This window comes from Rhinoraja longicauda, chromosome 14 (assembly GCF_053455715.1).
Source record: "Rhinoraja longicauda isolate Sanriku21f chromosome 14, sRhiLon1.1, whole genome shotgun sequence".
Taxonomy (NCBI): Eukaryota; Metazoa; Chordata; class Chondrichthyes; order Rajiformes; family Arhynchobatidae; genus Rhinoraja; species Rhinoraja longicauda.
The window spans coordinates 20,047,004-20,119,092 of NC_135966.1; the positions used below are offsets into that span (position 1 = coordinate 20,047,004).

The window sequence follows — 72,089 nt, forward strand, 5'->3', positions numbered from 1 at the left end:
GTGGGAGCCATCACTTGTACAATAGATGATGGTGGTAGCAGAATTAGCTCAGGACACTTCTAGTTTCCAGCCCCGCAATGTGGCCGTTTCCACACTGTATCACTCTATGACTATGAGAACTGAGATGAGGAAGAACTTTTTCAGTGAGAGAGTTGTGAATCTGTGGAATTCTCTGCCTCAGAAGGCAGTGGAGGCCAATTCTCTGAATGCATTCAAGAGAGAGCTAGATAGAGCGGAGTCAGTGGGTATGGGGAGAAAGCAGGAACGGGGTACTGATTGAGAATGATCAGCCATGATCACATTGAATGGCGGTGCTGGTTCGAAGGGCCGAATGGCCTCCTCCTGCACCTATTGTCTATGACTCTAAGTTGGATAATATAGAACTAATGGGAATGGATGAACGATGGTCGGCATGGACTCCTGTTTTCATGCTGTATCTCTAAACTAAACTAGACTAAACTAAAACCGTCACAGTGGTAAACAACTTATGGGGAATTGAAGTAACTGTATGCTGATAAAGCCGGGAATGAAAGTTTAGGGTGGTTGATGAAATGCCAGTTAGGCACGCCGTATTATCCTGGACGACAGAGACAAATATGCCGGGGTAAACACAGCGGGACAGTCAGCATCTCTGGAGGGAAGGAATGGGTTTGGAGAATGAAAGGGATCTGATGCCCACGAAAGGGCCGAACTATTAAAAAAAATTAGCTGACGCGTTGCCCGGGGTCATCGCCGTGACCGTAATCGTGCGTGCGTGCGATCGACCTGCCGCGTCTCCATGGCAACCGGGGGCGCGGACCCAAACTTCCTGTTGATTGGCGGCCGGAGGCGCGGCGTCACAGGTGGTGGGGGAGGGGCGGGGCGGGGCGGGGCGGGGCAGCGAAGGAGGCGCGAGCCGAGCCGAACCGTTAGTTGGGTCTCGCGCTGCTGCTCTGAGTCAGCGTTGTCGCTGTGAACGCGCAGCGCGCAACCGAGAGCCTGCAGGGCCGCTGCCGGGAAAGAGAAAGAAAGACTGCCGTCTAAAAAGACGTGCGGCGCTGCAGTCGGCGCCATGGCGGCATCCAGCGGGCCTTGAACACTCCTTTCACCAACCACCTCATCCCCGGAGCCCGTTTGTTAGGTGCAGCTGGCGGCGATGCTTCGGTGCCATCGCCGGTTCCTTTCTGGGGCCACTCCGCGACGCGCTGCCCGGCTGCCTTAAAGGGCTGCGCCTCGCTCGGTAAGTGCACCCACCCCCTGCCTCTAGCCGGCTACAGGCAGAACTGAGGCGGGGGCAGTGACCCACCGTCCTGCTTGCTGCTGGCAGCGGCTTGTATTTGCCAGATCTGCTCCCAGCCAGGAGCAGGAGGGCGCAGGTGCTGTTTGTTCCCATTCTGAAATAAAGAAGAGACTTAGTGCTTCTTTTCATTTTCTTGTCTCAGCAGGTGGAAACATCTGAAGTATTTGCAGTTTCTTCAGGAGAATCTAACTAATTCAACCATTAGAAGATAGTCACGAAATTCAGCCATCATGGCTTCAGATGAACACGACGTACCTGGTAATTAAAGGTCTTCTGCTTTCGGTTTAAAGACAATTTAAAATTTCTCCTAGTATGATATGGTTGCCATCGCGGATTATTTTTTAAATTTAAAGCTGGGTATTGTTTTCTAATGCAATGTAATTTCCAATATGTGGTTGTTTTCAAAAATGCGACTTTGTTTGTGCAGCAAAGCATGTCCTTATTAATCGATAGTGCATGTAATCTGGGAACATTGCCATCATAACTGGCACGTAAATGAAATTAAATCTCGACTTCGTGTACATTGCAGCAATCGACCATCCCTCGGGCTTACTAGGAAAGATGACCTTGCCGATCGGTCTACATCGCAGGGCATTCAGTTACGACGATGCCTTGGAAGATTTCTCGCCAATGACTCCTCCACCTTCTGATATGGGAAGCAGTATTTTGTGGAACCAACCCGTTATCACTGAGCGGAAGTACCTACAATTGTCTATGGTACATCTATTTATATTTTGTTTACATTTACAACGGTCCAATTTGTATCTGATTCTATAAAATAATAAGTTTGCAATTAATAGTTTTGCACAAATGGAGAGCGGGTAAGGAATTGTGAAGATCTTTTAAACAAATAATTACTTTCGCTTTTAGTTTTTCATTTAATACCCGGTGTGAATTTGCGTTGGTTTCTGCCGACGTTTTGGTGGTGTCAGCTGATGCCAATGTTATCCAGTGGCTTGGACTCAAGTTGGAATTTTGGTCGTGATTGGCGGCACGGTGGCGCAACGGTAGATTTGCTGCTTTACAGCGAATGCAGCGCCGGAGACTCAGGTTCGATCCTGACTACGGGTGCTGTACTGTAAGGAGCTTGTACGTTCTCCCCGTGACCTGCGTGGGTTTTCTCCGAGATCTTCGGTTTCCTCCCACACTCCATAGACGTACAACAGGTATGTAGGTTAATTGACTGGGTAAATGTAAAAATTATCCCTAGTGTGTGTAGGATAGTGTTAATGTGCGGGGATCGCTGGGCGGCGCGGAACTTGGTGGGCCGAAAAGGCCTGTTTCCGCGCTGTATCTGAAATATGGAAGAAAAAAAAATATGAATTACAATGTGATACACGATTTATTTAAAATTACTTTATAACATCACAACAGTGAATTTTGAAACTATTCATAATGAAACTAGATTGACTTCTCCAAAATGTTGTCCAATTTTACTGTACTTTCCAATCACATTTTATTATTGGTATTGATTACGGTATGTGGTTGCTTAGAATTCATAGTCCTCTCCATTATGGCTGGATTAGTGATATTGCCAATTGCAGCTGATTATGTAATATGTAATTCTGCTTATCTAGTAGTAAGGTTATTAATTTCCTGGAACCCTTAAATACTGTTGTGTGGGCAAGGAGACATGGTGTCTCTTGAGGTTAACAGTAGAACTGTAATTTCCCAACCCATGGCATGTGACCCTCTTGTGTACTATAAATAAAGCCTATAAGTAGGCCCTATTCATAATATTGAATTAGTTTTGTTGTAAAGTCACCAATAAATAAAAATAAATAGGGCAGAAAAAAACATACAGGGTACTGTGGTTGTCCTGGCACTAGAACTGCTATAATTCCCCAGGGTTGCCCCAACTCCATAATGTTGTGACTAGAGATTTCATAAAGTGGTATAGTATATTTTACCATGTGTGAACAAAAGGGACCTTTTCTGTAGATCACAGCTTCTGCTTTTATTTCTGGCATTTGTTCCAACTGCCTTCCCAGCAAAACCCCCTTGTCTGTGTCCTCTTATTACTTTGTAGGGAAGAAAATTACAGATGCTGGTTTATATCGAAGGTAAACACAAAATGCTGGAGCAACTCAGCGGGTCAGGCATCTCAGGAGATGCTGCCTGACCCGCTGAGTTACTCCAGCATTTTGTGTCTACCTCCTCTTATTACTTGCCATGCTTTGTACAGCCTCTACCCTTTTCAGCTTTCTTCTTCCCCTACAGTCAGCCTGAAGGAACGGCTTTGACCCAAAATGTCACCTTTTCATGTTCTCCAGATATGCTGCCTGAACTGCATCCGCAGTTCTTTCCATATATATTTACAGTTAAATATTGATTTCACAGCATTATTACTTTAGTGGTCTTCAAGAGATCCACAATGTTTTACTTTCCTTCAGAATTGTGCAATGGTTAGAACACTAACGGAGATCTAACTTGACTCGTCTTAGAGCAATTCCATCAATCCCATTTTTCTGTTGTTGCCCTTGAGCTGTGAAAATTATAGCTTAAGATATAATGGCCTTGAAAGATAGATATTAATTAGCTTAGAAGTAGAAAAACCTTATTTTGCTTATTTGCTTAGCCTATCTGTTAACAGGTTGCAAATAACTTGGTTATTTTACATTAACTTTAATTCCAAGGTACAGAAAGCAGTTGAGTGAATTAATTTAATTAGCTAAGTAGCTGGAAAAACAATGCATTGTATAATGAATGTTACAAAATAGATGAACAAACGTATACCATTGAGATACAGTTTGAAAATATGCTAACAAGTAACATGATTTAAATGTTGCAAAATATTTCAAAAATACCCGTGCCCGCAGACTTTTTGATCTTGATTTGATCTGCAATTAAGTCATGTTACTTTCTCACAGAAATCCAGTTCTCCGTACCAAATCTTTCCTATAGCTTGATGCTCTTTGCTGTTCTATCTTCTCTCTAAGGGTAGTGAATGACTAGATATCTCCACCCATAATGGTAGAGGTGGCCAGATTATTATTTATCGTTAAGGCAGAAAATATAAATATTTGGAAGACTAAAGAATTGAGAGTTATGGGGAAGCAACACAGAAGAGGTGTTGAGGCTAGCATAGATCAGCCAAGATCATTGTGAATGGCAGGGCTGGTTTCAAAAGGCTGAGTGGCCTACTCCTGCACCTGTTTTCTTGTGTTGGTGTCAGCACTGACTTCTAGTGGCAGTGATGTCATCAATTAACTTGCATCAATGTAATCTTGCAGTAAACAAACCAGAAAGAAAAAGAAGCATCTTTTACTTTTTATAGATATTGTAGAGAATAGAATAAATATTTGAAAATACACGAGTAAATTAAAAGCTGAAATATTGTAAACTTGTCTTCTCTGGTATGTACTCTGATTATTAGCATAGAGTGCTGATAGGCTCTGTTTTTCATTACAATTTCTGGGCTACTTTGTGTACCTTAAAATAAATATTTTATTTGTACATTGTGTTTTATTGTAGGTAGAAGATGGAGAAAATGGTGTCCCATCTTCATTAGTTGTTCCTTCATCAGGTCAAGACCTAAACAAAGTCCATGTGGTGAAAGTCAAAGCAACATCTGTCATTATGAAGTCACTTATGACACGTAAGGCATTTTAAATTGTTGCTCTGATTTTAAACTTTCATTTCTCAGTAATATCTTAAGGAATCTACTTTATGGGATACTGCTTCTGCCAATTTGATAGTCTTTAAGTATTCACTATTAATCCTAAGTTCCTTTCCAAACAGTTATGCAGCCCTGAGGTATGACCATTATTGCATTAATCATTGACCTAATCAGGTCTGGATCAAAGTGCCCGCCAACCATACATTAGCTTCTTGTTCTTGCACTCTAGGATAGCATTATATTCTCTAGTTGATTTGTATTTTGTGGATTTCTGTGCACACAACACCTAATTATGTAATTTTAATAACATCTAATAATTTTCCTGTTTTTGGGTTCTGAGGTAATTCCATCTTTTTTTAAGCATCTTCCATTCCCTGTTTCAACATTTACACAACCTGATTTCAACGCTTTGTCCTTTATTGCCTCTGATTTACTTACTTGCTCCGATAACTTGTCATCTATCAACTTTACTGATTCTTGTACAAGAACATTATTTTAAAAAAATTGAAACATTGTGACATTTGATAATAACATCTAATTTCTGTCTCAACTGCCTTTTGATTTTGGGGGTTTTCTAAAACTTCACTCTTTATTTTTAATCTGAGTAATAATACTTAACTCATTTACCTTTCAAGATCCATTTTAATTTAAATTAAGTGTAATTTTTGCTCTCTATGTTGCCATCTTTTGTTGTCATTTGTATCCTGGGTCTGTTTTGAAAACAGTCCCAGTGGATACTTTATCTAAACGAATGCTTTTTAATAATTGAAAATCATTGGATATTTTTGAATTAAATGGTTTTATTATATTGAAAAGGGAATGTGTGTTAAGTATCGGCTCTTATACTAATAGTTGTTCTGCAGTATACCCTGATCAGTATTGATTTTGTTGGATGGTTGGTAAAGTATTAACATTTTCAATTTGTTTAATTTTACTTTTTAATTACCAGAGCAGACGCAGGAAAGTATACATCGATTTGAGAAGCAGGCAGGCCTGACAGATGCTGGTTACCAACCACACAAAGGCCTAGTTGCAGAAGAGGCCAGTTATCACCGTGTAGGGGAGGCATTACAGGTAAACATTGAGCACTTTTTATCACATAAATCAAATGAACTACATCCAGTTCAGCTCTAGCAACATATGATCTGATTAAACCCCTGGTGTTAAGTTTCCATATTAAAAGATGATGAGTCTTCTAGTACTTTTGCTTTTGAGAGGTTGAGTTTGTTATTCTCAGTTAAAATAGGACTGGATATGGACAGCTAACAGAATACTGTTCATCTCAATATTGTGAGTTGAATTTGGAACTCAAGTTAAAAGCAGAAAGCTCTGAGATTAAATGAAATTAGCTACAAAATGAAATTATTGTCAGAGTTGGTCTTGGTCAGTGGTGTGTTGTCACCAGATGGTTTTTTGTTATCCTACTTATTTTTGCCTAAATACCATGTGATAGACTATTAAGCATACGTGAATCTCTAAATAACCCTTCCAAATTTGGTGGAACGTTTCCGCTTTGTTATTTCATTTCCGCCATTCCAATTTCGCCTCACATTTTTCTGCAAAACAGTCGGTAATTGCAATTTGTCAATTCGGCTGCTAGAAGTCGCTAGAGGTTCTGCGATAAAAATCCCCCCGCCCTGGAAGTCTCCCTGAAAATCTGACACCTAGGCTGGGCAAGGCAGCCAATCTCAACCTCATTGGGATTTCCATGGCCAATCGGTGGGTTAAACTTGCAACCTGTGGCTGGGGCTCTGGAACTCCAGCCCAGCTGGAGCCAGCACATCTATCCCCATAGCCGACTTCCTTGGCCAGCTGGATAAACCAGCAAAGCTCTGGAACCAAGAGTGCCAGAAAATCAGTGGTGGAACTATAATGAGTAAATATTAAAATTTAAGTGCAAGATGATATAACTATATTAATTAATCAATCAAGGCGGGGTTAAAATATAAAACACAGCAGAAAAGCCAAATACCACCTTTTTGGGCTTATCAATTAATGTGTGAATTTAATTCAACAAGTACTTCCGTATGCTTAGTCAAGTTGCATATATCAACTCTTTCTTCATAACTTAGTCATACATTTTATGACCATTGTTCTTTTATTCAATACCAAGAGAATCGGGATGTGTACGGGTAAAGCAAAATAGAAACCAAAACAAAACATTTTTTTCTGTATTGCAAAAAGTATCTCTGTTCAATAACCTTTCTATAAATGGCAGAATATACTCATGATACGCCTGACATTGTACATGTAGTCCAAGAACTACAGACTGTTAGAAATAATAGTCGTTTTTCACACATGAATGTAGCGCAGTATGTGCATTTGGCGTGCATACTTTTTTTTGCTGAAAAGTTGCATTACGTGCCATGTTATGAATTTTGATGTAAAATTCTGAATTTTGGACATCAAAATTATGAATTTGTAAAATCAAATGTTGGGAGGTCTGCTAAATTAAACCTTAAGTATTGTACAATTTTGATTTTATTGCCTAAAAAAGGATATATTTTGCCATGAAGCGAGTGTAATAGTTCAGTAGACCGATCCCGATGATTCCAGACCTGTTGTATCAGGAGAAATGTGGTTGACAAGACCTGTATTCACTCCAGAGGACTGAGATTTAATTTGAAATGAATACAATTTTTACAAAGTTTATTAGCCTCAATATATTTCAAAAGTAGATAAATCTCTAGACACAAGGCTTCAAGGGATATGGAGAGAGAGTAGAAAATTATATTATGATGAAGGATAATTTTGACAGAATAGGCTTGAAGGGCCAAATGGGCAACTTCTATGTTCTTTTCAGTATTTTGCATTTTTCAGCTGGGTTGAAGGCTAATAATCTAAAATGGGAACATTATCTGCTTCTGTCTTTTTACCATCATAACCTTGTAATTCATTCCTTTTGCTATTTTCATTTAACTTGGGGCAGGCATTAAAGTTTTCTGTGCTTTGCAAACTAACCAGTTTGTGAGATTACATCTCTGCATTGGCTCCTCATGATTATTTGTTTTTGTCACTTGTGATTCTTTTGGAAATCTAAACAGAAATTCAAAGCACAGAGTGTGGATCTAAGTAAAGAAGATAAGCAGATATCCTCCACTCAATCGACTCCTTGCGGATCACCACAGTCCTCACCAATGCCAAGTCGCAGGTATAGAAAAGTAGTTGTAGAAAATGGGATAGAATATCTGTTCATTCAGTTACCATAAAATCACTACATTGTCAAACACTTAAAAAAACCCAGTATGAAACGAAAGAGACTGTTTAGACTTTGAATTACTCTACAGTGATGATCAATAGCGCAAGACATTGCCCATTCTTAGTATAGGTGAAATTATTAAAGTTATTAACAGCGATGAAAGATTTTGGTTGGGATAAACAGTGTCATTTAATTTACATACAACAGTTAGATATATAGCCACCATGAGTCACTATTCTTTAGGACAACGATGAATCATAATATTTTTTCATGTTAATTTTAATGGTGACTTAATGACTGAGGTTAAAAATAAATTGTAGATGATTTAACTTATTTTTTTCATCATAATGCACTACATCCTTTAGCTTGAAATTGTGACAAATGTATGGAATATATATTTAAGTTAATGTCCCTGGATAGGATTACTATAAAAACCTTGTACTGTATAATAAAATTTCTAGGCCATGGAATCTTGTTAAGATGTGTATTTGGACATTTTATGTAAAATCATCACATTTTGTAAAGTACATTTATGCAGGGGGAATGCTGATTACTCCAGACGTGGTAAAACACGTTTTACAGTCTTGTGTAAAGTTTTACTATGGAGAGTGCAAGCCTTTAATACTAAAATAGATTTATACAGAAGCTTGAAGACTGGTTTGGTATTATTTTGAATGAGTCAATTTAGGCTTTATTTGTCATTTTTGTCAATTAGTCATTTATTTGAATTAATCATGAATTGTACAAGAGAGGCGGAAATATTTTTATTGCTTTTCTGGTGATGGTTTCAGGTCTTTCTTTGGCCAGGGGGCATCTTCTGATTTGGCCGGTAGAGGTACGGAAGGAGAATCCACCACATTAGTTAGTGAAACAACTGCCACTGAGAAATGGAATCCGTTTATGCGTTCACATACTTACAGAGCAATCGAATCAGGTAGGAAAAATAACAAAATCTGCTAGTTAAGCGCTGATTAAATCCACGTATTGAGTGTACTTCAGTTGGTCGCACGCTTGCTTTTGAATCGGAAAATGATGGTTTTATAACCAATTACAGATACAAACAGATTCATTATTGGTGGCTGTGCACACGGACACAGCGGCTGCTGTGAAATGTGAAATCAAAGGTGTTAACGTCTGTTCTACACCTCTAAAATACGACCAGGACACTTTATTGATCATCTACTTCTACAAAAAAGACGACAAAAGCTGCATTTCCTGGATGATAACTGAGGAAGACCTTTGGAACCTCGGCGATAAAAAAGACCAGGCACTCAAGCTGCAGCACCACCTAAGATGGCGGCGCGCACAGACGCAGCGGCTCCGCTGGGTCCTAAGAACCTCTGATCACAAAGGAGACCAGAACCTCAAGCTGTAGCACGGCCTGCTACAGTCACCAGAGAGAGGTGCGAAAGGAAGCAGAACCGCGGTAAGCGGCGGAGATCCGCGCTAGGTTAAGGGCTTACCCGCATAGACCAGCTCTTCCATCCATCATGCCCTCGGACGTCCACTCGCTGGACAACAAACTAGACCACATACAGCTCCAGCTGCACATGCCACGAGAGATGAGGGACTGCTGCATCTTCCGTCTCACAGAAACGTAGCTACATGACAAAAACCCCGACACGGCCATCCAGTTAGCGGTGCTAACACCACTCTGTGCAGACAGGAATGCCGTGTCCTTTGGTATGACCTGTGGAGGGAGTCTTTGTGTGTTCATCAATAACAACTGATGTGTGAACTGTTCTAAAATCAAGACCCACTGTTCACCACTGGTGGCGTTCTTGATGGTTAAATGCCGTCCATTCGCTGTAAGGCAGCAACTCTACCGCTGCGCCACCGTGCCGTTGTTGTGGCTGTTAATATCTCTCCCAGCACCAATTCCAAGGAGGCACTGTGGGAGCTTTATAGAGCTATCAATAATCTACAGACTACTCATCCTGATGGGTTCTTTGTGATTGATGGGGATTTTAACCATGCCAGCCTAAAAACAGTATTACCCAAATTCTACCAATACATCAACTTTGCAACCAGAGGGGAGAACAAACTAGATCTGGTTTACTCAAACATTCAGGAAGCATATAAGGCTCCCCCCCCCCCCCCCCACCTTGGATACTCAGACCACATCATCATCATGCTCACCCCCTCATACAAACCGCTACGTACAGGTATGTAGGTTAATTGGCTGGGTAAATGTAAAAAAAAATTGTCCCTAGTGGGTGTAGGATAATGTTAATGTACGGGGATCACTGGGCGGGATCACTGGGCGGCACGGACTTGGAGGGCCGAAAAGGCCTGTTTCCGGCTGTATGTATATGATATGATATGGTAAACGGACAGAAGTAACACATAGACAGATCAGAGTAAGGCCAGCAGGATCTACTACAGCACTAGAAGACTGTTTTCAAACACAGACTGGTACATATTCAAGGAAGCAGCCACATAAGACACCCACACTAATATTGGAGAAATATGCTGTCTCTGACCAGCTACATCAATAAATGCATAGAGGAAGTCACTGTTATTAAGAACATCACCATGCGATCCAACCAGAAGCCATGGATGATGGTGGCGGTCTGTACGCAGCTGAAGACCCAGGACGCTGCCTTCAGAACAGGGGATAAGGCAGCTCTCAGGTCTGCAAGATCCGAGCTGTCCCGGTTAATCAAGAGAGCAAAGCGGGCCAACACGCAGAAAATCCATGGCCACCAGACGTATGTGGCATGGTATTCGGTCCATCATGGACTATAAAGGAGCATCACATTCCAACAACACAATGCCTCCCTTCCGGCCAAGCTAAATGACTTTTATGCACGCTTAACACCATGCCTGGGAGCAGATAATAATCCTGGATTCAGCTGACGTGTGGAGAGCCCGAACCAGGGTCGACCCACAGAAACCCCCAGGACCAGACAGCATACCTGGTTGTGTGCTCAAGGAATGTGCTAACCAGCTGGCAGAAGTCCTCACAGACATTTCCAACGTCTCCCTGACCTAGGCTACCGTCCCCACGCCACCATCGTCCCGATGTCAAAGTCATCTTGTCTCCTGCCTCAATGACTTCCGTTCCATGGCACTGACTCCCCATTGTGAGGAAGTGCTTTGAACGGATAGTCATGGAACACATCAAGTATAGCCTCCCCACCTCACTAGACCCCCACCAGTTCGAATACCACCCTAACTGCTCCACAGAAGACACCATCTCTTCCACCCTCCACGCAGTCCTCTCCCACAGACACCAAAAAAAAACCCATGCTAGAATGCTATTTATTGACTTCAGCTCGGCATTCAACACAATCTCCCTCAGAGGCTGGCGGGGAAGCTCTCCCTGCTCGGCCTCAATACCCCCCTCTGCAACTGGATCCTGGACTTCTTAACACATCGACCACAGTCAGTATGTGTTGGCAGCCTCAAACACCACTATCATGAACACCGGCGCCCCCAAGGCTGTGTGCTTAGTCCACTATTATTCGCACTACTTACCCACGGCTGTGCTGCCAAACACACCACCAACCAAATAATCAAATTCGCAGATGACACTACAGTGGTGGGCCTCAGCAGAGACAACAATGAGACTGCCTACACAGAGGAAGTGGCGCAGCTTGTGAACTGGTGTGAAGACAACAATCTGTCTCTGAACATCACCAACACCAAAGAAATGATTGTAGACTTCAGGAGGCTGCCCACCCCACGCACATCATTGGCCCCATCGTGCAGAGGGTGAGCAACATCAAATTCCTAGGGGTCCACCTCGCTGTTGACCTCTCCTGGTCTCTCAACACTACACACCTGGCTGGGAGGGCTCAACACTAGCACCTTCCATCAATATCCTTGCACCTCAGCCCCATGAGGAACGACATTTCGTTCAAATGTATACTTGTATGTTCGAATGACAAATAAAATTATTATTATTAAATTTCAGCTGAATTTGTTCTGTGCTATGCTTTCAGATGATGGAGGCAATCTCTCACTATAGAGAGTGGTGAGTCTGTGGAATTTTCTACCACAGAAGGTAGTTGAGGCCAGTTCATTGGCTATATTTAAGAGGGAGTTAGATGTGGCCCTTGTGGCTAAAGGGATCAGAGGGTATGGAGAGAAGGCAGGTACAGGTTACTGAGCTGGATGATCAGCCATGATCATATTGAATGGCGGTGCAGGTTCGAAGGGCCGAATGGCCTACTCCTGCACCTATTTTCTATGTTTCTATACTGAAGAAGTATGCAGACATACTCGGAATTGCCAGGGCAGAGAGGGCTACAGACCATGCTGATAAATGGAATTTGAGTAGATGGGGTTAATATTGATGGTCAATGTAGACATGGTGGATCGATTGGCCCATTTCTGTGTTTTGACTATGTTCTTGCACTTCCTGTCTTGAAGAAAAAATGGACATGAAAATCAAAATGGTCTTAACAATACTGAGGAGTCTTAAAACTACATTTCCTTTAACAGTATAATATGTTAGTTCAAGTCGATTAAATATTATTTTGAGCTTCCATAACACTTGAAAATTCCAATGATTCACTATCTGGATAAAAATATTTTTTTCTCATGTCAATTCTAAATGACTGACCACCCTTTGAAGTTATGACCTATGATTATAGATTCTCATTCAGGGAAAACATTAAGCACTGTACGAGTTTTGTTTCTTTCAGTGAGATAACATCTCGTGCTTCTGAAAGCTTTTAGAGAATATTGGGCCAATCTACTTATCGTTTCCTCATAGGATAGCCCTATCACAAGGTGCCACTTCACCAGTCCCCTATCCAAAATAGTCAGCATTGGCGATCAGGATTGAACACAGTTGCCAAAGGTCTGAGGCAGCAACCAAAGAGTAGGGGGAAAGACTATTGTCTTAATTGCTAACAATTTTTTTAGACTTCAGTTGATAAAATTCATTAATAAATTGTCACCATTCAATGCTAACAAATGTCTTACTTTTCTACAGGTAGTTTTGCCATTCAGAAATATAAAGGCATGCAAAAACCCTCGCCAATGGACATCATGCGTACTCAGGGGACTGTTGCAAAAATCGCAGAAGGTCATGCAAACTTGAATGCACCCAAAATGGAGCTAACTATTCCAGACAGGCAAAAACGGCCAGTTCGTTGTCATCATATAGAGCCCAGAGATTTAAATGCTTTTGCTCCAACAGGATTTTAAAATGAACTGTAGTTAAGGAGAACCAAATCTGTGTGCCCTCTACTCAAATGAATTATGACCTGAACTTGCTGCTCATCTAATGAAATTTCATTTTGTCGTATCTGACTACACCTACACAGAAATTTTATTTTTAAACTGGGAAGAGTGAGTGAGATCTGGAAAAAAAAAACGAATTTCAATTCTGTTGTGGAATTAAAATCTTAAGAACTTGAAACCCACAAATGCTTATTTGCACCTACAAGGTTGTATTGAAAAGTTCTCTATTATGTCCAGTTCCCGTCAAAAAGCCCCCAAGTTAATGGACTAAAAGAGCCTGACTTTTGAAGTGCAATACATTGATGTTTTTGCTATCCTAATTTACCAGCTTGATTTAAAAAGAGTAAAGAGAGACTAATAGGATAAAAGTGTTACTCGTAAGTTGTCTGTGCTTGTCTGTATCTAATGTTAAATAAACATGAACATAATTTTGTGACTTAATGATAGTATTTTTTCTATTTTCTTTCTGAATCAGTAATTTTGTATTTATTAATTATATTTATAAAGGATGTTAAAATGATTACTGACCAATGTGTACCATGGTCTGTTTTTTTTAAGGTCTTCTTAAGCATTTTAAAATAGAACTATACAACTTAGTACAAGTCTTGAATGCAATTTGTTTTTAAGTAATGTTTTTGAGCTATGAAAATTTGTACTACAAACTAATTGTTTTCAGTGTCCTGATTTTTAACAAAAAGTTCCTTGAACATTATGTAATCAAACCATATTTTTCATGTAACTCCTTAGTGGTTAATCACAGAATCTGCCATTAACTTGACATGATCTTTTAATAAGATTAGTTGGTACCAAGAAATAAATGATTATTAAACAATAGGAACCTCTAAAACAATCATAAAAGATAAATTGTATTAACTAGTCTCTTGGAATAAGTGGACTGCCATCAGTATTAAAATGAACTATGCCTTTGTATTGTATCATACTTGTTTCTTTATCGATGTAGCTTTTGGTCAGGAGGAGTTTGTGTTCACAACAGCCTATGGTCTACATGAAAAGAATCACATCTCCCAGGCATGACAGCAAATTCCAATAGCTGTAAATGTTTGGACACAAGCAAATGTGTTTCAGTAATGCTAACCATCATTCCCATCTTTAGCAAAGATTAGATCGAAGGTATGGCCTTTGATCAATCTCCATTCTGCCATTTGATCATGATGTTCTACCTTTCGGTCATAACTCCCAAGACTGAGGTGCTCTTCCTCAACGGCTGAGGTTCACATGCTACTCACTGACATTTTAGTTTTATGGCCTTATTTACTAACCATATTTCCAATTTTCACAAACAATAGTTGCCTAAAATGAAGAATTATATTTTAGAGTCAGAAGAATGTGTGACTGCTGTTTGAATTGGATTCTCCTACAGATAGAGGTTTGTTTACCTGTTGTTTGGTGCATTCCTGGAACATAGCCTTTTCATTGTCAGATTTACAAAGCTTCCTTCCCACATCCTCCATTCCACTGTAAACCAATGCATCTCTGGATCCAGCCTTTATATGTCCCATAATCATTACTTTTTGCCTTTTGCTATAACCCTTTAGTTATTTAATTAGTTTGCTTTAATCCTCATTCATCTCCTACCTTCATCTCCAGGTCGGCTGCAATTATCAGACCTTTCACCTGGCACCGTTATGTATTTATTGTTTAGTTTGTTCTGGTATCTATTCTACAATAAATGTACACTTTGCACCTCTTTGCAACTTAAAATGTCTACATTTTCCTAATTCTCATACCTCAAAACATTAATTCTGTCTCAGTGCATGGATACTGCTTGACCTGAATATTTCCAATATTTTTGTTTTTAATACAGATTTTCAATATCAATTGTTTTTTCTGCAAAAATGGTTCAACGACTTCAGGTAAGGGGATAGTTGTGTAGGAAAATAACTGCCAAAAATGAAGAATTATATTTTACTGAGTCAGAAGAATGTATGACTGCTGTTTGAATTGCATTCTCCTATTTTTTCTGCAAAAATGGTTCATCGACTTCAGGTAAGGGGATAGTTGTGTAGGAAAATAACTGCAGATCCTGGTACAAAAGAAAGGTATCACAAACCTACTCCCTCCCACAGCTACATTTCTTCCCACCCTGTCTCCAGTAAAGTCTATCCCCTACTCATAATTCCTCTGTCTCTGTCTCTATCTGCGCCCAGGATGAGGTGTTTCAGACTAGGGCATCAGAGATGTCCTCATTCCTTAGGAAACGGGGCTTCCCCTCTTCCATTATAGATGAGGCTCTCACTAGGGCCTCTGTATCCCACAGCTCCGCTCTTGCTCCCCCTCTCCCCTTTCGTAACAAGGATAGAGTCCCCCTTGTCCTTACCTTCCACCCCATCAGCCAGCGTATACAACAAATTAGCCTCCAACATTTCCGTCATCTCCAACGGGGTCCCACTGGCCACATCTTCCCATGTCCTCCCCTTTCTGCTTTCCGCAGAGAACATTCCCTCCGTAACTCCCTGGTCCATTCGTCCCTTCCCACCCAAACCAACCCTCCCCAGGTACTTTCCCCTGCAACCGCAGGAGATGCAACACCTGTCCCTTTACCTCCCCCTCGACTCCATCCAAGGACCGAAAGTCTTTCCAGGTGAGGCAGAGGTTCACCTGCACCTTCTCCAACCTCATCTATTGTATCTGCTGTTCCAGATGTCAACTTCTCTACATTGGGGAGGCCAAATGCAGGCCTGGCGATCATTTCGCTCAACACCTTTGCTCAGTCCTCCTTAACCAACCTGATCTCCGGCTGAGCATTTCTACTCCCCCTCCCAGTCTGACCTTTGTGTCATGGGCCTCCTCCATTGTCATAGTGAGGCCCACAGCAAATTGGAGGACTCATATTTCCCTTGGGCAGCTTACAGCCCAGCAGTATGAACATTGACTTTAACTTTAGATATCTCCTCTTTCCCCTCCTTCCCAGTTCTCCCACTGTCTTCCTGTCTCCAACTACATCCTTTCTTTGTCCCACCCCCTCCCCTGACATCAGTCTGAAGAAGGGTCTCGACCCCAAACGTCACCCGTTCCTTCTCTCCTGAGATGCTGCCTGACCCGCTGAGTTACTCCAGCTTTTTGTGATATCAGGCAAGGGGATGGTTAAATTTTTTAAAATCCAGTAAGTACTGTTTGAGATAGCCTGCCTGGTACCTTGTTAGAAAGGCAGTGTATACCTGCAAGCCTAACGTATCCTTTCATTAATGTAGTGCATCCTTTGTAGCCAATTGGACAAAGTTAGAAGAGGCTATCTCATTTAAGACCTAGTTTGGAGATGTTTTAATCACTAATTTGTGGTAAATTACATTGAGCTATATCAGTGATCATGCTTTCTGTTTAATTGATAATATCTGCCTGACAATTGCCTTTACATAACTAAAACTGTAATTGAGCTGAATTTGGTAAATAAAAATCAGACAGGGCACAAAATCAACATGATGGTCCAAAGTTCAGATAAAAAGCTCCCGCTAGTTGCCCCTCCGTTTCTGGTGCTCCAAACGATACCTGGATGAGTCCCTCAACCAAGAGTTATTCTTCAGTAATACCAAACGAGCATCAGTGACAATCAGACCCAAGGTTCGAATCAATCATCACCCCGAGCAAACAAGCTCACTCTACATTTAATATCTGGATTATTATCTGTAGCATTTCAAGTGATTTGTGAAACTGTCAAAGACCAGTACATGCTACTGACAATGTATAGTCTTCTAAAATACACAATCTTACATTATTAGCAAGTATATTTTATTACATTAAAAAAACAAGAGAAATACATTATTCAGAATTTTGGTAGTGATTTCAATGAATCGTAAAGAAGTTTTTAATTTGGTTAGGATCAGCTAACACAAAAATATTATAGTGCAATGTTATCCAACAGGAGAATCTTCATTATCTGCCAAATTTAGGGTTTCACCTTCCCAGGAAATTGGTGGATGAATAAATAATGTTCTCCATATTTTGCTTTTCACTACATCAATATTCAAATACAATTGCTTGAATATAAACAAATTTCTGCAATTATTTGACTCAAATTAGGAGAATCCCCCCAAATGAGGAACATATCAATGCAAAAGAGGTTGGTGTTTCCTGCCAAGGCTTGGTGTTGCATAAAATTCTGTTGGATAATGAATATTCCACTGAATACAAATTTATATAAACTTGATGACATATCTCACAAAAGTTAATTTTAGAACATGAGCACAGGAATAAATCATTTCTGAATTCGTAAAATCAGACAATATATAAGCAGCAGGCATACACTTTTAACTGTCTCAAACTTTAAATGAAGTACATTCTTTACAAAAAGTATAGAAAAGATTTCCATTTGAGTCAAGCAGAAAACTTTAAATTCAAAGCACCAGAAAGTGCCATGATATATAATAAACATCACTCTTTGAACTCAGATTAACCCTGAATTTGTGTGTTTAGACTGAGGGAATCACACAAACACAATGCATTGGAGCATCATAATATTTTGTATGTATCCCAGATCTTAGAATGCAGACAGAAAAACCTCCAAAACAAAGCAAATCTGCAATTGATCACATCTTTTTGTGCCTGAATTAGAAATACAGTTCAAAGTAAAAATAACAAAATTACAATTGTCTAATATTAGGTGACAGCATGTTGCCACCCTTCGAAAATAAGTTAAAGAATTGAGATCCAACAATACTCTAAAATTCCAGTGCATCATTTTGTGCTGAGAGTGATAGTTTGTTGAAAGGGTAACAATTTATATTATATATAAAAATGACCTTTTCAAAACAATTTTAAAACGTTATGTTCCAGTTGCTGCACATAGAAGCAGTTCCTTTAACAGATTGATCTGTTCTTCTAATTGCGGATTCAATGATCGTCCCAAATCACTCAACACTCGATTGTAGAATTCCTCCATATCTGTCAGAACTTCTTCCTTAGTGATGACATCGTGTTTTGTGAGCACAGGAGGTGTGTCAGCGAGAACATATTTCACCCGTTCTGTGATTGAAAGCCTCAGGTAACCTGACAAACCCATTCAAGATATATTACAGAAACACTTTATCAGATAGATGCTCAAGACACATAACAATTAAAAACACATACCGTCAGATGTTAATTTATCCTAGCTTCTTATTGCCATTTAGTATCTTTTCAAAATGGAAATAGTGCCATTGAGCTATACATCAAGGAAATAGGCCCTTTGGCCCAAGCTGTCCCTGCCCATCAAGTTGGCTAACTGAAATAGTCCTACATATATGCACCTGGCCCAGATTCCTCCAAAGATAGAAACAAAATGCTGGAGTAACTCAGCGGGACGGGCAGTATATCTGGAGAGAAGGAATGGATGACGTTTTGGGTCGAGACTCTTCTTCAGACGAGAGTCAGGGGAAAGGGAAATGAGATATAGATAGTGATGTAGAGATATAGAACAAATGAAAAAGATATGCAAAAAAGTAACGATGATAAAGGAAACAGGCCATTGTTAGCTGTTTGCTAGGTGAGAACGAGAAGCTGGTGTGACATGGGTGGGGGAGCGAGGGGGAGAGGGAGAATGCAGAGGTTACTTGAAGTTAGAGAAGTCAATATTGATACCACTGGGTTGTAAGCTGCCTAAGCAAAATATAAGATCAAGATCGTTGTTCAAGATGTTGACCCTTATACATTGGCAAGACCAAATGTAGACTGGGGGTTCGTTTTGCTGAACACCTTCGCTCAGTCCGTCTGGACCTACCTGATCTTGCCAAACACTTAAATTCCCCTTCCCATTCCCACACTGCCTTTTCTACCCTTGGCCTCCTCCATTGTCAGTGAGGCTAAACGGAAATTAGAGGAACAGCATCTCATAAATCTGCTTGCGCAGCTTACAGCCCAGTGGTATGATTATTGATTTCTCTAACTTCAAATAACTCCTACATTCCCTCTCCATCTCTCCCCCACCCAAGTCACGCCAGCTTTTCATTCTCATCTAGCAAAAAGCTAACAAAGGCCTGTTTCCTTTATTATCATTACTATTTTGCATATCTTTCATCCATTTGTTCTATATCTCTCTACATCACCGTCCATATCTCTTATTTACCTTTCCCCTGACCCTAGTCTGAAGGGCCTCGACCCGAAACTTCACCCATTCTTTCTCTTCCGAGATGCTGCCAGAGTCACTCCGGCATTTTGTGTCTATCTTTGGTTTAAACAAGCATCAGCAGTTCCTTCCTAACATATTCCTGTAAACTGTGCCTATCCATATATCTGTTCAAGTATCTTAAATGTTGTAATTGTACCTGCCTCTGCCACTTCCTCTGGCAACTTTATTACATATTTATTTGTTGTGTTGTTGCATTTAATGTGCCTGTTAAGCTGCAGCAAGTAAGAATGTCATTGTTTCATTGCATATGACAATTAAACACATAGAAACATAGAAAATAGGTGCAGGAGTAGGCCATTCGGCCCTTCGAGCCTGCACCGCCATTCAATATGATCATGGCTGATCATCCAGCTCAGTAGCCTGTACCTGCCTTCTCTCCATACCCCCTAACCCCTTTAGCAAAAAGGGCCACATCTAACTCCCTCTTAACTATAGCCAATGAACTGGCCTCAACTACCTTCTGTGGCAGAGAATTCCACAGACTCACCACTCTCTGTGTGAAGAAATGTTTTCTCATCTCGGTCCTAAAAGACTTCCCCCTTATCCTTAAGCTGTGACCCCTGGTTCTGGACTCCCCCACATCGGGAACAATCTTCCCGCATCTAGCCTCTCCAACCCCTTAAGAATTTTATATGTTTCTATAAGATCCCCCCTCAGTCTTCTAAATTCCAGCGAGTACAAGCCCAGTCTATCCAGTCTTTCCTCATATGAAAGTCCCGCCATCCCAGGGATCAATCTGGTGAACCTCTGTACTCCATCTAAGGCAAGAACGTCTTTCCTCAGGTTAGGAGACCAAAACTGCACCCAATACTTCAGGTGCGGTCTCACCAAGGCCCTGTACAACTGCAGCAGAACCTCCCTGCTCCTAAACTCAAATCCTCTTGCTATGAATGCCAACATACCATTCGCTTTCTTCACTGCCTGCTGCACCATGACACCCAGGTCACGTTGCATCTCCCCTTCTCCCAATCGGTCACCATTCAGGTAATACTCTGCTTTCCTGTTCTTGCCGCCAAAGTGGATAACACCTTTAACTTGAGCTCGTTCCATATTTGCATTGCTGGCTGTGTGAGAAAGCTACCCCTGAGACTCCTTTTAAATATCCCCCTTCGCATTTTAAACCCATACCCGAAGGCTTTTGACTCCCCTGGGGAAACGATTGTGGTTATTCACTTTATCAATGCCCCAAATATGTCCAAAATATAGACTTGAAATGAGGACTTGAGGAATCTAATGTACTTACTGCAATCTGAAATTATTCAAAGCACAATCAACATTCCATATTCCTTTAAACTCAGATGTCATCGAGCAGGGCAATGGGAAAATAATAACTAAACCTCTAGAGTTTCCTTTGCCGCCCCTTTAGCACTGTAACGTTCAATGCACAAAGTAACTGACTGAAGACTTGTTCATAGATTGAGTACCTGGTTTTGGATTTGAGTTTTGGATGATAAAATTGCTACTTTGAATTGACATTTTGTAAGAGGAAGCTAGAGATTTAACATCCTTGCCTTATACTATCCTACATGTATTCAACCGAGGCCATTTGGTCCATCAAGCTGATCACAGTTAGTGAGGAGCAGTCCCATTTGTCATATTCCACCTGTCTATTTCTCAGCATTCATGCAACTGATTCTCTCTCACACATTTGAGTCCTTTTGCTATTGACTTGCACCAAGGGGAAATTTAGAATGGACAGTTAATTTACCAGTACATCATAGGGATTTGAGAGGAAACTTATGTGGTCACTGGGTGAAAGTGCAAAATCAAAACAGACAGCACCCAAAGTCAAGCGAGAGTCAAGGGCGCAGCGGTAGAGTTGTTGCCTTACAGTGAATGCAGCGCCGGAGACCCGGGTTCGATCCCAACTACGGGTGCTGTCTGTACGGAGTTTGTACGTTCTCCCCGAGACGTGCGTGGGTTTTTTCCGGGATCTTCGGTTTCCTCCCACACTCCAAAATCGTACAGGTTTGTAGGTTAATCGGCTTGGTAAATGTAAAAATTGCCCCTAGTGGATATAGGATAGTGTTAATGTGCGGGGATCGCTGGTCGGTGTGGACCCGGTGGGCCGAAAGGGCCTGTTTCTGCGCAATATCCCTAAACTAAACTAAAGAGTTAGATTTAGCTTTTAGGGCTAAGGGAATCGAGGGATATGGTGAAAAAGCCAGAACGGTAAACTGATTTTAGACGATCAGCCATGATCATATTGACCTATGGCCTACTCATGTACCTATTTTCTATGTTTCTATGTCAAGATCTAACCTGGAACTATGATGCAGTAGTACCACCAACTGTGCTAACGTGCTGCCCCTCAGGATCTTGGACATGGGTTTTAGTGTTAATATTACCGTCAAATTAGACACTATCAGAAGGAAAGCTATTTTCTTGACTTACGCTTTGTCACCTCTTGATAACTCAGAAGCAGTAAACAGAGAAGATGGACAGGTTCATCCCAGTATTGCCATTTTCTTGAATGATGCTCCTGTGAAAATGAACATTAATGGTAAATACGTAACATATGCTTTATAGTTACCTTTCACTTGTAGATTCTTAAACCTTTTTTCCATATTTGGACCCCAGGTTTTTCTTTTGCATTTAATTAGACTAGTCAATTGATCCCATTTTTCTGCATTCCTATGATACCCTTACTTAATAGAAAATCTATCCTGAAATCTCCAATGTCACAGAATCCCCTCCCTTTTGGAGTCATACAGCGTGGAATCAGGCCCTTCGACTCAACTTGCCCACACTGACCAACATGTCCCATCTACACTAGTCCCACCTGCCTGCGTTTGACCTATTTACCCTGTTTATCCCTACAAACCTGTCCTATCCATGTACCTGTCCTATCCATGTAATGTTTCTTAAACGTTGCAATAGTCCCTGCCTCAACTACCTCCTGTGGCTGCTTGTTCCATACACCCACAACCTTTGCGTGAAAAAGTTACCCCTTAGGTTCCTATTAAATCTTTTCCCCTCCATCTTAAACCAATGTCCTCTGGTTCTCGATTCCCCTACTCTGGGCAAAAGACTCTGTGCATCCAACCAATCTATTCCTCTCATGGAGAAAGGGAGTTTACAATCGCTACTGCTCTTTGTGTCCAACTAATTTCATCAGTGTTAATAAGTTCATTTCATCATGACAAGAATTAGTTTGGCAACATCTCACCAATAAAATCTTGCATCTAAAATAGATTATCTTGCAATCTCCTATAATCAAGGGAACAAATATGTTTATACATCTGTCCTCACATTCAGCCCTTTTAGCTCTACATTCATGAATCTGTATGTACCCCTCCACTTTCATGTTATCTGGGCCATCTTGCTTCAGATGGAGACGTACGAGATTGCAGATGCGGGAACCTTGACCAAAAACCAATGTGCTCAGTCTGCCCAAAACTCTGTCTGTCCATTTTCTTCCACAGATACTACCTGACCCACGGAGTTCCTCCAGCACTGAGGTTTTTGCTTCAGTTGAATATGGGCTTTAGTGTTTACTGTAATGTCAAACTAGACAACAAAGTGAGATTGCCACAAAGTCATGTTTGTGACAAACATTCATTTTTCCTCTTGGTATTTTGTATTATGATAGGAAAGATTAGTTGTATCAGGTTCAAAGGGAAATTTAGCATAAATAAGGAGTTATTTTGAACATAAAGACAAATATTGTGAACCTTTCTGATTGTTTTTTTGTACCTGTCCATTGAATCCTACAACGGGAAAGAAAGCCTTATTTTCTAACTTTGCACATTCCAGCCATCCACACTTAGTACTGAAATTCAATAACTTCAGATACTACTAGATGAGAAGTGGGCAGTACTGGAAATATTGCTTCAATCTTTCTCCATGTTCTAATTTTTGGGCATTCCTCTATTTTCTTTTTTTGTGCTCTGTCTCTAACTTATTAACACACCAACCACAAAACTGTATCTCCCTCCAATGCTGACCTCACTATATCAGAGATCTTCTTCCCTTTATCCTATCCATGCCGCCCCCAACATGACAGCAACCTATAACTATCTTGCATTTTCATTCCCAGATCTGATGACGTTCTTTAATCTGAAACATTAACTCTTGAAAATATTTTGCACTTGAGCAGTCAGCAGATCTAATGTACATCGGTAGACTTAGGATACATCGACACGGATGTTGCCTGACCCATGTGATTCCAGCATTTTCTGGTTTGTTATTGGATTGTAATGACTAGTACATGTTTTTGTACATGTTTACACCTCTGCAATTCCTAGTTTCTCACTATTTGGAAAATACTCCTAGTTATTTCTCTCAAATCCAAGGGTGATGATGTTTCATTTACTCCCAATGGAGTCCACATGCTATGAATTTTATGAACATATGTGCCTTTGCAAATATTCGGCTCCCACATAAACTATTTCTGTCCCATCCAATGTGGAGAGGTTAGGTTTTCCAAACAAGCTTTAATTGCTCATCAAAAATGAATACCAAAATAACCAATAAAGACCAAGCCTCATAAGCATAATTTAAAAAAAATGAAGGCTTTTAAGTAGTAAAACAGTACACACTACTAGTTTAAAAATTGTATTGAATACATAAAATGCTTATACAAAGTAAGAATGTAGCTTAAAAGACTAACTCAAAATATAAAAAAAGAAATAATGATAACACAAGGGAGACTAAAATATCACATACCTAAAAAGTGAAGAAAGAAAGTGTACTTACATCAGCTTCTAAGGGAAATTTAGCATATTTAAGGAAATGTAGTACTTTTCCCAATGACATTGGCAGAGAATTTTGTTTCTCAGTGTAATGGTGAAAGAAAAATTCTAGTAACTTGCAGCGCAGCAGTTGGCTCTCCATACTTCTTAACACTGTTAATCTTCAAGGTTTTAGAAAAAAAATAATTTACAGTCAACAGATATGGGATACACAGTTTATATCATTCCAAAATGTGAATTAATAAACAAGTTTCTCTGTTTACCTTTGTGATCGTTTAGAAATATAAATGAAGTATTGAAATATTGCCTCTGCAATTTTATTTGAGCTACAGGTTGGGGATCTGTCAACTTCTACAGCCAAGGTAAGCATCTTCTGAAAGAGGCAAATAACTCTGCAAAATAAAGCAGTGCAAGCGACAACATTCATTAGATATAGGACGGAATTTCGGCCTGGCAAATTTATTTTCATAATATCTCTTAATAAAAACTCTTAATATCTCTTATTTTTTACTACTTAAAAGGGGTGAGACAGTGAGTGGCACACCGGTAGAGTTCCTGTCTTACAGCGCCAGAGACCTGGGCTCGATCCTGACCATGGGTGTTATCTGTACGGAGAAAAATTACATTCTCCCCTTGAACAGGTGGGTTTTCTTGGGGTGCTCCGGTTTCCTCTCACACTCCAAAGACGTACAGGTTTGTATGTTAATTGGCTTGAGTAAAATTGTAAATTGTCCCCAGTATGTAGGATAGCGTTAGTGTACGGGGATTGGTGGTCGGCGCAGACTCAGTGAGCCGAAGGGCCTGTTTCTGCGCTGTATCTCTAAACTAAACTAAATAACATTCATGCATAACGGAGACACACGGAATTGCAGATGCTGGATAGGTAATGTTTTGGGTACACTTGAGGAAGGGTCTGAACCAAAAGGTCACATAATCTATGTTCTTCAGAGATGCTGCCTGACCTGCTGAGTTACTCCAGCACTTTGTGTCCTTTTATTGCATAATGGCTTCTGCTTCAAACTGCTATCAAAAAGTCATGGTGCTGATTACTGAGAGTTTATTTGAGCCGCAGGTTCTATTGAATATTTCTTTTAAATTCCAAAAAATGTAACGATTAAATGGATCTCACACATATAAATTGTAATACCAATGTAAAAGTGCAGATGATTCCCACACATTTACATTTAAGGTATTACATCAAATATACAGGGTTCATTTAATGATTCAAGTAATGTTGATAATATAAATAGCAGAGAATTGCAAATTACATATGAACATTTAATATGAAAGTAATAGAGCATGATTCTTCCCATAATTCAAATTATAAGAATCAGAAGTGAAAAGGCTTTACAAATTAATCTCCACTTTTCACTACGTTATATCTAGAGGTTGCTTTAAAGGGGATCAGAAAATCAAGATGCAAACCTGAAAAAACTGTGAATTGCCTCTCAGTTGGTTGTAGTAGAACAGGCATTACTAAAATCTGCATGATTCTGCATCGAATCAGTGGCAGGGATCCTGCAAATATTCTTAGTGTTTCAGTGTAGACAAACTAAACAATAAATCACTGCCCATTATAGCCTGCAAATAAAGTGGTGCAATGCAAAACACTTCAACAAAAAAACACCTAATTTATTGCCGGAATATTGCACGCTCTAAGATAGCTACTAGAATTAAGAACTACCCAACCCAACTCCCTTTGCCCATCACCATAATATTTCTTAGTGGTGACTTTCTCCAGTTCCTTTTCCCACTGCTTTTCCCACCTTTTTTCAGCATTTTGCTCCATGTCTCACCTGCTGACTAAGTCACTACAGCTGTCTAAAATTATCTGCTTATGCCTATCACAAAGGTGCATGCTCAGTACTATGGGCATATAAATATTTTTTTCTTAATTTTTAATCTATCCTTTGTTAATTCACCTTGGATTCCAAGAATCCACTGCCAGAAGGTTATTACTTGCTGATGACGTGGGACCGGTTCTCTCTTGTATTTCTTCAGTGTCCTTGCAGATAGTATCAATAAGCCACCTAATGACACTCCTGGAACAAAAAAGAACAGTATTTTAATTTGGAGATACATGAGACTGCAATTATTGGAATCTTGAGTAAAAAACAAACTTCTCAGCAGGTCAGGCAACGTCTATGGAGGGAAGTAGACCGACAATGTTTTGAGTCAAGACTCTTCTGCTGATTTATTTAGTTTATTGATATTTATTTGTTGAGTGAAAAAAATGAATACGAACTTTGCAAGAAAATGTCTGAGATCAGATGCCGAATGCTTCAGGTGACTTATTTTCTTTCTCGAGTAAAATCATCACAGGCTCCCATTTTTAAAGAGAGGGCTCCATTTTATTTCATTGCTAACTGCATAGCTTAGATTACCTGAACAAATGCAAAGGTCCCACTAAGATAATAGACAGAATCATTCTGTGCTATCCTCTAGAAATATCATTAATTTTCTTCATTATCCATGTTGATGGCAATATTTGTTGAATAATATTTTGCATGTCATAGGAGCAGAATTAGGTCATTTGGATCATCAAGTCTATGCCACCATTCAATCATGGCTGATCCATATTTCCCTCAACCCCATTCTCCTGCCTTCTCCCCACAACCCTTGACACCCTTATTAATCAAGAATCTGTCAATCTCCGCCTTAAAAATACCCAATGACTTGGCCTCCACAGCCATCTGTGGCAATGAATTCCACCGATCGGAAATTCCTCTTCAGCTTCTTTCTAAAGGTAAGTCCTTTTATTCTGAGGCTGTGCCCTCTGGTTCTGGAAGGCTATCACCGTGGATTTTTAAAACTCGGTTTCAGGATTTATTGTAGTTACTTTTAAATGTTTCTTTACAACTGCGATTTTCTTTACTGGATAGTTACGATGTGCGAGCTGGAGTCACATAGATCAATTTTGTTTGATAAAAAATAAGAGTGGATTAGTTGGGTTTTAATGACAATGTTGTAGCCTATTTTTTAAATAGTAAACCTTTTTATTTTAAACTCAGTGCAATATTTTTAATTGTGAGGGTAGAAAACAATGCACCTTCTCCCGATTATTAGTCTAGTTTAGTTTAGTTTGGAGATACAGCGCGGAAACAGGCCCTTTGGTCCACTGATTCCTCACCAACCAGTGATCCCCTCATATAAACACTACCCGACACACACTAGGGGCAATTTTACATTTACACCAAGCCAATTATCCTATGTCTTTGGAGTGTAGGAGGAAACCAAAGATCTCAGAAAACCCACGCAGGTCACGGGGAGAACATACAAGCTCTGTACAAACAAGCACCCATAGTTAGGATGGATCCCGGGTCTCCGGCGATGTAAGGCAGTTGCTTTACTGCTACTCCACCGTGCTGCCGCCAAGGACTCTTAAAATAACATTGGCTAATCGAAGCATGACTGCAACCTAATATGGATGTTCAGGCTTTCTGGTTAACCTTTCCTACCTAAAAGAAAAGACAAGGTGAAAACCTACAAAGGCAAGTGTGTAGGAAGGAACTGCAGATGCTGGTTTAAACTGAGGATAGACACAAAAAGCTGGAGTAATTCAGCAGGACAGGCAGCATCTCCAAAGAAAAGGAATGGGTGACATTTTGGGTCTGAAGAAGGGTCAATCGACCCGAAACATCACCCATTCCTTTTCTCCAGAGATAGACAATAGGCGCAGGAGGAGGCCATTCGGCCCTTCGAGCCAGCACCGCCATTCAATGTGATCATGGCTGATCATTCACAATCAGTACCCCGTTCCTGCCTTCTCCCCATTCCCCCTGACTCCGCTATCTTTAAGAGCTCTATCTAGCTCTCTCTTGAAAGCATCCAGAGAATTGGCCTCCACTGCCTTCTGAGGCAGAGAATTCCACAGATTTACAACTCTGAGTGAAAAAGTTTTTCCTCATCTCCATTCTAAATGGCTTACCCCTTATTCATAAACTGTGGCCCCTGGTTCTGGACTCCCCCAACATTGGGAACATGTTTCCTGCCTCTAACGTGTCCAATACCTTAATAATGTTTTATGTTTCAATAAGAGCCCCTCTCATCCTAAATTCCAGTGTATACAAGCCCAGTCGCTCCAGTCTTTCAACATACGACAGTCCCGCCATTCCGGGAATTAACCTAGTGAACCTACACTGCACTCCCTCAATAGCAAGAATGTCCTTCCTCAGATTTGGAGACCAAAACTGCACACAATACTCCAGGTGTGGTCTCACTAGGGCCCTGTACAACTGCAGAAGGACCTCTTTGCTCCTATACTCAACTCCTCTTGTCATAAAGGCCAACATGCCATTAGCTTTTTTCACTGCCTGGTGTACCTGCATGCTAATTTTAAGTAACTGATGAACAAGGACACCCAGATCTCATTGTACTTCCCCATTTCCTAACTTGACACCATTCAGATAATAATCTGCCTTCCTGTTCTCACCACCAAAGTGGATAACCTCACATTTATCCACATTAAACTGCATCTGCCATGCATCTGCCCACTCACTCAACCTGTCCAAGTCACCCTGCATTCTCATAGCATCCTCCTCACAGTTCACACTGCCACCCAGCTTTGTGTCATCTGCAAATTTGCTAATGTTACTTTTAATCCCTTCATCTAAGTCATTAATGTATATTGTAAATAGCTGCGGTCCCAGCACCCAGATGCTGCCTGTCCCGCTGAGTTACTCCAGCTTTTTGTGTCTAACTAAAGACAAGTGTATTGGGTAAAGTAAAATGTGTTTAAAAACTGAGATAAGGTTAGTTTTACTGAAAGATCATTGACTCAAACATTGACTCCATTTTGTTCTCCGCAGATGCTACCTGACTTGTTGAGTATTTTCAATGTTTATTTTTTCATGATTTCCAATATCTTTAGATATTTGCTTTTCAAACTAAGTGTTTATCACTTTTCTGCACCTTTGGGATACTGTGATTTCTTTGGAGGTTCTACTGATATTACTAAAGCCAAATTTTGGGAACAAAATATAATGTGCAGATGCTACTATGTCACACATTTTAGCACTTGTTAATAGATCTATCAATTAACTTAATAATACTTGCCTCTCAACAAATTACAAAATGGTCGGTCTCCTGTTACTCAAATGGTAAATTGGAGATTTAAAGAGGTTAAGATCTCAATACCTTACATTCCAAAATTTTTCATCACAGGACAGAACAGTCTTGGCTATGGATTGCTGGGGCACATCATGTTTCAGCTGAAAATCATCCTCAAGTGTCTGAACAACATACTGTAGGAATAACAGTCGACTACCCTTGGCCAGAGAATTGTTCCTATGAGGATCCTTGAAATACACAGACACACAGGATTAGATAAGGACAAAGTTAAAAATGCATTTATTTTTGTTCACTGACTCTAAAATTGTGTGATGCACTGTTCGTTACCTCTGTATTGTAACTAAGAACATTTGATAAGTCGATTTATGGCTGACTCCTTGATAGTAATCAGAAATTTAATGTCTGCAATATCCCTTTCATTCTCAAAACACTGTCCATCAGGCAACTTTATGAAAAAAACAGAATAAAAATACATGAAATAAGCTACTCGTGTTGCAGCTTCCAAATGGGTACATTTTCAAAAGGATTCAGTTGGAAAATGTCAGTGGCCCGCTGTCCATTGTAGAGTTCTGTAGTGTGGTTGCGGAGGCACAGACCATAGGTTTTTTTTAGAGATACAGCATGGAAACAGGCCCTTCGGCATATCGAGCATAGAAAATAGGTGCAGGAAGAGGCCATTCGGCCCTTTGAGCCAGCACCGCATTCACTGTGATCATGGCTGATCATCCACAATCAGTAACCCGTGCCTGCCTTCTCCCCATACCCCTTGATTCCGCTAGCCCCAAGAACTCTATCTAACTCTCTTTTAAATTCATCCAGTGAATTGGCCTCCACTGCCTTCTGTGGCAGAGAATTCCACAAAATCACAACTCTCTGGGTGAAAAAGTTTTTTCTCATCTCAGTTTTAAATGGCCTCCCCTTTATTCTTAGACTGTGGCCTGTGGTTCTGGACTCCCCCAACATTGGGAACATTTTTCCTGCATCTAGCTTGTCCAGTCCTTTGATAATTTTATGTGTTTCTATAAGATCCTCTCTCATCCTGTACACTAGGTCTATGTTATCCCAGTTTCGCATCTTACACACGAGGGGCAATTTACAGATGTCAATTAACCTACAAACCTGCACATCTTTGGTATTTTCAGTGACATTCTGGCTTCAAATTGGAAGCTTAATGAACATTTCAACTTGTAATCCAAAGCAATTTGTCATACTTAGAATTCAGTTATTAAATGATAATAATCATCCTTGTCGTCACTTAAGAGTCAGAATAAAAACTGCTGACATTCTTTTGGCCTATAACAATCAATAACTTTGAAGCTAGTAAAATTGTACAATAAAATACAAGAATTCTCATGAAATACAAAATAATGAGGCTAGAATGGTATGCTTTTCCCAACAGTGTTTTGAATTTAAATTTTCTGCATTAGTTTTGCGTGCTTAATTCTAGTTATAAGGCAGCTTTCCTGGTTTCCCAGTCCCACTGTAATGTGTGGATTTTTGCTGGATGTAGCCTATTTAAATATAATGAAATATTTACTGGATCTTTAATAAAACCATCCATTAATCAATTGTTTAAAGCATAACAATGGAGTTTGATGGAAATATATAAAATGATAAGTGGCATAGATAGGGTAGACAGTCTGAACTTTTTCCTGGGGTGAAAATGTCAAAAACTAGAAAGCTTAGATTTAAGGTCAGATGGAGTAAGTTTAAAGGAGATGTGCGGGGCAAAATTTTTACACCGAAAGTGGTAGCTACCTGGATCACGGTACCAGGGGTGGTGATGGAAGCAAATATGATAGAGGCCACCGTAGGACATTTCAGAACACATCTCTGTTACAAAGTGTAGCGTTTAAAGTGTGTGGGTGGGTGGGGGGGTGGGGGGAGAGGAAAGCTGGAAAAGAGGTGGAAGTTGGACAAAGCAAGTGATGGTTGGATACAGGTGAGGGAGTTTTGGCAGATGGGTGGACATGGCTAGGGATGAACAGGAGACAAAGGGTGTCAAATACAGATAATACTTACAACACCAGAGGTTCCACTATTATTCAAGATAGATATATCTTAGCTTCTACCTTTGCAGCAATTTGAGAACTAATGGCACCGCTGATTATCAGAATATGTGATGAGTGAACGATGTATGAAGTGTGTAAAAAAATGTAAAACAGATCAAAAAGTTGCTAAACTGCATTTTGCTAATACATTTAAAATTGACATGATTATTAACTTTTTCAAAACGCAATACCAGATTTACCTTGTCCTCCATATGGTAAGCCAGAAGTTCCCAGTCCCACTGTACTGTGTAAATATTTGCAGGATGTAGCCTATTTAAATATAATGAAATATTTACTGGATCTTATTTTATAAAACCATCCATTAATCAATTGTTTAAAGCCTAACATCGGAGGTGAAGGGAGACTTGACGAAAATATATGCAATTATGAGATGCCCATAGATAGGGTAGACAGCCTGAACCCATTTCCTGGAGTGAAAATGTCAAAGACTAGAGGGCACAGCTTTAAGGTCAGAGAGAGTAAGTTTAAATGAGATGCGTGGGGCACGATTTTTACACAGAGAGTGGTAGCTACCTGGAACGCACGACCAGGGGTGGTAGTGGAAGCTGATATGATAGTAATGTTTTGATTAGTTTAGTACAGAGATACAGCACGGAAACAGGCCCTTTGGCCCACCGAGTCTACACTGACCAGCGATCCCCATTACCCCAGCACACACTATGCACTGGGGTCAATTTACAATTTTTACCGGAGCCAATTAACGTACAAACCTGTGCGTATTTGGAGTGTGGGAGGAAACTGGAGCACCCAGGGAAAACCCACATGGTCACGGGGAGAACATACAAACTCCGTACAGACAGCACCTGTAGACAGGATCAAACCTGGGTCTCTGGCACTGCAAGACAGCAACTCGTCCACTGCCCCACCATGCTGCCGCTCTTTAAATGGCTTTTACATAGGCACATGGATATGCAATGAGGGATATATATCATCCTCTGCCTATTCATGTATATGTCTAAATGCCATTTAAAAATTGCCGTCGTACCTCCACATCCCCATGGTAATGTACTCCAGGCACCTCCCACACTTTGTGCAATTTCTCCTTACAGTTGATATACGCCATTCCAGGCAACATCCCGGTGACCAGAATTGCACATAATACTGTAAATGTGGCCTAACCAAAGATTTATACGGCTGCAACGTGACTTCCCAACATTTATACTCAATGCCATGACCAATGAAACCAAGCTTGCCCGTACACCTCCTTTATTACCCTGTCCACGTATGTTGCTGTTGTTTCTATGAACTTGCTCCCCAAGATTCCTCTGTGCATCAATGCTCCCAGGAGTCCTGTCATTTACTGTATAGCTTCTTCTTGCATTTGACCCCCAAAAATGCAACACTCCACGCTTGCCTGGATAAAACCCCATCTGCCATTTCTCCTCTCAAATTTCCAACTGATTCATATCCTGCCTTGAAGCATTCCCCACTTTCCACAACTCCCATCAATTTTTGTGTCATCTGCAAACTTGCTAATCAGCCCGCCTAGTTTCATCCAAGTTTACTCTGTCATTTATGACCAAACCAATTATGGACCCAATTTACCAACTCAATATGGATCCCACATGACTTAACAGATCTATTTATCTTTGTTGTAAATGAACTCAATGACGGAGCTTTTCCTATGCTCTGGACTACAGATTTACCATCTGAGGAAATTTCTCTTCACCTCAATCTTAAATGGCCTACCTCTGATTATGACATTGTGACCCTTAGTGGCAGATGCCTCAACCAAGAGAAACATCTAGAATTTTCCAAGTTTCAATAAGATCGCTTCTCATTTTTCTAAACTCTAAAGAATACAGGATTCAAGATTGGTACCTTTTCCAGTAGCTTCCAACAGGGTCAAAGCATACAATATTATTAGTGAATCGTCAATACTTAAACTATTCTGGACACCTGTCCAAAAGTGACAGAATAATACTTTCTACAATGAGTCAACAGACAAATTAACATTAATCATATTCATTACATCATTTGAAACTGCATGAACGTTCATTTACTGGGTTAATGAAAAACAAACCGTTACATACTGTTGGATCTTCATTAGGGTCATGTAAGTAAACATAATAGTGCTGGGGGGTTCGTTGCTCAGTAGTATCTTCTTGATTATATATTCCACTACCTTCTGAGGTGGATAATGTTGAGGGGATACAAAATCCATCAGAAACTGAAGGGTCCCTTGTGAAAAGTTTTCATCAATGGTGCTGTTTATCATACTGCACTGTCTTTGAAAGATCAGCTCTGGTTTCTTTGATATATTTCGGGAAGCTGCTGATGATTGAGAATTTTGGTTCATCTGATGGGAAGGGAGAAAAACAATGAACTAATGCATTGTGAAAAGCATGTTGGTCGCCAAGTTAGTGTAAAACAATTTGAAACATTTATCTACTGGTTTGTGCTTTGTCCTGACTAAGATGGTTGTACAGACAAGGTTGAAAAGGCCAGGAGGTTCATGTGGATGAGAAAGATTGCTCGTCTCAGTCAATACTGAGTTAGTTGATCTCACCAGGAGTGCTTGATAAGTCTCCAGTTAGAAATGCACATCAGCCAGAGCTCCTATACCCTCTGGGCCATCTTGGTTGAAACCGAGAGAGGGTAAGAATGGGCCTTAGCTTGGCAGCCTCCATTCTCAAACAGAACCTGGTTTATAATTCTGTCACATTAGAATGGTGGTCATATGGAGAAAGCATCAGATTGGGATGGTACCCCAGCTAAAATTTGTTTACAACCCCCCCAACTAACTCAGGATCAGCTAAAATTTGTAAGAACTTCTTGAAGTAAATAAGGAAATAACCTCTGAGAATTGGCAATTGGACTGGGAAATTAAATGTAAATACTGCAAACACTCACATATCTGCCACCGTTAGGGTGGTGGTGCTGGATTGGGAAATTTTCTGGGCTATTGCATATTACTTATATTAATACCACCACTCCACTTTATTTCACATTTTATTAGATGTACAAAAGACTTTCTTGTGAGCCTGGTAAACTTAATGAGTGCAGGAAATGGGGCCCTGGTGAGTTCAAAGGGAGCCCTGCAGAACCAGACGCTGAACCTGTGGAATTTTCAAACATTTATATGGCAGATTTTTAACGTTTTACTGTATAACATTCCTATCTCTTCTCACTTACAAGTTATTGTCGTCTCTTTACACTACCCACCTCAGCGGGTCAGGCAGCATCTCTGGAGAAAATGGATAGGTGATGTATCGGATCGGAACTCTCCTCAGACTCCAAAGAGGGTCTGAAAAAGGTCCTGACCTGAAACGTCATTTTCTCCAGAAATGCTGCCTCACCTGCTGAGTTACTATTGTGTGTCTATTTGAAGTACATGAGGTGCCTGCTATAGGCAAACCTTGTGAGAATGAGAACACAGCGTGTTGTAACTCGTGTGAAAAGACAAGCTAATCTTATATTGTTGTTGTTTATTTGGTAATCCAAACTGTCTTACACGGTAAGGCTTTGATGTATATATTACATGCAAATTGCAAACTCCGGTTTTGCAAAGACCACTACAAAGTTAAAATGGAGTAAATCTTTAAAGATCTTTTAGTTTGCAGTTTTTGACACTACAGAATCTGTAGCACATTCCCTGATTACCTACAAATAATGAGACAAAAACACTGATAAATGTAGGACTAAGTGTTAAGCACTCTCCACACTCTTCTAAGCAATAAAACTAATATCTTGTCAAAAGGTCGGCAGTAGCACTATTTGCCTGTAGTTAGTATGGTCAGCTCCACTTATTGGCAACGCTCAGAAACATTCAAGTGGGCAATTGGCTACTTTGAGGAAATAGGATATTTACTTTTGCATGGACAAGATTCCATTTGTGGGTTTATTTGTAGCTTCCCTCTTATATTATGCCAAGGGATGGGAAAAGTACAAAAACCATGAGAGGCTGCAAGGAATTTGTTCCGAGGAAAGGCAAAGCGGACACAAAGCCAGGAGATAAAAGAAAATGAAGAGATGAACCAAACGGTAAAAAAATAAGAAAACAAATACAAGCTTGAACCACAGTAAAATTAATTCACGAAAGGTACAAGACCCAATAGAGAAGGTACCTCATCAGAATTCAAAAACACTTTAATCATTCACTATCACAGTTTCTATCATCAAGAGGATATCATTTAGAAGTATCAATGCAACGTACCTGAAACGGATGCCACAGCTGCAGGAAATATTGAGAAAATGTTCATTAGAGATATTAAATAAAACAATGTTCTTACTTAAAATCTATACGCCTAGAATTTATGTATGCAACAGCAGAACAAAACAAAGATGAAAATCATGTGAACTTTGCATTACCCAATTTTGCTCACCTTTCTTGGGGAGTTAACGCAGTCACTCATACCACACGGTATTTTTGATGTAAGATTTTTCTGTGCCCAGTACTGCTTCCTGCCTCACCCAAGTAACATCACTGGAAATGCCTGAGATTCATTTCCAGTGAAACTTTCAACCGCATGATTCATGCTGCTCCTGAACATAAGAACTAGAGAGCGGCACAGTGACGCAGATGGTAGAGCTGCTGCCTCACACCGTCAGACACCCGGGTTCGATTCTGACCTTGGGTGTTGTCTGTGTGGAGTTTTCACTTTCTCCCTGTGATTGCATGGGTTTCCTCCAGTGCCCCTGTTTTCTCCCACGTTCCAAAGACATGTGGCTTTGTAGACTAATTGACCCCTCTAAATTGCCCCTAATGTGCAGGGAGTGAATGAGAAAGTGGGATAACAAAAGTAGTGTGAACGGGTGATTAGCAGTGGGGTGATTGGTGGTCAGCATAGACTCGGTGGGATGAAGGGCCTATCATGGCCATTGAGACCTGCAGGCAAACGACTTACCAGAGTCTCCAACTTACTCTACCGTCTAACCATCCTATCACTAACTAGAAAGCGCTCCTGACCTGCCGTCTACCTCTTTGGAGACCCTCGGACTATCTTTTATCGGACTTTACTGGACTTTATCTTGCACTAAATATTATTCCCTTTATCCTGTATCAGTACATTGTGGACAGCTTGATTATAATCATAGGCAGTATTTTTGCTGACTGGACAGCACACAACAAAAAAGCCTTTCACTGTACTTCGGTACACATGACAATAAACCAAACTAACTAACTCTCCTATAGTTATACCACAGTTATACGCAGAGTACTGTACAAGTCTCTGCAAAACAAATCTAAATTAGGGGGAACCCAATCTGGGATTCCAGTCACCCTCGGGTGCTTTCAACAGGTTCCACCTCAAAATTAACTGGAAGGAAATACCTTAAGAAATTCTGCAACAATTCTGCAATGGTTCCTCGTTTAATCACTTCAGGAGTGAAATGGTTCATCACTTCAGAAATCAATTTTTTAAAAACCTAGACATTTTACAAAAAAAGATGGGACCAAATAACTTCTCCACCTCTCCCTACAGCGCAAACCACTGGAAGTATGTAGCTTTAAAACGACTTTTACCACAAAAGAGACAGCATCCGGGGGAGAGTTCGCAGGGAATGAGTGTCAGCAACATTGATGGAAGGGAACTGGTGAAGCTTTCCTGATAGCTGGGTGAAGATTCTGCACAGGCTTCTAAAGAGTTGTGTGTAGAGGCAGGATTGCACAGGATAGTGGGTAGGAATGCATCTACATGGGCTCTGTGCCCTTTATGAATGCCTGCGCAATATTGAGGCACTGCAATGCAACCAAATGCTCATTCCAGGTATACATGCAAAAGTTCTGAATGTGGAGGGTTGCCTACTTAATTGGCGGAACTTTTTGGTTCTTCTGCAATGGCAGCAGTGAGGGGCAAAGTGTGATGTTGCTTGTCTGTGCAGAGATAGCCTGCAAGGATCCTGAGGCACGTTTTCAAGACCGATTTTGATTTTGAGAACAGCGCATTTATTTCCAGCCTAGCTTCAGCTCAAGAGATATGTAGGAAAGAACTGCAGTTGCTGATTTAAATCGAAGGTAGACACAAAATGCTGGAGTAACTCAGCGGGACAGGCAGCATCTCTGGAGAGGAATGGGTGACGTTTCGGGTCGAGAACCTTCTTCAGACTGATGTCAGGGGAGTGGGCGGGACAGAGATAGAATGTAGTCAGAGACAGTAAGACTGGTGGGTGAACTGGGAAGGGGGAGGGGATGGAGAGAGAGGGAAAGGAGATAGGAGATTAGTGGGCAAAATTAGAGCACATGGTATTGGAGGTAGGGTACTGACATGGATAGAAAATTGGTTGACAGACAGAAAGCAAAGAGTGGGGATAAATGGATCCCTTTCAGAATGGCAGGCAGTAATTAGTGGGGTACCGCAAGACTCGGTGCTGGGACCACAGCTATTTACAATATACATTAATGACTTGGATGAAGGGATTAAAAGTGCCATTAGCAAATTTGCCGATGATACAAAGCTGGATGTTAGTGTGAACTGTGAGGAAGATGCTATGAGGTTGCAGGGTGACTTGGACAGGTTGTGTGAGTGGGCGGATGCATGGCAGATGCAGTTTAATGTGGATAAGTGTGAGGTTATCCACTTTGGTGGTAAGAATAGGAAAGCAGAGTATTATCTGAATGGTGTCAAGTTAGGAACAGGGGACGTACAATGAGATCTGGGTGTCCTAGTGCATCAGTCACTGAAAGGAAGCATGCAGGTACAGTAGGCAGTGAAGAAAGCCAATGGAATGTTGGCCTTCATAACAAGAGGAGTTGAGTATAGGAGCAAAGAGGTCCTTCTGCAGTTGTACAGGGCCATAGTGAGACCGCACCTGGAGTACTGTGTGCAGTTTTGGTCTCCAAATTTAAGAAGGATATTCTTGCTATTGAGGGCGTGCAGCGTAGGTTTACTAGGTTAATTCCCGGAATGGCGGGATTATCATATGTTGAAAGACTGGAGCGACTAGGCTTGTATACACTGGAATTTAGAAGGATGAGAGGAGATCTTATCGAAACTTATAAGATTATTAAGGGGTTGGACACGTTAGAGGCAGGAAACATGTTCCCAATGTTGGGGGAGTCCAGAACAAGGGGCCACAGTTAAAGAATAAGGGGTAGGTCATTTAGAACTGAGATGAGGAAGAACTTTTTCAGTCAGAGAGTTGTGAATCTGGAATTCTCTGCCTCAGAAGGCAGTGGAGGCCAATTCTCTGAATGCATTCAAGAGAGAGCTGGATAGAGCTCTTAAGGATAGAGGAGTCAGGAGGTATGGGGAGAAGGCAGGAACGGGGTACTGATTGAGAATGATCAGCCATGATCACATTGAATGGCGGTGCTGGCTCGAAAGGCCGAATGGCCTCCTCCTGCACCTATTGTCTATTGAAAGCAAGGGCTATTTGAAGTTAGAGAAGTCAATGTTCAAAACGCTGCTGTAAGCTATCCGAGCGAAATATGAGGTGCTGTTCTTCCAATTTGCGCTGGGCCTCACACTGACCATGGAGGAGGCCTAGGACAGAAAGGTTAGATTGGGAATGGGAGGGGGAGTTAAAGTGCTGAGCAACCAGGAGATCAGGTAGGTTAAGGTGGACTGAGCGGAGGTGTTCAGCGAAACGATCGCCGAACCTGCACTTGGTCTCGCCGATGTACAGAAGTTGATACCTGGAACAGCGGCTACAGTAGATGAGGTTGGAGGAGGTGCAAGTGAACCTCTGCCACACCTGAAAAGACTGTTTCGGTTCCTTGGATGGAGTCGAGGGGGGATGTAAAGGGACAGGTGTTACATCTCCTGCAATTGAAGAGATATCTGTCTCTATTGTTGTTCCGTACTTAATTATTCCACACACCTTATTCAATGTCATATAAACCAGAGGTCATTCAAAACACAAGACCTAATCAGAGGTTAAAGGAGAGAATCATTTGCACCAAAGTGTTGTTCTGAAATAGAGTTGATCAGCCAACATTAACATCCAAACTATTGGTGATGAAACTGCTGATTCTTAATTGAGTTTGAACATAACATAAAATCCAGGCCAGTCCCCCAAGTCACAAACATCACCAGTAACTTTTCTTGCCTGTTGGAATGGGTCAAAAAGCTTGGTAATAAAAGTGAAGAAACTTAAATTTAAAGAAATGAAAATGCTTAGACAGATTTGATTATGTTACACTTAACATGATTAAACCAGGCACATTAAGAGGACAGATCTCACCGTAAGTTTCATGCAAATATTTAAATAGGGTCAGACCTCACAAGGCAGAAATTCATGGTGAAACAGCCTGGATACGAACCTCTTTTTGAAAATATTCTTACATCTCCATGTAAAGGACCACGCGAGATGATACCTCAAATGTATAGATCCATGAGTGTTATATTTTATTTCAGCCTTCAACCATTAGTGGCCATTAAAAAAATTATGCATATCTTACCTTGTGCCTATTTTCTTTCCTGCGCCGCTTAACAAACAAGTGTTGAACTGGCACTCCCATAAAATAACGAAAACTTTGCAACAATTCTTTGTCTATTGAGCTGTTTGGCATCACTTCCTTAGCCTCACTTGAAGTCAGTGGTTGGCTTTCAGACTTGTCTGATGAAAGAATCTGATCTCCAGGCCCATTCAAATCCAGTTCATCATGCCATGGTCTGCTTTCCATTGGTAAAGAATGTAATCCACTTTCATTTATTGCTTTCTGTCTTGGAAGTTGCTTCCAAGGCTTCACCTCTGGTGTATTTATGTTGGAAGGATAGTGGTATGTGTTCATTTCAAAATCCTCAGAGTTCTGAGGTATCAGCGGTGGTATATCATCAATATCCATATTTAAACCTGCCTCAGGTTCATCAACCATGTGATCAGTTTCATCAAAGCCGCTTTTAAGATAGTCTTCCAACAGGCCTCCAGCACTACTGGGTGATGAACAAGGAATATGTCCATCGGGTGAAAATGCTTCCAGAGATTCCACATCACTATTTATACTCGTGTCCGTCGCCGAATCCACACTGCAAACAGTGCTGCTACTCATTTCACTTGATCTTCGACAGAAGTCCCCATTTGTTGCAGTGGTGTGAAGATCCTGGCTTTCATCAGGGCCGACAAAGTCCAGTTCTGGCAATGGTTCTTCATTGGGAAAGTTACTGGAAACTGGGAGCAACGAATTCTCTTCAGTTAACACTTCAATGGTTAAAAGAGGAGGAGGTTTGAGGTCAGGAGCTTCCATGTCAACTGCCCAGTCAGACTGTAACCCAAGAGACAGATGCTCCACTTTACCATCTGTCAGATCATCATCGGAATCCAGCATAATATGATTCAAATAGCTGGAGACAGGAATCTGTGGGCTTTGGTTTGCTTGGTAACAGCTAGGTGAATTGTCCCACATACATGTTGGGTCTTCTTTAATGCTCTTCACTTGATTGTGCACTTCATTCTCATCTCCTGTCAAATCAATATTCTCCTGAAAGCAGAAAAAAAGAAATGTCCACGCATGTTTTTTTTGGGTTTTCAAAAAACCAACTGCTTAAAGCACAATATGCTCAGTCTACATCTCCAAACGGTCTGGAGATTCTGATAGTGATCGTCAGATAAAACCCCGAGCATCAATTACTTGGTGTCGTGAGGCAGCACAAAGCCAATGAAGATTCAGCTGACTGCCTGACTGAATTGAAGAGAAGCGGCAGCAGCTTTGAATGAAAGGGCAATGAATCTGGATGCTAATTCCTCAGATTAGCAGCAGCACAGGACTCTTAGTGACAGCTTGTTACAAATAAGAAAGATGAAAAATACAGGCAGCCTGTGGGTTACGCAAGGATTCTATTCTTTTTGAACTGTCCATAAATGTATTTCTCCTTCATTTAGAAATGCTATTGTAAGCCATATTGTGTCACACTACATACACTTGCTATAATTCTTTCATTTCATTAATATTCACCGAAACACTACCTATAATTAAATTAATGGATTCTATACTGTATGTACTACAAAACATATTCTTTAGTCAGAGGGTGGTGAATCTGTGGAATATTTTTGCCACAGAAGGCTGTGGAGGCCAAGTCAGTGGCTATTTTTAAGGCAGAGATAGATAGATTCTTGATTAGTACAAGTGTGAGAGGTTATGGAGAGATGACAGGAGAATGGGGTTCGGGAGGAGAGATGGATCAGCCATGATTGAATGGCGGTAGACATGATGGGCCGAATGGCCTAATTCTACTCCTATTCCTTATGTTATTATATTATTATTATTATTATTGTTAAGACTAGCTAGAGAAATGCTTCAAAAGTGTATGGAAGAACTTGCATCAAGTCAGATTTCCATAAGTTAGGTCATCCATAACCTGGAGAGTCCTGCACATTGAAACATTAATGCTGCTGTTGGGCAGTTTGCAATATTGATGTCCGATTGCCAACTGGAGAAGTGGTAGAACTAATTTTAATTCAACCCCCCTAGATGGAAGTGGAGAGTCAGGATCCTCATTATATGTATTTTACATTTTTTTTAAACATAATACCACTTTAAAAGGGCGATTAACAAAACTGCTGATGAACCGGAAAGGTCAATGTCAACTTGGATAAAAATTTGACTTAAAATTGCAAATCATGCAAAATTGTTTTTTTAGACTGGTGGATAACAAACAGGCAGTGAGTGGAACACTTTTTAAAATATATGTAACTTCATCATTCAAAATGCTGAATACAGGAGTTGGAGCACCTTTTTACAACTGTACACAACATTGGTAAGGCTCCATTTGGAGTGCTGTGTACAGTTCTATAGACAATAGGTGCAGGAGTAGGCCATTCGGCCCTTCGAGCCAGCACCACCATTCAACCGTGATCATGGCTCGTCGGCCTACTTAGAATTTCTGTGACATGATAGAAACGCAAAGATCCATTTTGTGATCTCAGATTTACCCTCACTGATTTTAATTTAAAACTCTGAATGCCTGCTCATTTCTATTCTGTTACCAAAACTTACAGTACTGGCCCTGACAGCAACTCAATTGGTATTCAGAGAAATCTCAGCCACTGCAGGATTCAAGAGTCAAGAGTGTTTCATATGTCCTGAAATGGAACAATAAAATTCTTACTTGCAACAGCATAACAGAAATGTAAACATAGAACTCTGTAAAACCTATAATAAACAAAAAGTTCTAAAAAACAAAACAGCCAAATAAATAGACAATAGTGCAAAGTCGACGATAATATCCCCAAGTATATTTAGTTCAGAGCCTATTTGGAGGCTGTGGTGTTTAATAGGCTGATGGTTGCAGGGAAGAAGCTGTTCCTGAACCTGGACGTTACAGTTTTCAGGCTTCTATACCTACTGATATATGATCCCACTGGATCTATTCCTGTTTGGGTTGCCCGTGGAGCTTCTAGATCAATACTTCCCTGATGATCCTTGTAGTCAAATATTCATAGCCCTTAATGGAAGCCATTTTTGAATAGAGCAAAAGAGACAACAGTAGTTAATAGAAAAGCCCAATGCCAATTCTTGCACGTCTTTGAAATGACAGATTAGGCGGATGGGAGCAGCAGACAAGGGTTAACTTCCTAGATCTATCCAAGGAGATGTGCCCACTAGACTTCTGTGGGATGTGCTGTCTCACATGCAGTGATCAGGTTTGTGTGATTGCTGGTTGGTGTGGACTTGGTAGGCCGAAGGGCCCGATTCCACACTGCATCTCTAAAACAAAAAAAACCTAAAACAGAGCCGTCAAAGCTATCAAATAATGAATTATCTCCGGTTTAACTAAGATTTAAATGACTTTGGATGACTTTAATCGCTTTGTTTCCAACTTTGTTCGTTCATTTAGAATTCTTGCAATGGTATGAATGAGCTAATTCCCTTGCAGTTGGTAGCCTCCACTCCAATTAATGGCCTGGCACTCACAATGGCAGGTCCAAACAGGTACAGCATGTTGGTGCAGGTTCCCCACCAGAAGCGATAAGGAATCTCCACAGCTTTGTGTCCCCATGCTTCACTCTGTCAAGTCCGATGAAAGCATTTCTGCTCTCACCTTTCTCCATTGGGGGGTCCATTATCAGGGCGCTGTTGGCAAATCAACCACAGACAGCTGACCACAACTTTTGGGCTTCTAAAGTTCACAAGTCCATAAGCAGAAATTCCCAAGCTTTGTGTCCCCATGCTTCACTCTGTCAAGTCCGATGAAAGCATTTCTGCTCTCACCTTTCTCCATTGGGGGGTCCATTATCAGGGCGCTGTTGGCAAATCAACCACAGACAGCTGACCACAACTTTTGGGCTTCTAAAGTTCACAAGTCCATAAGCAGAAATTCCCAAGTTGCTTGCCCAAGTTCCCAGTTTGGCTAATGTTGTCCAGAAAAATCCAGGCCAATATATTAGCCATTTGATCTCACTCTCTGGATAACATATATAGATAACTTACTAGTGCTCCAGAATCTTTTTTATAAATACAAATCTAAACAATGAATTGTAGTGTCATTGCATTCTAAATACAAAATTACAATTGTTTGCTTTGATGTCATAATTTACAGTTTAAAGCCAGTTCTTTTTGTTTACATTCAACAATTGAATTTGATGAGCAAAAACAAAAGAAATGTTATTGTAAACCTACATAAAGAGATGATATTTTTTCATGTGATCTTCATAGAGTGAAGGGTAAGATTGGCAGGAATAGGAAGGTCTGGATAAGAGATATAGAGAGGCTGGTCAAGAAAAAAAAGAGGCACGTGCCACATAAAGGAAGCTGGGATCAGGTGAATCTCTTCAGGAATATATGGAGTGTCGGGGTACACTTAAAAAGGAAATCAGGAGGGCAAAGGAGATAGCATGGGATAGCAATGGCAAAGGAGAATCCAAAAAGATTCTACATATATATCCAGTGGAAAAGAGCAAGCAGAGAGAGAATAGCGCACCTTTAAGATCAACGGGGTTGTCTATGTGTGAAAGCACAAAAGATGGCCAGTGAGAAGTAACAAGAGACTAATCTTCATTGAGAAATGAAGATTTCTCAACTGTATTTACTGTGAACAAAGACATGGATGCTGGGGAATTGGTGGAAGGTAATAGTGTTGTTCACAATCGGAGAAGAGGAGGTACTGGAGGCCTGAAAGTGCATTAAGGCTGATACATCCCCAGGATCTGATCAAGTATATCCTGGGACAGGGTGGGAAGCTAGAGAGAAGATTTGCAGGCAAAACTGGCAGGCAGAGGAATTTGTAGCATTGATAGCGATGGGTAAGGTGCTGGAAGTCTGGAGGGTGGTTAATGTTGTGCCTCTATTTAAGAAAGGCTTCAAGTAATAGCCTGAGAAATTTAGACCACTGTTCCTTAAATCAATGGTGGGGAAGTTACTGGAGAGATAGGAATCATATGCATTTGTAAAAGGAAGACTGATTAGAGATAATCATGGTAGCTTTGTGCATGGGAAATCATGTCTCACCAATTTGATTTGAGTTTTTTGAAGCAGTAACCAAGAAGATTGATAAGAACACTGACATTTACATGGAATTTAACATGGTCTCTGACAAGGAAAGACATGTTAGGCTGGTGTGGAAGAATAGATCACATGGAATCTAGGACAAGCTAGCCAACTGGATACAAAATTGGTTTGAAGGTTGGAAACAGAGGGTGGTGGTAGAGGGTTATTTTTCAGACTGGAGATCTACAACAAGTAGTATTCTACAGGGATCGCTGGTGCGTCCATTGTTTTTTGAATGTTAATTTGGCAATTTGGTAACGTTGCAGAGTTGGTAAGTTTGCGGCTGACACTAAAATTGGTGGTGTAGGGGATAATGAATGAAATTATTTGAGATTTCAACGGCATGTTGATCAACAGGGCCAAAGGGTGAGGAATGGCAGATGGAGTTCAATTCAGATACACGCAAGGTGTTGCATTTAGAAGAGACAAACCTGAGCAGGACCTATTCAAAATTTGATAGGGGGCCTAGTGTAATGAAATATGTGCAGGATTCAAGGATTCAGATTAATTAATGGAGAAAGAACACCCTGAAGAGCACAAATAACAATTTATTAAAGCAAAATAGAAGTAAAGTACAGAAAAACTATCAATAAAATAACAATACAAAATAACAGGTCTCAACTCACACCCCTTTGAGACTTCTGTCTGGCCACACACCACGGTTGGCCACACACCACGGTCCAAGCTCTCTCTTTCTCTCTCTCCCCCTCTAGGTGAAGTTCATCCCTCTCTCCCCGAAGGTGAAACTTCACTCATACGGTGGAAACATGCACTAATATAACTTTATCTCTAAGAACAACAGGTGTCAGAACTAGCTATCCTCCCATGTACCATAATGGCATGGGTCCTATCAGGCGCCGAGCTAGTCTTTGATGTCTCTAAGAAAACTGTAATGGCAGTTTCTATACCATCTCAAAGTACCACTTCGATAGCCATTACTGCTCGGGGATGAAATGTAGGTATAGCTTACGCACACGTCTCTCCACCAAGGCGACATGATTGGGCAAGTCCAACACGGAAGAAGTGGCTTGGGGCTTGGCGGAAAGCGACCTTGCTGGAACAAGGCATCCTCACTGGAGCGCAGGAAGTTGGTCACGGCCGAAGTCCGCCGACAGGAGGAGTCGAGTAGGTGTGCCAAGGCTGTGTCGCAAGCTAAACAGGGCCAGTGGATGAGATGGGAGAGTGTGGAAAAGCGGAAGATCAGCTGGAAGGACATGTGGGAGATGGAGGCGAGCAGGATAAGTTTCCTCATTCGGGCGACCTATGATGTCCTTCCTAGCCCAAAAAATCTCAACCAATGGCTGGGCGAAGATCATCATGCTTAAGCCACGCTTAAGCACATCCCCACTGGGTGTAAAGTAAGCCTCTCCCAAGGACGGTACACCTGGAGACATAATCAAGTGCTCAAATGCCTGGCAGCGACTCTGGAAAGCAGGAGAACAACCAACAATGCCCTGCCGCCCAGAACAACCAACCCAGTTATGCCAATTGCCGTTGTTCGGGAGGGGGAACAAAAGCAATGGAAAATTCCACCAAGGACAAAGTTTGGACAGCTGTAGGCAGCCCGGGATTCGCAGATGCTGGTGGATGTGGACCAACGGCTTACAGTTCCATCAGAGATAGCCATCACCAACTTGAGGCCTGATCTTGTCCTCTGGTCGAACTCTCAGCGCATGGTGTATTTTGTGGAGCTCACAGTCCCTTGGGAGGATGCTGTGCAGGAAGCCTTCGAAAGAAAGAATCTGCGATATACAGAGCTTGCAGCGGAGGCAGAACAGCGGGGCTGGAGAGCAAAGATCTGCCCGGTAGAAGTTGGATGTCGAGGATTTGTGGCAACATCTACCGTAAGACTGATGAAGGACCTGGGGATCAGCGGACAAGACCTACGCCAGGCTATCAAGGAAACATCACGGGTGGCAGAGCGGAGTAGCCAGTGGCTCTGGCTGAAGAGGAAAGACCCCATCTGGGCACGGTTTCCTCCCACACTCCAAAGACGTACAGGTATGTAGGTTAATTGGCTGGGTAAATGTAAAAATTGTCCCTAGTGGGTGTAGGATAGTGTTAATGTACGGGGATCGCTGGGCGGCACGGACTTGGAGGGCCGAAAAGGCCTGTTTCCGGCTGTATATATATGATATGATATGATATGGTCTCGCAAATAAGCCGGCTAAGCAGATGCAGAGGGGGGTGGTTCTGGGACGGCGGAATGCACTGCTGAGCCTACTGGAGACGTCGTGGGTCCAATCAGCGAAACGTTGATGAATGTAGGTGCCCACTTGATAACCCCAATGACGTGTCTGTCTAGCCTTTCTCAACATCGGAGGAGCATAAGCCTCCCATCACCACCGGGAGCAAGTTGACATTTGGCACTTTGGATTTCTAACATCTTGTCCTGTGTATTTGGAAACATTAGTCAACAACTCCTCTAGATTTACGATAGATATCCGATTAACGGCAGCAGCAGTATAATTATCCCTTTTCCTGGATTTGTTGTTCCTTCTCAAGGAGCCATAGATAACCCATCCGAGTACGGTTCTCACGGCAAACGGTTCATCTTCTTGACTGGTAATAACCTCTCTAGGTTCTAATGCCTCCAAGGCATTCGTTCCGATAAGCAGGTTGATACCCGAATTTATTTTGGGTAATTTGACCTCCTTCAAGTGAGGCAATTTTTCCAAGTCTTTCTGCTTATATATATTTGGATGAGAGACGGGCATAGTCTCTTGTGTAAACACACCAGATACTTGTATGAAGTTGTCTTCCTCCAGACTAGCTATTTCCATACTGGTGATATGATAACTATCGTGGTATTTTGGACCATTTATGGTGTTCAAGAGAAGTTTAACTTTTTCTCCTGTAATGTCCAGCCTCCTCATCAAGCTTTCTGTGCAAAAGGTAGCTGAACTTCCACTGTCCAAAAATGCATATGTTTTCAGCACTGTATTCCCCTCGTTGCTCCTTACCTGTACCACCGGTAAGATGGGGGAAAACACAAGTTTCTACCACGGCCCCAATATACGCATTTAACTGATGAAGAACAACAACATCACTCGTAGCTGTCTTCTCCTTTTGTTCCACTTGCTCCGGCTTCTCGTCCGTATTCCTTTGTTCAATGTGAAGCAATTCAGGATGATCTTGCTTACATATACCAGAAATTATCTTATTCCTGCAGTCTTTGACCATGTGTCCTTTCTTCAGACATTCATAGCAGATTCCTTTCTCCTTCAAGAAGTCAATCTTCTCTTTATAATCCCTTTTCTTGAATTTTCGACACCATCTTATAGTGTGGCCAACTTCATTACCCAAAAAGCAAAACCTTTGTGGTTTAACGGTAGATACCTCTTCTTTCACTCCGCCCTTCTTTTCTAAGGGTATTATTGTGGCAGCAAAACTGCTTTCCTTGGGTTCTGATCTTCCCTTTGCTTTAGTAAAGGTAGAGCCTTTAACAGTTGCTGATTTGGGATCTTGAATATTCCCATAGCGTAGGTCTGACATTAACCGTACTTCTCTTTCCATAAAATTCACTAGGTCGGGAAGCATTGCCCCCCTGGTTTCGACCTCCCGTATCAGGCCTGCTTTGTCTCTCCATCTTTCTCTAAGCCTATAGGGCAGTTTTAGCATGATAGCCTTCATATTACTCACAACGTTCATTTCTTCCATGTGGCTGTTATTTCTCATGGAATTACAACAACCACTAAGAAACATCGCAAACTCATGCAACGCCTTCACATCTTCCGCCTTAATAACTGGCCAAGCAAAGGCCTTTTTCATGTATGCGTTAGCAATCTTCTGTTTGTCTCCAAAATGCTCTTCAAGCACTTTTCTTGCCTTTCGATAGCCCTCATCCGCAGGCAAATATCGGCAATTCTTAACAAGTTGCTTCACGTATCCACTCGTGTATTGCTCCAGAAATCGTAGGCGATCTCTGACTCGTAGTGTAAGAAAATAACTGCAGATACTGGTACAAATCGAAGGTATTTATTCACAAAATGCTGGAGTAACTCAGGTCAGGCAGCATCTCAGGAGAGAAGGAATGGGCGACGTTTCGGGTCGAGACCCTTCTTCAGACTGATGTCAGGGGACGGGACAAAGGAAGGATATAGGTGGAGTCAGGAAGACAGTGGGAGATCTGGGAAGGGGGAGGGGAAGAGAGGGACAGAGAAACTATCTAAAGTTGGAGAAGTCAATGTTCATACCACTGGGCTGCAAGCTGCCCAGGCAAAATATGAGGTGCTGTTCCTCCAATTTCCGGTGGGACTCACTATGGCACTGGAGGAGGCGCATGACAGAAAGGTCAGACTGGGAATGGGAGAGGGAGTTGTAGTGCTCAGCCACCGGGAGATCAGATTGGTTAACGCGGACCGAGCGCAGGTGTTGAGCGAAGCGATCGTCGAGCCTGCGTTTGGTTTTGCCGATGTAAATAAGTTGACATCTGGAGCAGCGGATGCAATAGATGAGGTTGGAGGAGGTACAGGTGAACCTCTGTCTCACCTGGAAAGACTGTTTGGGTCCTTGGATGGAGTTGAGGGGGGAGGTAAAGGGACAGGTGTTGCATCTCGTGCGGTTGCAGGGGAAAGTGCCCGGGGATAGGGTGGTTTGGGTAGGAAGGGACGAGTGGACCAGGGAGTTACGGAGGGAATGGTCTCTGCGGAACGCAGAAAGGGGAGGGGATGGGAAGATATGGCCAGTGGTGGGGTCCCGTTGTAGGTGACGGAAATGTTGGTGGATGATTCGTTGGATCCGCTGGCTGGTGGGGGTGGAAGGTGAGAACGAGGGGGATTCTGTCCTTGTTGCGAGTGGGGAGAGGGGGAGCAAGAGCGGAGCTGCGGGATGTAGAAGAGACCCTAGTGAGAGCCTCATCTATAATGGAGGAGGGGAAGCCCTGTTTCCTGAAGAACGAGGACGTCTCTGAAGCCCTAGTGTGAAACACCTCATCTCGGGCGCCGTTTCTGGACCTCACCATCTCCATCACAGGAGACAGACTAGTGACTGACATCTACTATAAACCCACTGAGTCGCACAGCTATCTGGACTACACTTCTTCCCACCCGGTCTCCTGCAAAAAGTCTATCCCCTACTCCCAATTCCTCCGTCTACGCCGCATCTGCGCCCGGGACAAGGTGTTTCACACTAGGGCATCAGAGATGTCCTCATTCTTCAGGAAACGGGGCTTCCCCTCTTCTATTATAGATGAGGCTCTCACTAGGGTCTCTTCTACATCACGCAGCTCCGCTCTTGCTCCCCCTCCCCCCACTCGTAACAAGGACAGAATCCCCCTCGTTCTCACCTTCCACCCCCACCAGCCAGCGTATCCAACAAATCATCCGCCAACATTTCCGTCACCTACAACGGGACCCCACCACTGGCCATATCTTCCCATCCCCTCCCCTTTCTGCGTTCCGCAGAGACCGTTCCCTCCGTAACTCCCTGGTCCGCTCGTCCCTTCCTACCCAAACCACCCCAACCCCGGGGACTTTCCCCTGCAACCGCACGAGATGCAACACCTGTCCCTTTACCTCCCCCTTCAACTCCATCCAAGGACCCAAACAGTCTTTCCAGGTGAGACAAAGACGAGATGCTGCCTGACCTGCTGAGTTACTCCAGCATTTTGTGAATAAAAACCTCTGAAAAGAGTACTGGGTTGGCTCATCTCGAGCCATAACAGGCATCTTAAAGGTAAGTTGCTTCGGCCTAGCACCCGGTTGCTTTGTTGAAGTTTCGTCGACCATCCACTTACTCAGTGCTAGTTCGGCGTTACGAGACCAGGCTGGCGCTGGCTGTGGGTTGGCCTCAGCTTTTGGTTCCACCTTAGTAGCTCCTCCTTGGATTAAGGAACTCCTCTTCTGAGAAACTCTCGAGCTGCATTTAGACCTTTGGCCATCCAATGCATACCCTTTCTTATCTCCGCAGCTGCCAGCTTCGTGGCTATTTCCAGCCGTTCCTTCTCTCTCTTCAACTGTTCTGCTCGTTCTTCTCGTTCCGCAGCCTCTCTTTTCTGCTGTTCTTCTCGTTCCGCAGCTTTTCTTTTCTGCTGTCTTTCCTGTTCCGCAGCCTCTCTTTTCAGCTGTCTTTCCTGTTCCTCAAGCTGATATTTCTTCTCTAAGGTGGCAGCTTCTAGCAAGAGAGCAGCCATCTCAGTTTCAATTTGAATTTGAGCAGAGACCCTCGTTCCAGGATTTCAGCTCAAATCTCGGCAGAGATTCATCTTCTTCTTCAATTCCATTGTTGGAATTGGATTTTGCTTGTAGAACAAGTCTTTCTTAAATTCTTTTTACTTTAGTCCATTCAGAGCAGTTCTTTACTCTAATTCCTTCAGAGCAAGTTCTTTACTCAATGTAATGGCAGTTTCTATACCATCTCAAAGTACCACTTCGATAGCCATTACTGCTCGGGGATGAAATGTAGGTATAGCTTGCGCACACGCCGCACCCTGATATGACAAAACAAATCTTCCAAACTTCTTTTCTTCATTAATTGTTTTTTTTATTAAAATAGCACAAATCAAAGAGTAATTCATCACTTTCCGTACTTTATCAACTGTTTCTTCTTCAAACAATATCTCAGAATTCTTATAGTTATTACCGTGTGGCTCTTACAAATATAGCTGGTGCGAGTGCATGGTAAAGAACTGTATGTTCACCATCCTCCGAGTCCAAACCGACCCACAACCTCTGCCGACACGCCAGCCTCCCCCCATCTAGACACTCCCCACTCCGCACCAAGCCACACCCACAAGCGTGCAAAAAAGACACAAACCAGAAACACCAAAACATAGCCATAACACAATGACAACAACCGAATCAAGCTTAAATGACTCCAACAAAAACAAAGCTTATCTTAGTGACCTCACAGGTAGCCACATCATTTACTGGTCCCTGCATGTTAGGCTAGGCATTCTTCATTCTTCTTGTTTTCCAAAGCAGTGTTTGAAATGTGGCGCTGCGAATGTAGCTGACACCACCATTTCAGCTGACATAGTCTGTTTAACCCTTACATTACACCCTGGGGAGTGTTGTAGAAGAGAGAGACCCAGGACTGTGGGTACATAGTTCTATGAAGGTGGTGACAAACGTAGACAGGATGGTGAAGAAGGTGTCTACTACACTTGAATACACTTTCCTTTAGTGTGAAGAGGACAATATTTGGAATGCTGCGTATAGCTCTGGTCACCCTGCTATAAGAAGGATGTCGTTAAACTGGAAAGGGTGCAAAAATAATTTACAAGGACGTTATCGAGTCTGGAGTATTTGAGCAATCAGAAGCAGCTGGATAGATTGGGTCTTATTTCCATGGCATGTAGGCTTATTTCCATGGCACCTCTGCCACAGAAGGCAGTGGATGCCAATTCACTGGACGTTTTCAAGAGAGAGTTAGATATAGCTCTTTGGGCTAACAGAATCAAGGGATATGAAGAGAAAGCAGGAACGGGGTACTGACTTTGGATGATCAGCCATGATCATATTGAATGGCTCAAAGGGCAGAATGGCCTACTCCTGCACTTATTTTCTATGTTTCTGGGAGGCCAAGTGGGCAAACTTAGAGGTTTAGAAAATCACGAGCAGCATAGATAAGTAAACAGCCAGTCTTTTCTGCAGGGCAGGAGAGTGGAAAACTAGAGGGCATAGGTCCAAGGTGAGAGGGGAGAGATTTAAGAGAGACCTGAAGGAGCAATTTCTTCAAGCAAAGAGTAGTACTTATATGGGACAAACCTATATAGGAAGTGGTAGAGGTAATACAACTACAGGATTTAAAACACACTTAAATAGATATAAGGATAGGAAAGGTTTTGAGAGATATTGACCAGGCTCCATTAAGCAACTTGGTCAGCAAAAGCTCATAAGCCAAAGGAGCAGAATAAGGCCATACAGCCATCAAGTCTACTCCACCAATCAATCATGGCTGAACTATCTTTCCCTCTCAACCCCATTCTCCTGCCTTCTCCCTGTAACCTTTGACACCCTTACTAATCAAGAACCTGTCAATCTCGGCTTTAAAAAGGCCTCTACAGCCTTCTGTGAATTCCAGATTCACCACCCTCTGAATAATGAAATTCCTCCTCATATCCTTTCAAAAGTTCATAAGTCAGATTCTGAGGCTGTGCCCTCTGGTCTTAGGCTCTCCCACTAGTGGAACCATCTCCACATCCACTCTATCCAGGCCTTTCACTATGCGGTAAGTTTCAATGCGGTCCTCCCTCATCCATCCATCCTTTCATGAGTGCAGGCTCAGAGCCGTCAAACATTCATCATGTGTTAACCCGATCATCCCCAGGATCATTCTCGTAATGGAAAAGTTGGGTCAAAGTTCCTGTGCTGTATAGCTTTCTTACTCTTTAATAGGGGAACAGGAACGCTAGGATCCATTGAAGAATCTTCAGACACAGAGGTTGCCTGACCTGCTGTGAGTTCACTGGAAAAAAAATCTAGATTTCCAGTGCCTGCAGGTTTTGATTTTCACAAAAAGAAATGGCAATGGGTCAAAAAGATTAAAAAGGAACTGAAAGATGTGTGAATACCAGCTAAGGCTTCAATGTGATCCAACACTGTTTACCTGCAAAATATATCTACCAAGTGCTGCAGTAACTCAGCGGGTCAGGCAGCACTTCTGGAGAACATGGGTCCATGTTCTTGATCAGACAGCTATTCTGTAGAACATTGATCCAGAGGGTCAAGCAGCATATCTAGAGCACATGAATCTATATTCTTGATCAGACAGCATCTCCGAAGAACTTGGATCCAGAGGGCCAGGCAGCATCTCTCCAGAACATGGATCTTTGTTCTTGGTCTGGCAGCATCTCTGAAGAGAATGGATCCATGTTCTACAGAGATGTTGCCTGATCCTCTGAGTTACTCCAACATTTTGTGTCTTTTTTGTAAACCAGCATGTGCAGTTTCTTGTATTTACTGTTTACCAGGACTGGTCTGCATTGTCTGATGTATGAGGATACCATTAAAATGCAGAATATATCTCATCTACCAATTCACATTTTTGTTATTTTTCTTTTTAAATGTTTTCCCTCTGCTTAATCTCTCTGAATTTATTCTTTCTTACCATTTCTGCCCATTTCCCTCCCATCTTTCCTCCACAGCAGTTTCCCTTGTATTGCTCTAACACACTCTGCACAAATATATATATATATATATATATATATGTGTGTGTGTGTGTGTGTGTTTGTATGTGAGAGGCAAACAGAGATAAATAGATCTCAAAGTTCCTTCTCATGGATCAGAAGCAACTTTGATTTAAAGCAACGCTCTATTTCTCTCTTCATCTTATTTTTCACATGATGTACACAAACCAAAAAGGCGATTTGACCTTTATGGTTTATGTATATGCATATATATATATATATATACACACACTCATACACATATATATCTCTAGTTTCTTTCTTGTGATTTCCTCTAATTATTTGTTTAGCAATCTCTCTCTCTCTTTCTCTCATCAGTCATGCACACACTTCTCAGCACATGGTTCTTCCTATCATGATCACTGTTCCCTCACATACATTTCATTAGGGCTTTCCCATAAACATTCACAATCATTTCCTGGAATCCTAATAGTGTGAATAAAATAACTATGAACACATGTCATAGAAACATAGAAAACAGGTGCAGGAGGAGGCCATTCGAGCCAGCACCGCCATTCATTGTGATCATGGCTGATCATCCACAATCAGTAACCCGTGCCTGCCTTCTCCCCATATCCCTAGATTCCACTAGCCCCTAGAGCTCTAACTCTCTTTTAAATCCATCCAGTGATTTGGCCTCCACTGCCCTCTGTGGCAGAGAATTCCACAAATTCCCAACTCTGGGTGAAAAAGTTTCTTCTCACCTCAGTTTTAAATGGCCTCCCCTTTATTCTTAGGCTGTGGCCCCTGGTTCGGGACTCCCTCAACATTGGGAATATTTTTCCTGCATCGGGTTTGTCCAGTCAATAGACAATAGGTGCAGGAGTAGGCCATTCAGCCCTTCGAGCCAGCACCGCCATTCAATGCGATCATGGCTGATCACTCTCAATCAGTACCCCGTTCCTGCCTTCTCCCCATACCCCCTCACTCCGCTATCCTTAAGAGCTCTATCCAGCTCTCTCTTGAAAGCATCCAACTAACTGGCCTCCACAGCCTTCTGAGGCAGAGAATTCCACACCTTCACCACTCTCTGACTGAAAAAGTTCTTCCTCATCTCCGTTCTAATTTTATAATTTTATACGTCTCTGTCAAACCAGTGACCATAATTTTCTTAGTTATGGGGAATGATAGAACTGCTGAACGAGTTAAAGGCCTCAATTTTAGCAAGGCAATTTGGAACATATTTGACAGGACATTGATTAGTGGAGGCTGTTTCAGGGAAAGGGACATCTGACACGTAGCTGATGGGGGGAGTTCAGGAATTAATGAGCGTACATTAGAGGGCACAATAGTGGCACCAAAAGTAGAGCCACTTTACACTTCCAATGACCTGGCTCCAATCCTGACCTCTGGTGCTGCCTGTGTGGAGTTTGCACGTTGATCAAAGACTGGGAACGGGTGAGGCGGGTGTAGGAAGTCAGTCAAGATATTTTTTCATTCTTTTCATTCTATATTAGTGTAATAAAATGTAATGCATACATACCTACACTGATACAGAAGTGCTAGCTTTAGACATGAATAATGTACATTGCTACCATAGTTTAGTTTTGAATTTAACATATAATTGAATTTAACATATAATTACAATATAACCCTCACTTTTGTGAAAAATGAGTTACATGCATTAACACAATCCTTACCCAATACCCTACAACCTGTAAAAAAAAAATCATATTTAAATTCAACCCTTAAGTTGGTCAAATAACATAGGCACCTTGTTTTTTTTTGTGATTTATGGATTTTCCAAATGTGAATATCTCATAATGACACATTTGTGGGTTAGCAGTATATTGCACCAACCCCCTCAATTTTAAATCATTCAAAAATGAACATAAACAAGGATAACACTTTTATTTCTGTCCTTCATGGTAAGATTTACATCATTTTGTGTGCAAGATATACAGGGTTGCATTGTTTTGCATATCAGCTCACCAATGAAAAGATCAGGTCCTGATTTATACCAGCTCTTCACCTTCACCCCCCTTGTCTGAAGGGTCCCAACCTGAAAAATCACCCATCCTTTTTCTCCAGAGATGCTGCCTGACCCGGTGATTTACACCACCACTGTGTCTATTTGAATTGGATTCATGCTTCTGTACCACGTCAGGCAGCATTGGTCATTTTAGTGGCTAAGGGTTTTAACTAATCAATTCACCAATTCAAATTTTCTTGGCTCTAAGTATAAAGTTAAATGTCTTTTCAATTATATTGTGGATACAGTAGTTCTATTGTTTACAATCTCTGCTTCCATGACTTTTAAAAAGTAAAACAAAAAGAGATACAGCTCGTGGAGGTGAAATTAAAATTAAGAGAAAGCAAATATGATCAATTGGCCTGGTAGTCAGAGTGGATCTCTAGTGCAAATATTCAATCAGCAACATCCAAAGTTTAAAGATTATGAAGCAGAAACTCTTCAAGAGACAGTTATAAATGTCAACTATCAACTTAATCTAAGAAGTTAAACAAAAATAATTGTTTGCAAACATTTTACATACGAAGAAATTGCAGGGAGTTATAAACACTGCCCAGTCTAGCACACAGAATCTGCCTACTAAAATGGCGCTGAAATTTCCCCACGACCGACTACGGTTTTTAGGATCGAGTGGTCTATCTTACTCCTCTAGTATCTTTCGTCTGAACCTTGTCACTGGACGCATCCCAGCGACGTCACGGATACCGCCAGCATAAAATATGGCGGCGCCCTATTCCGGCACGGCAGTCGGATGCACACACACACTTCCGCCGCGGATCAGTTACAAATGGTGCTCGTACTCACCCCCACGGGGCGGAGTGGTCCCCGGCTCCACTCCGAGCAGGTGTGTCGGGGCCGCCACATCCTGCACGTCTCGCTGTTCACCACCCGGACCGTCACCCCCACAATCTCCACGTCGGAGTCGGAGCCGGAGCCGATTTCGATTACGTCCCCCATGTCTCCGCTCTCACAACCCGAACTCCGCCCCACCCTCAGAGGTGGCGCCGCGGCTCCGTCCGAGCTTCGGCCGCGCGGTTTTTCCCCGATGGCGAGAAGGACAGGCGGAATGGACGGGAGACGGTGGTTCGGCCGCCAGCGACCGAGGAGCATGGCGCCATGTTTCACACTGGCCCGGGAGCCTCCTCACTACCGCCTCCTGCGGCCGAGCCCAGCACTGCGGCAGCGCCACACCCTGCAAGCACCTGCCAACGCCCTACCTAGCAACCTGCCCACTATGCAAATACCCTTAACCCTGTCAATGCCCTACCCTGCATCCTACCAACAACCCATCTGGCACCCTGCCAGTGCCCCACCCTGCAAGCACTTTAAACCTTGCCAACTACTTACCTAGCACCTACTCTGCCAGTGCCCCATGCTGCAAACACCCAGCATCCTGCCAACGCCCCACCTTGCACCCTGCCAGAGCCCCACCCAGCAAGCACCCAAACCTGCCAATGCCATACCTAGCACCCTACCTGGCATCCACACTGCAAGTACCCAGCACCCTGCCAATGCCCCATGCTGCACTCTGCCAGCACCATTACCTTGCCAGGGCTGTACCATGCCAGTGCCCAACCATGCCAGTGCCGTACCATCCCAGCTCCATGCTCAGCATCCTGCCAACGCCCCACCTTGCACCCTGCCAGAGCCCCACCCAGCAAGCACCCGAAACCTACCAACACCCTACCTGGCATCCTACTCTGCCAATGCCCCACACTGCAAGTACCTAGCACCCTGCCAATGCCCCACTCTGCATTCTGCCAGCATCCTATTACCTTGCCAGTGCTGCACCATGCAAGTGCCCCACCCTGCAACCCTGCCAGTGCCGTACCAGCTCCATACTCAACATCCTGCCAGCGTCCCACGCAGCACCCTGCCAGCACCCTACCAAACACCGTGCACACTGCCAGCGCCCCATTGTGCACCTTGCCAGTGGCTGCACCACACCACAGTGCATGGTCTTGAGCTTTTAAAATTTCAAAAATACACTTTATTTAAGAATATAAATATGTAAAACAGAAATTGCAAAAGACTTCATAGATTCTCAGTTTCTATACATTCAACAGCACCATGCTCAGTAGTGTTCACACCAATCTTTAAACAAAAATCCCTTGCACTCATGTGACTCTCAGGGGTGATATCCCCACTGTCCCTCAATATCCAGCAGTGAAATGACCCCCGAGAGGACTGTGGAGCCCCACTTGTTGAGTATATTCAAGACAGATCAATAGATTTTTGGAATCGGGATATGGGGTTGGTGCAAGCATGTGGCTCTAAGGCAAGAGATCAACAATGATCATCCTTATTTATTCACAAAATGCTGGAGTAACTCAGCAGGTCAGGCAGCATCTCAGGAGAGAAGGAATGGGCGACGTTTCGGGTCGAGTCCCTTCTTCTGATGTCTCGACCCGAAACGTCGCCCATTCCTTCTCTCGTGAGATGCTGCCTGACCTGCTGAGTTACTCCAGCATTTTGTGAATAAATACCTTCGATTTGTACCAGCATCTGCAGTTATTTTCTTATACAACAATGATCATCCTGAAAGGCAGAACAGGCGTTAGTAGCTAAATGACTTTACATCTTCTATTTTTAATGTTCTTATTTATAAAGATGATGATTTGTTGCAAATAGAGCAGAACATTGCAAAAGGGGGATGGGAGCATGAGCAGAGAGACAGAGGGTGTAAAATGAGGGTAGAAGCAATAGGTAGCAAGGTGAAAAGTAAAAGTGGCAGGCAGACAAATCCAGGGCAAAAATCAAAAAGGGCCACTTTTCAACATAATTGTATAAGGGGTAAGAGTGTTGTAAAAACAAGCCTGAAGGCTTTGTGTCTCAATGCAAGGAGCATTTGTAATAAGGTGGATGAGTTGAATGTGCAGATAGTTATTAATGAATATGATATAGTTGGGATTACGGAGACATGGCTCCAGGGTGACCAAGGCTGGGAGCTGAACATCCAGGGATATTCAATATTCAGGAGGGATAGACAGAAAGGAAAAGGAGGTGGGGTATCGTTGCTGGTTAGAGAGGAGATTAACGCAATAGAAAGGAAGGACATTAGCTTGGAGGATATGGAATCGATATGGGTAGAGCTGCGAAACACTAAGGGGCAGAAAACGCTAGTGGGAGTTGTGTACAGGCCACCTAACAGTAGTATAAGAGTTGGGGATGGCATCAAACAGGAAATTAGAAATGCGTGCAACAAAGGTAAAACAGTTATAATGGGTGACTTCAATCTACATATAGATTGGGTGAATCAAATTGGCAGAGGTGCTGAGGAAGAGGATTTCTTGGAATGTATATGGGATAGTTTTCTAAACCAACATGTAGAGGAACCAACGAGAGAGCAGGCTATTCTAGACTGGGTATTGAGTAATGAGGAAGGGTTAGTTAGCAGTCTGGATGTGCGTGGCCCCTTGGGCAAGAGTGACCATAATATGGTTGAGTTCTTCATTAGGATGGAGAGTGACTTAGTTAATTCAGAAACAATGGTTCTGAACTTAAAGAAAGGTAACTTTGAGGGCATGAGACGTGAATTGGCCAAGATAGACTGGCAATTGATTCTTAAAGGGTTGACGGTGGATATGCAATGGAAGGCATTTAAAGACCGCATGGATGAACTACAAAAATTGTTCATCCCAGTTTGGCAAAAGAATAAATCAGGGAAGGTAGTGCATCCGTAGCTAACAAGGGAGATTAGGGATAGTATCAAAACAAAAGATGAAGCGTACAAATTAGCAAGAAAAAGCAGCCTACCAGAGGACTGGGAGAAATTCAGAGTCCAGCAGAGGAGGACAAAGGGCTTAATTAGGAAAGGGAAAATAGATTATGAAAGAAAACTGGCAGGGAACATAAAAACTGACTGCAAAAGCTTTTATAGATATGTGAAGAGAAAAAGATTAGTTAAAACAAATGTAGGTCCCTTGCAGTCAGAAACAGGTGAATTGATCATGGGGAACAAGGACATGGCAGACCAATTGAATAACTACTTTGGTTCTGTCTTCACTAAGGAAGACATAAATAATCTGCCGGAAATAGCAGGGGACCGGGGGTCAAATGAGATGGGGGAACTGAGTGAAATCTAGGTTAGTTGGGAAGTGGTGTTAGGTAAATTGAATGGATTAAAGGCCGATAAATCCCCAGGGCCAGATAGGCTGCATTCCAGAGTGCTTAAGGAGGTAGCCCCAGAAATAGTGGATGCATTAGTGATACTTTTTTCAAAATTCTTTAGATTCTGGAGTAGTTCCTGAGGATTGGAGGGTAGCTAATGTAACCCCACTTTTCAAAAAGGGAGGGAGAGAGAAAATGGGGAATTACAGACCAGTTAGTCTAACATCGGTAGTGGGGAAAATGCTAGCGTCAGTTATTAAAGATGGGATAGCAGCACATTTGGAAAGTGGTGAAATCATTGGACAAAGTCAGCATGGATTTATGAAAGGCAATTCATGTCTGACAAATCTTATAGAATTTTTCGAGGATGTAACTAGTAGAGTGTATAAGGGAGAACCAGTGGATGTGTTATATCTGGACTTCCAGAAGGCTTTCGACAAGGTCCCACATAAGAGATTAGTATGCAAGCTTAAAGCACACGGTATTGTGGGTTCAGTATTGATGTGGATAGAGAACTGGCTGGCAGACAGGAAGTAAAGAGTAGGAATAAACGGGTCTTTTTCAGAATGGCAGGCAGTGACTAGTGGGGTACCGCAAGGCTCAGTGCTGGGACCCCAGCTATTTACAATATATATTAATGATTTGGACAAGGGAATTGAATGCAACATCTCCAAGTTTGCAGATGACACGAAGCTGGGGGGCAGTGTTAGCTGTGAGGAAGATGCTAGGAGGCTGCAACGTGACTTGGATAGGTTAGGTGAGTGGGCAAATGCATGGCAGATGCAGTATAATGTGGATAAATGTGAGGTTATCCACTTTGGTGGCAAGAACAGGAAAGCAGACTATTACCTGAATGGTGGCCGATGCAACGAGACCTGGGTGTCGTGGTACACCAGTCATTGAAAGTAGGCATGCAGGTGCAGCAGGCAGTGAAGAAAGCGAATGGTATGTTGGCATTCATAGCAAGGGGATTTGAGAATAAGAGCAGGGAGGTTCTGCTGCAGTTGTACAGGGCATTGGTGAGACCACACCTGGAGTATTGCGTACAGTTTTGGTCTCCTAATCTGAGGAAAGACATTCTTGCCATAGAGGGAGTACTGAGAAGGTTCACCAGATTGATTCCTGGGATGGCAGGACTTTCATATGAAGAAAGACTGGATAGACTCGGCTTGTACTCGCTGGAATTTAGAAGATTGAGGGGGGATCTTATAGAAACTTACAAGATTCTTAAGGGGTTGGACAGGCTAGATGCAGGAAGATTGTTCCCGATGTTGGGGAAGTCCAGAACAAGGGGTCACAGTTTAAGGATAAGGGGGAAGTCTTTTAGGACCGAGATTAGAAAGTTTTTTTTCACACAGAGAGTGGTGAATCTGTGGAATTCTCTGCCACAGAAGGTAGTTGAGGCTAGTTCATTGGCTATATTTAAGAGGGAGTTAGATGTGACCCTTGTGGCTGAAAGGATCAGGGGGTATGGAGAGAAGGCAGGTACGGGATACTGAGTTGGATGATCAGCCATGATCATATTGAATGGCTCGCAGGGCCGAATGGCCTACTCCTGCACCTATTTTCTATGTTTCTAAAGTCAAATGCTGCTAAATAGAGTATGTGAGCAAAACACAAAAGTGCTGGAGAAAATGGTGGATCAGGCAGCATCTGTGGAGGGAATGGACAGACGACAGATCCTTCTTCAATCAGATTCTTTCCACAGATGCTGCTTGACCCACTGAGTTCCTCCAGCACTTTGCTTTTCGCTCAAGATTCCAGTATCTACTGTTTCATGTGTCTTCATTTTAATCTGAATACCTGCCTATTATCCCTGCTATGTATTTTGTCTTAAAGCTAGTTTCCCAGCCAGGCTGATAATTTGGCATCAACACCACAAGCTTTAACTTGTTCATTGCCAAGTTTTTTTTCACCTGTATACTCTGGTCTTATCGAGTATGTTCAGGGGTGGCACTGAACAGGTTAACTTTAGCAAATAGTATATTATGACTTGGTGTAAAACTTTATTGTAGGAGGGTGGTGTGGTGTAGCAGGGGCAAGTTGTACCTTTGACATGGGGATGGTGAGTATGAGGACCGTCCTTTCATCTGCTTTAGTGAGAGTGTTGATGATGTCATGAAACACTAAACCTGCACAAATTCAAGCATCGTCTGCATATTGCAGCTCAACAATGTTTATGGAGCAAGGTAGACCCAAAATCCTGGAGTAACTCAGCGGAACAGGCAGCATCTCTGGAGAGAAGGAATGGGTGACGTTCCGGGTTGAGACTAGCCTTGGGTTTAGATTAGTTTAATTTAGTTTAGAGATAGAGCATGGAAACAGGCCCTTCGACCTACTGAGTCCATGCCAACCTTCGATCACCCATTCACACTAGTTCTATGTTATCCCACTTTCTCATCCACGCCCACACACGGGCAATTTACAGAGACCAATTAACCTACAAACCCGCATATCTTTGGGATGTGGGAGGGAACGGGAGCATGTGGAGGAAAATCACACAGTCACAGAGAAACATGCAAACTCTACACAGATAGCACCTGAGGCCAGGATCGAACCCGGGTCTTGGCGCTGTGAGACAGCAACTCTAACAGCTGTGCCACTGTGACGCCTTGGTTGTGGAGAGTGCTTGCCTTAGGTTGAATAGCTTCACATTAGTTCTGAATATTACGTATTTATGTTATTTCTCCTGTTTGCTTTTGTTATGACTATTTCCAAATTATGTTCATCAATTAAAATGAGATACCAAATGATTGTGTCCTGGCGGGAGGGGGATCCACCGCCGGGGATGTGCACACATTCTCGGTGTCCGAGCATGAGGTGAGGTGGGCTCTGACGCGTGTGAACACGAGGAAAGCTGGAGGCCCAGATGGCATATCTGGGCGAGTACTAAAGTCTTGTGCTACTCAGCTTGCTCCAGTGCTCACCACAATATTCAACCTCTCCTTGGCAAAGTCCGTGGTCCCTGCATGCTTCAAAAGATCCATCATTGTACCGGTGCCAAAGAATGCCTCTCCAGCGTGTTTAAATGGCTACCGACCGGTGGCCCTCACCTCGGTTGTCATGAAATGCTTTGAGAGGCTAGTCAAGAAGCACATCTGCGCCCTCCTTCCTCGCAACATGGACCCACTACAGTTCGCATACCGTCCGAACAGGTCCGCGGATGATGCGGTCTCCCAGGTTCTACACACCGCTCTCTCTCATCTGGACAGCCAGGGGGGCTATGTGAGGATGCTGTTCATTGACTTTAGTTCAGCATTCAACACAATCGTCCCCAGCAGACTGGTTGAGAAGCTGCTGGAACTGGGGCTTAGCACCCCTCTGTGTGCCTGGGTCCTGGACTTTCTCACTGCCAGCGCCCAAGTGGTCAGGATGGGGGAACACACATCTAGCTCCCTCACCCTGAACATAGGATCCCCCCAGGGCTGCGTCCTTAGCCCCCTACTGTACTCCCTGTACACACATGACTGTGGGGCCAGGTTCAGCTCAAACTCCATCATCAAGTTTGCTGATGACACTGTGGTGGTGGGCCGGATCTCCAACAACGATGAGAAGGCCTACCGGGAGGAGGTGGCTGATCTGGCACTCTGGTGTCAGGACAATAGCCTCCTCTTGAATGTCACTAAAACAAAGGAGCTGATTGTGGACTTCAGAAGGGCTAAACATCCAAGGACGTACACGCCACTGGAGATAAATGGGTCTATTGTGGATAGGGTGAGCAGTTTTAAATACTTGGGAGTCCGCATCGCAGAGGATCTGACGTGGGCAACGCACATTGCCGCACTGGTGGGTAAGGCTAAGCAGCGCCTTTACCACCTTAGACAACTGAGGAAATTCAGAGTGTCTCTGAGGATCCTTCATTGCTTCTACTCTGGGGCTGTAGAGAGCATCCTGTCCGGCAACATTACAGTCTGGTTTGGGAACAGCTCTGCCCAGGACAGGATGGCCCTGCAGAGAGTAGTGCGTTCGGCAGAACGCACCATGGGAACTACACTCGTCCCCCTGCAGGACCTATACATCAGGAGGTGCAGATCCAGAGCAAGCAAGATCATGAGGGATCCCTGCCACCCCAGTAACGGACTGTTCCAGATGCTACGATCAGGCAAACGCCTCCGCTGTCACGCTGTGAAAACGGAGAGGATGAGACGGTGCTTCTTCCCACAGGCCATCAGGACTGTCAACTTTTATAACCCCAGAGACTAAATTTTTGTCGACACTAATAGTAACTTATTAACTTTATTTATATGCTGTAACTGTAATTCTTTTTGTGCACAACCCGCAGGCATTGCCACTTTCATTTCACTGCACATCGTGTATGTGTATGTGACAAATAAATTTGACTTGACTTGAAATGGAATTTGACCTCACATCAGAGAAAATTTTAATAAGTTATGGCATGTTAAGATTTTGAAATGTGAAAGCTCGAAATATCCAGAATTATAACCTCCAAAAATCTGTCCATCTTTATTAACTCTACCTCAGAAACTATTTCTTGCACTTTCTAAGCTGAGTTAATCATATTATCCCTTTAAAGCCTTCCCTTGAACCACTCCAATCCCTCCACCAACTTACTATGTTTCGGTTTTCTTTATTTATAAAATAGCGTATAATTCTATGTGCACCACTCCTTCAATGAATTGTGTGTACGTATGTGTGCGTTGGAGGGGGCAGGGGGGTTGGAGTGAGTGAGAGGTGGTTGAGGTAAAAGGAGAAAAGTAAGTATAGCTATCTAACTTGAGTTCCCAGTCCTAAACTGGAGTCTGTTCAGGCAACTGTTATATTAAATTATAGTTATTCTGTATGTGCCCAATGACAAGTGCACATGACCTGACAACATGGCCTAAGTTCCTGGACAAAAATTCTGAGGAATGTTGCATGAGAAATTCCATAATTCACATCTATCTGATGCATGAATCACATCAATGATACAAGTGTGTTTACAAGCTTATGAGTGACACAATTGGTTTCCAGAAATAATTGGCTTTTAAGTGCATGGCACAACTTGGTCAAATTCTCAGCCTCTAATTCCCTTGGAAAGCAATAAAGAGGAGCCTAAAGAAAATCTTCTGCCTTATTTTTCTCTTATTTGCATCACTCACTTGAACAATGTCCAGGTATTAAGAAGAATGTCCACGCAATAGAGTCATCTAAACTAATATCAATTACTGAGCAAAATCTTTCAATTTTGCCTCCTTTTAGGTGCAGCAAAATGCTAAAGTACTGATATATTATCATGCCCCACCATTGCACAAGAATAAACAAACTGCATATAATTTGACAATTATACGGAATGTGATTAATCTTGTGGTGGAACCAACTGAGCTTTTTTTCTCAATGTTGAAGTGGTTAAAACATCTTGGAAGTAAATTTTCTTTCCTAGTCATACAATGTCTGCAGGTTTTAGGAAGTGGCTGTATGAAGTCAGAACGACTTTGACTATGTGAACTGGACTATTTAAGCACTTAAATCAAAAAAAGACAATTGTGCTTCACTTAGAAAAAAGCAAAGTAAACGATGAAACAAAACTTGTGTTGCCACCCACAACTTGGCTGGAAGCAGCACATATGAAGATGGCAGAAATGGTAGGCACTGAGATTGATAGGATGTTTGAAAAGTACTTTTCAAAATATTACCTCAGTATTGAGAGTAATGCATATATTATTTGGAAATGTTTGGAACCTTTACCCGGCTTCTCAGTATGTGCAAATTAAAGTTCACCCCGAGAGTTCTGCTTCTAGCATTGGTGTCTGGTTTTACTTTTCCTTCAATGTAGAAAAAAGCGATCTCTTACAGCTCATAATGTTAGCCGACAAGTGCTGACATTGTTTCATCTTTTAGAGTTTAGCGAGGTACAGCACGTAAACTGGCCCTTCGGTCCACTGAGTCCATGTCAGCCATTGATCGCCCATTCACATCAGTTATCCCACCACATACCAAGGGCAATTTACAGAGACCAATTCACCCACAAACCTGCATGCTTTTGGGATGTCCATTAGTTATAGGAGTTGAATTAGGCCATTTTGCCCATCAAGTCTACTCCGCCATTCAATCATGGCTGATCTATCTTTCCCTTTCAGCTCCATTCTCCTGCCTTCTCCCTATAAGCCCGGACACCCATACTAATCAATTTATCAATCTTCGCCTTAAAAATATCCATTGACTTGGATTCCACAGCCTTCTGTGGCAATGAATTCCACAGCTTTACCACCCTTTGACTAAAGAAACCTCCTTATCTCTTTTCTAAAGGTATGTCCTTTCATTCTGAAGCTATGGCCTCTGGTCCTTGACTCTCCCACGAGTGGAAGCATCCTCTCCACATCCACTCTCTCCAGGCCTTTCACTATTCGGTAAGTTTCAATAAGGACCCCCTCATCTTTCTAAACTCCAGCAAGTACAGGCTCAGTGCTCAGCATATTTTAACCCAATCATTCCTGGACTCATTCTTTTAAACTTCCTCTGGACCTTCTCCAAAGCCTGTACATCCTTCCTCAGATATGGGGCCCCAAACTGCTCACAATGCTTCAAATGTGGTCTGACCCGATTCTTATAAAGCTTCAGCATTACACCCCTATTTTTATATTCAACTAGACCAAGTTGGGTCCAAATCTCTCCTGCGGGCCTCTCCTGGGGCAACTCTCCCCCAACTGACGATCCTGCGGGCGCAGCAACCCTCTCCAACTGACGAAGCCCGTTGCTGGGTGGGGAGTGTCTCCCGGGGCCGTAGGTGGGTGAGGGGGGACAGAGAAGGGGAGAGGGTGCCACTCACCTCGGCCCCGAGCTGCCAGTATTACAGCCAGAGCGAGCCATGGACCCAAAGCCTCTCTTGCATCAGTGTAGCACCCTCCCAAATAATTATGTGACTGCTTTGACCAATTTTAAAGTTTCATTCAATGCTACTGAAATAATAATGCTACAGTACAAAAGTCCTTGCATTCAGATGGAAGAGCAAACAATATTTTAACATTTTCATCCAAGAAGCTTTTGTATTGTCATGTTTTTGCTGAACCCATGTCCCAGAAGCTAATAACAATAAGATAATTAAATGGCATATTATTCGTAATTCAAAATGTCAAGCCAAATATTCATATTTCTTTTAATGAGCTGAGAGACAAATATCTTAGAAAACTAAGCAACAATATGTCCACAATAAATCTTTATCCATCATGCTGGTTAAACATTAATGATATAATTCCATTAAAAAGGTGGAAAAACTTTCAGCCAGGTCACAGAAGGACAGGAAGAGATGTTACTATGAGTCTGAGAAAAAAACATTTATATTATCTACATCAAATATAATGTCAGTACGTTTTAAACTATCAGTAGCATCACTAGTTTACATAGATTTATCTGAGGTGGTATAACAGCTACCTTGTGACAAAAGCTTCTTTCATCTAACCAGAGTGCATGCAGTACTCATTTGTGTAAACTTGAAGTCTTCAGCCAGTGGAAAATGATCACATGCAACATGATTTTTATCTTGGTTGTTCTATTAATGTGTTTAATCTTTCACCGTTTCACACAATGAGCCAAAATATCCTCAAAGGCCACTCATCTCTGATATCATTCATGTCTGTCAACATTGCACAAAGTCGAACTTGGATGTGTTTGAATAGCCAAATGGCAGGTGTTTCATTCGTTATAAGAACAATGCCAGAATGTGAAGACAAGGGCAGAAAAAAATCCAGATAGGAGCTCTCAGGGCAGTCCAAACTTTGCTCATCTGGACATAAATACTGCAGTTTGAAGGTTTTAGTGAGCAGGATATATCTGGAGAAGCAGAACTTAACCAGTAATCATTTGTTCAGAGGTAGACTTGGAGGAATACACATCCACTGTGCTCTCCTACATCAACTGCTGTGTGGAGAATGTCACGGAGGACAAGGAAATAAAGATGTTCCCAAACCGGAAACCCTGGATGAATAAGGAGGTACAGAACCTGCTGAGGGCAAGCAACAATGCCTTTAAATCTGGTGACACTTCAGCATACAGTGTTGCCAGATCAAACCTGAACAAAGGCATTAAAAGGGCCAAAGACACTTACAGGCAACGGGTGGAAGACCACTTCAACACCACGGACACCAGAAGCATGTGGCAGGATGTCAGGGACATCACTGGCTACAAGAGCAGCCCTGCCTGCCCCCACAGCGATATGACACTGACCAACGAGCTAAACACCTTTTTTGCCCGCTTCGAAACTGGCAAAACCACCTTGAGGGGAAGAACCCCAGCCGAGGCGGAGGGACTGGTCTTGCAACTGAGCACACAGGAAGTACAACGCGCTCTGCAAAAGGTCAACCCACGTAAGGCTGCAGGCCCGGATGGAGTTCAAGGAAGGGTACTTAAGGACTGTGCCGAACAGCTGGCTGAGGTATTCACCAGGATCTTTAACCTGTCACTATCTCTGGCTACGGTTCCCAAGTGCCTGAAGTCGGCTATCATAGTGCCGGTGCCGAAAAAAGCAAAGATCACCAACCTGAACGACTACCGTCCGGTTGCTCTAACTCCGATAGTCATGAAGTGCTTTGAAAGGCTGGTCCTCTCACACATCAAATCCAGCATCCCTGACTCACTGGACCCACATCAATTTGCATACAGGGCAAATAGATCCACAGAGGACGCCATCTCTCTGGCTCTTCACACTGTCCTGACTCACCTGGAGAGACCGGGCACGTAGGTGAGGATGTTATTTATTGACTATAGCTCTGCCTTCAACACAGTCATCCCCACCAAGCTCATCACCAAACTCCACCAGCTAGGCCTCAGCTCGTCGTTATGCGACTGGATCCTGGACTTCCTGCTGGAGCGACCGCAGGCAGTGAGAATGGGCCCGCACCTGTCCTCCACTATCACCCTGAGTACTGGCACACCACAGGGCTGTGTTCTGAGCCCATGCTCCACTCCCTCTTCACACACGACTGTGTTCCTGCATTCGACACCAACACCATTGTCAAGTTTGCAGACGACACAACGGTGATCGGGCTGATCACCAACGGTGATGAAACAAAATACAGAGCAGAACCTGGCGGACTGGTGCTCTGATAACAACCTGTCCCTAAATACCACCAAGACCAAGGAGCTGATCATCAACTTCCGTAGGTCACATAACGGGGAATACGCCCCAATCTCTATCAACGGGGACAGTGTGGAGAGAGTGTCCAGCTTCAAGTTTCTGGCCACTCACATTTCGGAGGACCTAACATGGTCCAATAACACTGCTGCACTGGTCAAGAAGGCACAGCAATGACTGTTCTACCTAAGAACACTGAAAAAGTCTGGTCTACCCCAACAGCTGCTGACGACCTTCTACCGCTGCACCATAGAGAGCATCCTAACACATGGCATCCCTGTGTGGTACCTCAGCTGCACGGAGGCAGAAAGGAAAGCTTTTCAGTGGGTAGTCCATAGAGCTCAGAGGACCATCGGAACGCAGCTACCAGCCTTGGAGGGCATCTACAACACACGATGCCTCAGAAAAGCCACCAGCATCCACAAAGACTCTTCACACCCCTGCAACAGCCTGTTCGAACTCCTTCCATCGGGCAGACGATACAAGGCCTTCTACACCCGCACCTCCAGACTCGGGAACAGCTTCATCCCCAGGGCCATAGCTGCTATGAACCGATCCTGCTGAGCCGGATGCTCACATCGCACAGTGATCCGGCACAGATCTACTTGCACTTTATTCTGTCTCAAAACTGTTACAATTTGTTTCGTTGGGTTGTTGCTGTTTAAATTAATTAAATTATTGCATCGTATGGGAGGCGCATTCCCAATCTCGTTGTACCCCTGTACAATGACAATAAAGATATATTGTATTGTATTGTATTGGACGGTTTTCCAATCCTACTCATTTGCAGAGATATTAGTGGCATGATGATGACAGGTGACGAGGAAATGGAGGATATATCAAAATGGTTTCATTTCTCTCCAACTACCATTGGCCCAAACAGTAATGCACACATTGGCTTGAATCCTGTTGGCCAACTATGCTCCTGAGCTGAGAAGATGGGGAAATGGGACTCAATTGGACACCCAAACATTGAAGAGTTAGACCAAAAATATCTCAGCTGTAAAAACATGGACCTGCCTCCATATGTGTTGAAGTCCCTGGGCTAGAGCGATTCAGCTCTTTAACAAGAGTAAAGTTTTCTGGTTGTATGCTGATGAAATTTTCACTCAATGTTAAAGGTAGTATCAATATGCAATTCATTTGAACGCATTTAAAAGTTGCATGTTGACACCACCTTTTCAACTTGATATTTTCATTTAGTGCCAGGCAAATGGTTGCTTATACAGAATGGATTGATGCCAAGCAACAGATGATGGGAAAAATTTGCATGATTCAACATTTGACTTATATTTGCATGAGGCAAAAAAGGCAGATAAAAAACAAACATTTCTAAGCAACTGATTGTGCTTAGTTGTGCTTAGAGTCAAAGATATCCAGCATGGAAAGAGGCCCATTGGCCCAACATGCCCTTGCCGACCAAGTTGCTTAACTGAGTTAGTCCAACTTGCCTGCACCTGGAACATATCTACCCAAACTTTTCCTAAGTGTCTTCTGGATGTCATAATTGTACCCATCTTTACCATTCCCTCTGGCAGCTTGTTCCATGTTCAGACCACATGTGTTTAAAAACTTGCCTTACAGGTTCCTTTTTAGGTTCTTCCCTTTTCACCTTAAACCTAAGCCATCTAGGTTTTGACTTACAAAACGTAACATCATGTCATTATTTGACTGCCACGTTAGTGACTTGGTTTACACCCCAGTGAATAAGGTATTGTGTCTCAGTCCTGGGATTAATACTGGAGATTTAATTTTTTTAAAAATATTCTTGCTTCATGTTTTTTCTGCCAGTGAAATAGGATAAACTGTGATTCCTTTAAGAATTAAAAACACAATTGATGCTCAATCTGACATTTGCATAGGGAGAAATTTATAAAGGAAAATAATTCAATGCTAGTTTCTATTATCTTAAACTTATGATTAGGTTTCATAACTGTGTTTTTAAAATGGGGCCAAACTTCAATACAAAATTAAAGGACAGTTTGAAAACGAACTTGTTAATCTCCTAACTTGATGTTAAGTTAATAATATGTCAGAACAAGTAAGTAATGTGACAATGATTTACCAATATATAAAATTGCTATAACAGAATAGAGATAGAGGTGGAGAGATATAGCATGGAAACAGGCCCTTCGGCCCACCGATGGCCCTTCGGCTGACCATCGACCACCTATTTGCATTAATTCTAGGTGAATCTCATTTTATTCTCCTCATATTCTCATCAACTCGTCCCAGATTCTACCCCTCACCTTCACACTAGGGGCAATTTACACTGACCAATTAACCTACCAGCCCACAATGTTTGGGATGTGGGAGGAAACTGGAGCATCTGGAGGAAACCCATGCGGTCACAGAGAAAACTCCAAACAAACAAGGTTGGAGGCCGGAATTGAACCCGAGTCTCAGGAGCTCTGAGCCAGTAGCTCTACCAGCTGTGGCACTGGTCACAATGTACCTACGTGAGATTTACATCTTAAATTTTCTCCAACAAGTAAGAAATTGCTAATTCATAAACTTAAAGAATCACATACAAGAAGTGTGGGTTATCATTTCAAATAACTGATGTCTAAAGAAGTTGAGTTAAGAAAAGATGGATGAAACTGAGAGCAGAAATGTGTAATATTTTCTTAACCTGTTCTGTCAATGTGTTACTTGCAATGGATTCCAAATTTCAGACTAATAAGAACTACAGTTTTATCCAAACCTGTGATGCTTGAAACATACAACTCAGTAAAGCATAGACATGCCTCCTCCATTGGTCTCTTAATGTAATATTTTAACAAAGCAGTTGTTTCTTAATAAACTGGGGTAAATCTTGTCTTATTAATCATATGAACAAAATAATATACTACCTTAATGCTGTAAAATGGGAGATTGCAGCACACTGTATGGACTCCCTGCTCAGGCACAATGTGGCTCTGCTGTTATGTGAAATACTACAGAGCGATCATCAACTCTGCAATAACCACTTCCTGTAACAAAAACATTATTTCGTTCCTTCAGCATTGCAAATGTAGACGTTGAAGTCATATGACTGACTACATTTGGACTGCTGTTTTTATTTCCAGATCATAATGAACCTTGATGAGGCAGGATTTACCTTTCAAAAAGTATTATATTGGTGTTTCTCCCTAAATCTGGAATAAAGCAGAAGAATGCTTCCAATAAAAATAAAGTTAGAATCTGTAAACTTA

General features: G+C 42.3%; 2 protein-coding genes across 5 annotated transcripts; one reads left to right on the forward strand and one right to left on the reverse strand.

Annotated features, from left to right (window-relative positions):
- Positions 1 to 903: 903 nt before the first annotated feature.
- kiaa1191 (KIAA1191 ortholog) lies at positions 904 to 13,734 on the forward strand. 2 transcript variants are annotated; one of them, XM_078411543.1, is made up of 8 exons: positions 904 to 1,219; positions 1,422 to 1,537; positions 1,809 to 1,996; positions 4,754 to 4,877; positions 5,848 to 5,972; positions 7,943 to 8,049; positions 8,889 to 9,031; positions 13,043 to 13,734. In XM_078411543.1, exons 2-8 carry the CDS (start codon positions 1,510 to 1,512, stop codon positions 13,255 to 13,257), a joined length of 930 nt encoding a protein of 309 aa, XP_078267669.1. In that variant the 5' UTR covers positions 904 to 1,219; positions 1,422 to 1,509; the 3' UTR covers positions 13,258 to 13,734. The 2 variants fall into 2 exon arrangements, with proteins under 2 accessions (XP_078267669.1, XP_078267670.1); XM_078411544.1 differs by having other exon boundaries at positions 1,425 to 1,537.
- Positions 13,735 to 17,035: 3,301 nt separating this feature from the next.
- simc1 (SUMO interacting motifs containing 1) lies at positions 17,036 to 56,838 on the reverse strand. 3 transcript variants are annotated; one of them, XM_078411546.1, is made up of 11 exons: positions 56,523 to 56,838; positions 39,592 to 40,611; positions 35,407 to 35,424; positions 33,284 to 33,549; positions 31,430 to 31,499; positions 29,245 to 29,405; positions 26,031 to 26,150; positions 24,372 to 24,500; positions 24,113 to 24,269; positions 21,809 to 21,896; positions 17,036 to 18,297 (listed from the first exon to the last, which is right to left on the reverse strand). In XM_078411546.1, exons 1-11 carry the CDS (start codon positions 56,826 to 56,828, stop codon positions 18,074 to 18,076), a joined length of 2,559 nt encoding a protein of 852 aa, XP_078267672.1. In that variant the 5' UTR covers positions 56,829 to 56,838; the 3' UTR covers positions 17,036 to 18,073. The 3 variants fall into 3 exon arrangements, with proteins under 3 accessions (XP_078267672.1, XP_078267673.1, XP_078267674.1); XM_078411548.1 differs by lacking the exon at positions 17,036 to 18,297 and adding an exon at positions 21,262 to 21,422; XM_078411547.1 differs by lacking the exon at positions 35,407 to 35,424.
- Between the last annotated feature and the right edge of the window lie 15,251 nt (positions 56,839 to 72,089).

What these genes read in the sequence shown, in the direction of transcription:
- kiaa1191 (XM_078411543.1), top strand. Translation starts at nt 1,510, where the DNA reads ATGGCTTCAGATGAACACGACGTACCTG. An exon ending in GTGTAGGGGAGGCATTACAG is followed by an intron (nt 5,973 to 7,942) that starts GTAAACATTGAG and finishes AAATCTAAACAG; the next exon opens with AAATTCAAAGCACAGAGTGT. An exon ending in TTACAGAGCAATCGAATCAG is followed by an intron (nt 9,032 to 13,042) that starts GTAGGAAAAATA and finishes ACTTTTCTACAG; the next exon opens with GTAGTTTTGCCATTCAGAAA.
- simc1 (XM_078411546.1), bottom strand. Translation starts at nt 56,828, where the DNA reads ATGCTCCTCGGTCGCTGGCGGCCGAACCACCGTCTCCCGTCCATTCCG. An exon ending in GTGGATTCTTGGAATCCAAG is followed by an intron (nt 24,501 to 26,030) that starts GTGAATTAACAA and finishes TTTATTTTGCAG; the next exon opens with AGTTATTTGCCTCTTTCAGA. An exon ending in TTATCAAGAGGTGACAAAGC is followed by an intron (nt 18,298 to 21,808) that starts GTAAGTCAAGAA and finishes TGGGTTTGTCAG; the next exon opens with GTTACCTGAGGCTTTCAATC.